The sequence below is a fragment of the Physella acuta genome, unplaced genomic scaffold, assembly GCF_028476545.2.
Source record: "Physella acuta isolate Inbredline_101_S28 unplaced genomic scaffold, ASM2847654v3 ptg000881l, whole genome shotgun sequence".
Taxonomy (NCBI): domain Eukaryota; kingdom Metazoa; phylum Mollusca; class Gastropoda; family Physidae; genus Physella; species Physella acuta.
This window is the reverse complement of record NW_026732398.1, coordinates 12,463-84,551: the sequence shown is the minus strand read 5'-3', so window position 1 is coordinate 84,551 and position 72,089 is coordinate 12,463. Positions and strand designations below refer to the sequence as shown.

At 46.2% G+C, this 72,089-nt stretch overlaps 3 protein-coding genes across 3 annotated transcripts; 2 read left to right on the top strand and 1 right to left on the bottom strand.

The window, feature by feature from the left end:
* Positions 1-15,121: 15,121 nt before the first annotated feature.
* LOC131952619 (uncharacterized) lies at positions 15,122-19,843 on the bottom strand. Its single transcript, XM_059315364.1, has 6 exons — positions 19,761-19,843; positions 18,463-18,556; positions 17,995-18,075; positions 17,346-17,414; positions 17,206-17,233; positions 15,122-16,578 (listed from the first exon to the last, which is right to left on the bottom strand). The coding sequence occupies exons 1-6, from the start codon at positions 19,841-19,843 to the stop codon at positions 15,122-15,124; spliced, it is 1,812 nt and encodes a 603-aa protein (XP_059171347.1).
* An 18,397-nt stretch (positions 19,844-38,240) lies between these two features.
* On the top strand, positions 38,241-38,633 carry LOC131952618 (uncharacterized). Its single transcript, XM_059315363.1, has one exon. It carries the CDS (start codon positions 38,241-38,243, stop codon positions 38,631-38,633), a length of 393 nt encoding a protein of 130 aa, XP_059171346.1.
* Positions 38,634-43,960: 5,327 nt separating this feature from the next.
* On the top strand, positions 43,961-52,944 carry LOC131952616 (serine/arginine repetitive matrix protein 1-like). The gene is made up of 4 exons (XM_059315362.1): positions 43,961-44,663; positions 45,507-45,692; positions 45,849-46,134; positions 51,486-52,944. The coding sequence occupies exons 1-4, from the start codon at positions 43,961-43,963 to the stop codon at positions 52,942-52,944; spliced, it is 2,634 nt and encodes an 877-aa protein (XP_059171345.1).
* The last annotated feature ends 19,145 nt before the right edge of the window (positions 52,945-72,089 follow it).

Sequence of the window (72,089 nt, the reverse complement as noted above, 5' to 3'; positions counted from 1 at the left end):
TACTTGTATGTAAAGTGTGGGCTTGTACTTGTATGTAAAGTGTGGGCTTGTACTTGTATGTAAAGTGTGGGCTTGTACCTGTATGTAAAGTGTGGGCTTATACCTGTATGTAAAGTGTGGGCTTGTACCTGTATGTAAAGTGTGGGCTTGTACTTGTATGTAAAGTGTGGGCTTGTACTTGTATGTAAAGTGTGGGCTTGTACTTGTATGTAAAGTGTGGGCTTGTACCTGTATGTAAAGTGTGGGCTTATACCTGTATGTAAAGTGTGGGCTTGTACCTGTATGTAAAGTGTGGGCTTGTACTTGTATGTAAAGTGTGGGCTTGTACTTGTATGTAAAGTGTGGGCTTGTACTTGTATGTAAAGTGTGGGCTTGTACCTGTATGTAAAGTGTGGGCTTGTACTTGTATGTAAAGTGTGGGCTTGTACTTGTATGTAAAGTGTGGGCTTGTTGTGAGGGCTTGTACCTGTTGGAAGCCCATGAGGTCGCCACACAGGTAACGTGCCGTCGTAAAAATAAATACCTGTCGAATCCCCGCACTTATCACCATATCCACCAATCCACCAATCCACCATTGCAACCACTCATCCATCCATCCATCCAACCATCCATCCACCCAACCATCTGATACATCAGACGTGACACATTTAAAACTCCGCGCCATAAAGGATTAGCCAATTGATTCTTTCTCCATTGTTGTATGGACAGGGTCAATAAATGTAACAAAAGTAAAAGCCCGGCGAACAAAAGATTTAGACAACACCACACACTTGGTACAACACCACACACTTGGTACAACACCACACACTTGGTACAACACCACACACTTGGTACAACACCACACACTTGGTACAACACCACACACTTGGTACAACACCACACACTTGGTACAACACCACACACTTGGTACAACACCACACACTTGGTACAACACCACACACTTGGTACAACACCACACACTTGGTACAGCACCACACACTTGGTACAACACCACAAACTTGGTACAACACCACACACTTGGTACAACACCACACACTTGGTACAACACCACACACTTGGTACAACACCACACACTTGGTACAACACCACACACTTGTAGACAGAACTAGACCAACCTTGTAGACAGAACTAGACCAACCTTGTAGACAGAACTAGACCAACCTTGTAGACAGAACTAGACCAACCTTGTAGACAGAATTTGACTTATGAGGAAATGTTCGACTTTAAGCTATCCCAGATGATCCTCGCCCGACCCCCACACGCAAAAAGTGTTTAACTTAAAACGGCAATGGTTGGTATTTAAAAAAAAAAAGATAAAATTATTTAAAGCACATTTCAAGAAAAAAATATTAAGAAAAAAAAATGAACTCAATTTTAGGCAACTTGCGAACCTGTGGAGGCGCTGAAAGAATATCGTTCTTTATCTGCACAGGTGCATTAGACTTACCCCTCACACTCTACAACAAATAGCAATTCACAATTTATTACAACTGACATTTCCAAAAATAAAATATTGCACCATTGCAAACAACACAAAAAATAAACCGGGTGTGATATCCCTTAACTTTCTCGAATATTCTTATTTGAAACAACACGGGATGGCAACTCGGGATAAATACATGATTTTTAATCCATTTTAAATACTTAAACTTTTTAAAATAGAATATAATCTCCTAGAAAAAAGAATTGCGCACCAAGTGAACGCTAAATAATATGTGCATAATAGTGCACATAATATTATTAGTACTTTATAAATTCACGCGTTTTTACTACTTCCGGTCAACAGAAATTACTCAAAATTTTATAGAAGGCAGAGAATTAGATATTTTACTTGTATGTAAAATTTCATTTATCTCTCTGAAATAGTACTCAAGTTATAGGCTTTTGAAAAATTCAAATTCAAAATCTCGTTTACACACACACACTTACACAGACACACATACACACACAGACATACGGACAAGATAGTAAAACTATGTTTTTCCGACTCAGGGAGGTGTAAAACATCGAGATTTGCAAAAATCTTTTTTTTTTTGTACGATTACAAGACACCTAAACTTTCTCGTATTTTAAATTTTTAGAAAAATAATAGAATCGCGTAAAAAAATAATTGCGCAATAAATGAATGCAAACAATGTGTGTATGATAAAAGGACAAATTATTGCTTTATAAAAAAAAAAACTTTATCAATTTTTAAAAAGTTAATCAAACATCTAATTCAGCGCGATTTGATGTTACAATGCATTGTCATCGAGTTTTGACCTACGTGAAAACAGCTCGGTCCGCAGATCGTGTATCATTTGAAAGTAACGGTTGGATTAGTTTACGTGAAACGGTACTCATCGGTATTTTAGGAACCAGACATAGAGTGAAGTACCACTTCCGGTATCACAAAATCGTTGTCTGATAGAAACATGCGCATACAATGTAATACATTTAATATAAGGTGTACGTGACATTTAGTCCAATTAAACGGTATTTAAAATATTTTTTTAAGACACTGGAAGTAAACACCACTTTCTGTTAACGGAAATCGCTCAGTTTTACACGGTATTCAAGTTATCATGTTCACAGACACTAAGACAGACAGACAGACAGACAGACAAACAGAAAGACAGACAGACAGGCAGGCAGACAGGCAGGCAGGCAAAATAACAAAACTATGTTTACCCGACTCACTGGTGTTGTAAAGTTGAGCTAAAGTCGCCATTTTGTGCACAATTACAAACGTCATGTATACCTGGTGTACTAGAATGTAAAAACAACCATAAGCCACCACACCTTAACCATGAGAGAGGGTCAACATTTACTAGTTAGTTTAGTTCAAACTTAGGGTCATATTTTTTCAACATAGGCAATGCATTGAGGGTGGGGGTGGCAAGGTTTCAAGCAGAAAACATCAGAAGGGCAGGGGAAAGATGGCTGCTATTTTATTTCAAAGGATGGAAATGTTTTCACAACTTTCTCACAGTTAATGACGTCATCAACAAAGACTTGAAATTGTAAATACCCCCCCCCCCCCCTGCCCGTAAAAAAAAACGCAAACGAAAACGAAACAATTTTTTTTTTTGCTCTGGGACTAAACCAAAACACCGTCATCTGTGCTGTTTTGATCTTATGTGTCATCGGTGAGTTGTGGTGGGGTATGGGGGGGGGGGGGGGGCAAATCGATACCACCCGACTCTGACCCGACAACCCGACTTTAACTAGACACAACCCGGCTATGACACGACACAACCCGCCCTGATCCCGACAACCCGCATTAAAACTCCTTAAACAAATCGATAATCTGCTGATGGAATGTGGTGGCATGAGGTGGGGGGGGGGGGGGGCTTGGTGGTGTTTAGCGGCGTCACAAAATCGACAATGGGGGGGGGGGAAGTTTAGCGGCGTCACTGAGATAACTACACATGGCCAATTATCCACTGAACCTGAGGAATTATAATTTATCTATGGGACGTTAGTATAGGGACGTTAGGGACGTAAGCTGTCTACTGCCTTCTAAGACAGTCTTGCTGTCTACTGCCTTCTAAGACAGTCTTGCTGTCTACTGCCCTCTAAGACAGTCTTGCTGTCTACTGCCCTCTAAGACAGTCTTGCTGTCTACTGCCCTCTAAGACAGTCTTGCTGTCTACTGCCCTCTAAGACAGTCTTGCTGTCTACTGCCCTCTAAGACAGTCTTGCTGTCTACTGCCCTCTAAGACAGTCTTGCTGTCTACTGCCCTCTAAGACAGTTCCAACTAACAGTGATGAGTAATGTGCACGTGAGTTTGTCATGTAATTGTATGTGTCATACACGTCATGTCATTGTATGTGTCATACATGTCATGTCATTGAATGTGTCGTTGAGTCAGGACTGACCAATTGGAGTAATGGCCCCTGATCGTCAGGTTTGGTAGCACCACCATAGGTAGGAGTTGACGACTTGATGACGTCATGACCGGGTCAGGTACGACTCGATGACGTCATGTTAGAGAGGTTGTGACTTACCCAAGCAGCGTGTAGGAATCTGCATCCTTGTTAGAGGCAAGTCGATGTCTACAGGGACAGTTGTTCCCCCCCCCCCCCCACTCCCAAATCCTTGTTAGAGGCAAGTCGATGTCTACATAGACAGTTGTTTCCCCCCCCCCCCTCCCCCCAGGGATAATTGTTCCATGGATAATTAATTAAAAAATTAAAATTAGAAAGTTTTATCCATCTTGTGGATACTGTGGATCTTACAAACACAGACATACCCCCACATCCACCCATTAACGGCCCGGATAATTAATAAAGAACATAAACGTAATTAGCGTCCAAAGAAATGCAGGCTTGACATGCGAGGCAGCGGGTCACGTTGACATGGCTGTGTCATACGATTCTAAATTTAGACTACACAAAGAGGGCGTGCGGATCAGCAGTGGAGGGTGGGGGTGGGGCTGGGTGGGTGGGTTAGGCGGGTCGACACGTCATCGATTACCTGGATATCTGAGCAGATCTGACCTGTACACCGTCACGTGATCTGTACACCGTCACGTCACGTGAGCCTTGTCACGTGACGGATCACTGAGTCACGGCCGACACAAAGGTCACGTGACCTTTTACTGGTTTCGTTGACAGGACGGGTCAGTGACAGGATGGGTCAGTGACAGGACAGTGACAGGACGGGTCAGTGACAGGACGGGTCAGTGACAGGACAGTGACAGGACGGGTCAGTGACAGGACAGTGACAGGACAGTGACAGGACGGGTCAGTGACAGGACAGGTCAGTGACAGGACGGGTCAGTGACAGGACAGTGACAGGACGGGTCAGTGACAGGACGGGTCAGTGACAGGACAGGTCAGTGACAGGACGGGTCAGTGACAGGACAGGTCAGTGACAGGACGGGTCAGTGACAGGACGGGTCAGTGACAGGACGGGTCAGTGACAGGACGGGTCAGTGACAGGACGGGTCAGTGACAGGACGGGTCAGTGACAGGACGGGTCAGTGACAGGACAGGTCAGTGACAGGACGGGTCAGTGACAGGACAGTGACAGGACGGGTCAGTGACAAGACAGTGACAGGACGGGTCAGTGACAGGACAGTGACAGGACAGTGACAGGACGGGTCAGTGACAGGACAGTGACAGGACAGTGACAGGACGGGTCAGTGACAGGACGGGTCAGTGACAGGACAGTGACAGGACGGGTCAGTGACAGGACAGTGACAGGACGGGTCAGTGACAGGACGGGTCAGTGACAGGACAGTGACAGGACGGGTCAGTGACAGGACGGGTCAGTGACAGGACGGGTCAGTGACAGGACAGTGACAGGATGGGTCAGTGACAGGACGGGTCAGTGACAGGACAGGTCAGTGACAGGACAGTGACAGGACGGGTCAGTGACAGGACAGTGACAGGACGGGTCAGTGACAGGACGGGTCAGTGACAGGACGGGTCAGTGACAGGACAGGTCAGTGACAGGACAGTGACAGGATGGGTCAGTGACAGGACGGGTCAGTGACAGGACAGGTCAGTGACAGAACAGTGACAGGACAGTGACAGGACGGGACAGTGACAGGACGGGTCAACGACAGGACAGTGACAGGACGGGTCAGTGACAGGTCAGTGACAGGACAGTGACAGGACGGGTCAGTGACAGGACAGTGACAGGACGGGTCAGTGACAGAAAATGACAGGACGGGTCAGTGACAGGACAGTGACAGGACGGGTTAGTGACAGGACGGGTCAACGACAGGACAGTGACAGGACGGGTCAGTGACAGGTCAGTGACAGGACAGTGACAGGACGGGTCAGTGACAGGACAGTGACATTACGGGTCAGTGACAGGACAGTGACAGGACAGTGACAGGACGGGTCAGTGACAGGACAGTGACAGGACGGGTCAGTGACAGGACAGGGACAGGACGGGTCAGTGGCAGGACAGGTCAGTGACAGGACAGTGACAGGACGGGTCAGTGACAGGACAGTGACAGGACGGGTCAGTGACAGGACAGTGACAGGACAGTGACAGGACAGTGACAGGACGGGTCAGTGACAGGACGGGTCAGTGACAGGACGGGTCAGTGACAGGACAGTGACAGGACGGGTCAGTGACAGGACAGTGACAGGACGGGTCAGTGACAGGACAGTGACAGGACGGGTCAGTGACAGGACAGTGACAGGACGGGTCAGTGACAGGACAGGTCAGTGACAGGACAGTGACAGGACGGGTCAGTGACAGGACAGTGACAGGACGGGTCAGTGACAGGACAGTGACAGGACAGGTCAGTGACAGGACAGGTCAGTGACAGGACAGTGACAAGACGGGTCAGTGACAGGACGGGTCAGTGACAGGACAGGTCAGTGACAGGACAGTGACAGGACGGGTCAGTGACAGGACGGGTCAGTGACAGGACAGTGACAGGACAGTGACAGGACAGTGACAGGACAGTGACAGGGCAGTGACAGGACGGGTCAGTGACAGGACAGTGACAGGACAGTGACAGGACAGGACAGTGACAGGACGGGTCAGTGACAGGACGGGTCAGCGACAGGACGGGTCAGTGACAGGACAGTGACAGGACAGTGACAGGACGGGTCAGTGACAGGACAGTGACAGGACGGGTCAGTGACAGGACAGTGACAGGACGGGTCAGTGACAGGACAGTGACAGGACAGTGACAGGACAGTGACAGGACGGGTCAGTGACAGGACAGTGACAGGACGGGTCAGTGACAGGACGGGTCAGTGACAGGACGGGTCAGTGACAGGACAGGTCAGTGACAGGACGGGTCAGTGACAGGATGGGTCAGTGACAGGACGGGTCAGTGACAGGACGGGTCAGTGACAGGACAGTGACAGGACGGGTCAGTGACAGGACGGGTCAGTGACAGGACAGTGACAGGACGGGTCAGTGACAGGACGGGTCAGCGACAGGACGGGTCAGTGACAGGATGGGTCAGTGACAGGACAGTGACAGGACAGGTCAGTGACAGGACGGGTCAGTGACAGGACGGGTCAGTGACAGGACGGGTCAGTGACAGGACGGGTCAGTGACAGGACGGGTCAGTGACAGGACGGGTCAGTGACAGGATGGGTCAGTGACAGGACGGGTCAGTGGCAGGACGGGTCAGTGACAGGACAGGTCAGTGACAGGACAGTGACAGGACAGGTCAGTGACAGGACAGTGACAGGACAGGTCAGTGACAGGATGGGTCAGTGACAGGACAGTGACAGGACGGGTCAGTGACAGGACAGTGACAGGACAGTGACAGGACGGGTCAGTGACAGGATGGGTCAGTGACAGGACAGTGACAGGACGGGTCAGTGACAGGACAGTGACAGGACAGTGACAGGACGGGTCAGTGACAGGACGGGTCAGCGACAGGACGGGTCAGTGACAGGACAGTGACAGGACGGGTCAGTGACAGGACAGTGACAGGACAGGTCAGTGACAGGATGGGTCAGTGACAGGACAGTGACAGGACAGTGACAGGACAGGTCAGTGACAGGACAGTGACAGGACAGGTCAGTGACAGGATGGGTCAGTGACAGGACAGTGACAGGACGGGTCAGTGACAGGACGGGTCAGTGACAGGATGGGTCAGTGACAGGATGGGTCAGTGACAGGACAGTGACAGGACAGTGACAGGACGGGTCAGTGACAGGACAGTGACAGGACAGTGACAGGACAGTGACAGGACGGGTCAGTGACAGGACGGGTCAGTGACAGGACAGTGACAGGATGGGTCAGTGACAGGATGGGTCAGTGACAGGATGGGTCAGTGACAGGTTGGGTCAGTGACAGGACAGTGACAGGACGGGTCAGTGACAGGACGGGTCAGTGACAGGACAGTGTCAGGACGGGTCAGTGACAGGACAGTGACAGGACGGGTCAGTGACAGGACGGGTCAGTGACAGGACGGGTCAGTGACAGGACGGGTCAGTGACAGGACGGGTCAGTGACAGGACGGGTCAGTGACAGGACGGGTCAGTGACAGGACGGGTCAGTGACAGGACAGTGACAGGACGGGTCAGTGACAGGACGGGTCAGTGACAGGACGGGTCAGTGACAGGACAGTGACAGGACGGGTCAGTGACAGGACGGGTCAGTGACAGGACGGGTCAGTGACAGGACGGGTCAGTGACAGGACGGGTCAGTGACAGGACGGGTCAGTGGCAGGACGGGTCAGTGACAGGATGGGTCAGTGACAGGATGGGTCAGTGACAGGACGGGTCAGTGACAGGACGGGTCAATGACAGGTCAGCAACCAACCCTAGACGGACCATTCATTGACCACGAGCATGACGCCAGCGCTAAAAATGACCATCGATTTGAGCGGCTCTTTGACTGCCTGCACGTCAGGGGGTGGGGTATCTGATGGAGGGGATGTTTGCTTGGCGAGGCAAGACGTTTCAGGTCAACTTCCGGTATGTTGGTCAGTCAGGTCAGGTCAACTTTCAACTTACAACACTTGTCCAAACACACAACACTTGTCCAAACACACAACACTTGTCCAAACACACAACACTTGTCCAAACACACAACACTTGTCGTAGCCCAACAGCCAATCAGAGACGTCGTTACAAGACAAGACGTTGCACCGTGTGACGTGAAGTTGATTGCCCGTCCCCAGTTCGACCACCCCCGGGCTGCCTTTGTCCCCGCCGTAAAGTATTGTTAGTCTTCCATCCAGGGAGAGATCCATCTTTTAGTACCACGTGACCCGCAGATCTATCCTTTCTCTACAGACACACAGACAGACACACAGACAGACACACAGACAGACACACAGACAGACACACAGACAGACACACAGACAGACACACAGACAGACACACAGACAGACACACAGACAGACACACAGACAGACACACAGACAGACACACAGACAGACACACAGACAGACACACAGACAGACACACAGACAGACACACAGACAGACACACAGACAGACACACAGACAGACACACAGACAGACACACAGACAGACACACAAATACAAAAAGACACACAAACAGCCAGTTTTACTGACGGAATGTTGAACCAATAGAAAAATGCATTAAAAAATGATGCGCCATAACATTGTATGAATGGAACTAATGGGTAGTTGTGTGACGGGAGGGGGGGGGGGGGTTAAGGCTGGAATATTAATTACTGCTGGAAGAAAGTCTAGTTATGTTAACCCTCAAACAACGGAGCAGGAATCGATTCTCGATGTCTGGCCATGGAACATCAGAAGCCAGAGTCGGTTCAATTTCAGACAGGAAGGGCGGGGAGGGGGAGGAGGGGTCACCCAGTGGCTTAACTCTATTGGGCCGGTGCCCAAAACCTTTGGCCGGGAGAAAAATGCCAAATTTGGATACAGACCCATGTCGCAATCCAGCATTGTGGCCAAGAGATAAAAATAGCCGATAGTGGATTCTTTCTTTCAGTTATAACATACGCAGTCTAAAACATAATCTTTGATACTTCATATCAAAACATCACAAACAAAACGTCCCTAGCAAAACGTCCCTAAAATAACGTCCCTAACAAAACGTCCATAAAAAACGTCCCTAACAAAACGTCCCTAGCAAAACGTCCCTAACATAGCGTGTCAGAGAAAACAAACAGCCATGCCACATTGGCGCCAGAATCCTTACAAATTGGCCAGATGCACCGTCTTCCCTGCACATTGTTGATGTACACGCTAACAAAATCTGGCAATGTTGAAAAGATTGGTTGCCGGAGCAACACGATGTGGGCTGGGCTAGTCAAGATTTTGTTAGGGATGGCCAATGTAGCACCGTGTTAGAGATGGCCAATGTAGCACCGTGTTAGAGATGGCCAATGTAGCACCGTGTTAGAGATGGCCACAGTTGAATGGCCATGTAGCACCGTGTTAGAGGTGGCCAATGTAGCACCGTGTTAGAGGTGGCCACAGTTGAATGGCCATGTAGCACCGTGTTAGAGGTGGCCAATGTAGCACCGTGTTAGAGGTGGCCAATGTAGCACCGTGTTAGAGATGGCCACAGTTGAATGGCCATGTAGCACCGTGTTAGAGGTGGCCAATGTAGCACCGTGTTAGAGATGGCCAATGTAGCACCGTGTTAGAGATGGCCACAGTTGAATGGCCATGTAGCACCGTGTTAGAGGTGGCCAATGTAGCACCGTGTTAGAGATGGCCAATGTAGCACCGTGTTAGAGATGGCCAATGTAGCACCGTGTTAGAGGTGGCCACAGTTGAATGGCCAATGTAGCACCGTGTTAGAGATGGCCAATGTAGCACCGTGTTAGAGATGGCCAGGTAGCACCGTGATACATATGGCCACAGTTGGATGGCCAACGCCTTGTGTCTTAGAGCAGCTATTGGTGGTGGGGGGGGTGGGGGAGGGAGAAGATCAATTTTAGAATTGATAGAGGAGCAGTTTGGCGCCGGGACGGAGAACCTGACCCGTCCTATGACCCGGCGACCCGGCGACCCGTCTCTGGCACGAGCAACTAATTGATGAGAAGACTCGGGACAAAGGAACCACAACTCGTGGCCTACTGTACCGTTGGTGGTTGTGGCCCCTGACTAGAGGGTTCATTTGATTTAATCACTGTGTCACCTAGCTTATACTCACACACACACGCACACACACACATACGCACACACACATACGCACACACACATACGCACACACACATACGCACACACAAAACACACCCACAGATATACACACAAGCTAAACACACATATTCAGACAGAAACACACACACAAACACACACACATATTCAGACACACACGCAGACACACAAAACACACACACACATATTCAAACACACACACGCAGACACACACACATTCGCACACAGTTTTGGTGTAGCCCATTAGACGCCCTTAGTATTTCGGGTCAGCGTGACCTTACGTATTTGATAAAACTTTTGCCCATACGAAAACACTTGGCCCTGAATTCATTAGCAGACGATCGGCACCAGGTTGATGAAGCCGCTTTGATCCCAGACCAGCGATGTTGTCCTGACACGTCTGCTGATGTTGTCCTGACACGTCTGCTGATGTTGTCCTGACACGTCTGCTGATGTTGTCCTGACACGTCTGCTGATGTTGTCCTGACACGTCTGCTGATGTTGTCCTGACACGTCTGCTGATGTTGTCCTGACACGTCTGCTGATGTTGTCCTGACACGTCTGCTGATGTTGTCCTGACACGTCTGCTGATGTTGTCCTGACACGTCTGCTGATGTTGTCCTGACACGTCTGCTGATGTTGTCCTGACACGTCTGCTGTTGTTGTCCTGACACGTCTGCTGTTGTTGTCCTGACACGTCTGCTGATGTTGTCCTGACACGTATGCTGATGTCCTGACACGTCTGCTGAGGTTGTCCTGACAAGTCTGCTGATGTTGTCCTGACACGTCTGCTGATGTTGTCCTGACACGTCTGCTGATGTTGTCCTGACACGTCTGCTGATGTTGTCCTGACACGTCTGCTGATGTTGTCCTGACACGTCTGCTGATGTTGTCCTGACACGTCTGCTGATGTTGTCCTGACACGTCTGCTGATGTTGTCCTGACACGTCTGCTGATGTTGTCCTGACACGTCTGCTGATGTTGTCCTGACACGTCTGCTGATGTTGTCCTGACACGTCTGCTGATGTTGTCCTGACACGTATGCTGATGTCCTGACACGTCTGCTGAGGTTGTCCTGACAAGTCTGCTGATGTTGTCCTGACACGTCTGCTGATGTTGTCCTGACACGTCTGCTGATGTCCTGACACGTCTGCTGATGTTGTCCTGACACGTCTGCTGATGTTGTCCTGACACGTCTGCTGATGTTGTCCTGACACGTCTGCTGATGTTGTCCTGACACGTCTGCTGATGTTGTCCTGACACGTCTGCTGATGTTGTCCTGACACGTCTGCTGATGTTGTCCTGACACGTCTGCTGTTGTTGTCCTGACACGTCTGCTGATGTTGTCCTGACACGTATGCTGATGTCCTGACACGTCTGCTGAGGTTGTCCTGACAAGTCTGCTGATGTTGTCCTGACACGTCTGCTGATGTTGTCCTGACACGTCTGCTGATGTTGTCCTGACACGTCTGCTGATGTTGTCCTGACACGTCTGCTGATGTTGTCCTGACACGTCTGCTGATGTTGTCCTGACACGTCTGCTGATGTTGTCCTGACACGTCTGCTGATGTTGTCCTGACACGTATGCTGATGTCCTGACACGTCTGCTGAGGTTGTCCTGACAAGTCTGCTGATGTTGGCCTGACACGTCTGCTGATGTTGTCCTTTCGCGACACGTCTGCTGATGTCGAATCTGAACAAGTTCTGAGGTAGTCAAGGTACGGATTTGTAAAGTAGTATGGCATGGTAATTTAAATCAAACACATGTAATTTAATTAAAATACACCTGTAATTAAATTTTAAAACATAATTTAATTCAAACTCAGGTAGCTTAATTATAACATGTCATTTAATTAAGCATATGTAATTAAATTATAAAACATGTATTTGAATTAAAGCTTATGTAATTTAAATAAATAAACCGGGAGTGATCTCCCCTAAACTTTATCGAATATTTCTAACACTACATGGGATGGCAACTCGGAATATAGACATGATTTTTGTTTACTTAAACTTTTAAAAATAGAATAGAATCTAGTAGAAAAAGAATTGCGCACCAAGCGAACGCCAAAACAAAATGTGCATAATAGTGCGCAATATTATTAGTACTTTATAAATTATAAATTTACATGCGTTTTTTGATAAATTGGAGATTTACTACTAAATTACTACTTCCGGTCAGCGGAAATTACTACAAATTTTATATAAGGTTAAGAATTAGATCTTTTACTTACGTGTGAAATTTTATTTATCTTTCTGAAATAGTACTCAAGTTATAGGCTTTTGAAAAATTCAAAGTAGAAAAAGTACCACTTCCGGTTATCGGAAATCGCTCAAAAGTTGATACGGATCTATGATTTTGATAAAATACTTATATATGACATTTCATCAACCTAGCTGTAACGGTACTCAAGTTATCGTGTTTACACACACACAGACAGACACACAGACATGCGGACAAGATTGCAAACTTATGTTTTTCCGTATCATTGAGGTGTAAAACGTCGAGATTTATAAAAATCTATATTTTTTTTGCACGATTACAAGACTTTCTCTATACTTCTTATATACAAGAAAATAAAAACGTACATAAATTAAACATGTAATTTAATTAAATACATATCTTTAATGAAAACACCTATAATAAAATAATTGTTATACTAGTAGTTTTACTATACACCAGTTATTTATTTAAAACACCTGTACGTTAATTATAAGACGACATGTCATTTAATTAAAGCACAACTAATTTAATAAGACAACGGAATCGCGACGGGGAATGAGGGGGGTGGGGGGATGAACAGCTGAGTAAATTACCACATTTCTTTCTGGCTTTGTCGGCGATGGTATCGGTTCGTTTTCAAGTATCGCGGTAAGTATCGTCGTTCTAACCAGTTCGATTATTTTGTCTGTAGAGTAAGCAGACAATGTGACAGACATTGTGACAGACATTGTGACAGACATTGTGACAGATATCTTTTCTCGAGTAAAATTCAGTGGCCCAGCAAACGATTTCTTTCAATACAAACAAACTCGAATACGGCCCGGTTTAGCCGTTGTGGTAATCGGTGATAAACGCATTGTTTGTGTGTTGTAAATGCTAATTGGTATCATGTCTACATGTGCTGATCTGGCGGGGGGGGGGGGGGGGGCCTCGTGGGGCTACATCCAATGTCGGTCATGACAAACACAGACTTGTCAGGCGGGGGATCCCCGGGGGGGGGGGGGCAGACATCACACGGCATCGGGTGCCAGTAGGCTGACCTTTGACCCTGCCTTTACCACGTCACACAGGCGTGACGTCAGGATGTAAACTCCATGACGTCATAATCTTCACGTCATTTAAAAATGACGATGTTTTTTTTTTTTTGCTAGAAATCTTTATATAAATATTTCAAACCTAACCAATTGGCCAACACAGTGAATTTAAACTATTGGCTAGTTCTTGACCAATGATGCAATCCTCCAACCACGTGACACTTATATATAAAGATCACGTGGTTTCTCTAGGCCTCTCTCCTCCCCCCCCCCTCCCCTCCAACGTCTTGGTTAAAGAGGCCCAAAATAAATATTCAAACTTTTCCTGACAATTCCTGCGCGAATTTTGATGCCAAGATTTTGGAAGCGATACGTCTTTCTGTGAAACCTCTAGCTCTCTAGGGGGGGGGGGGGGGGGGAAGACTAGTGCTGGCACCTGACTCCCAGGTCCATCAGGGGCTAGGGAAGGAATAACTCCACGGGAAAGGGGCGGTAACTAGATCTAACTAAGGGGAGATAATCTATAGACTGGTCCATAGTTGCATGAAGGTGTCAGAGATTTGCATACATCTCTATATGGTTTACACACAATTTACACGACATTTACACTAGAGTGAAACAATATTTACACATATTTACAAGATACATTTACAGAAACATTAGACACGCTGTTGACATGCTTTACAGCGTATAGATGTTTTCTAAAGTTTTTGTCTACCTGGAGTCAGCTGTAAATTGGGAGTCAGGAGTCAGACTCTAGTGTAGGAGTTGGAGTCTTGTGCACACAATCGCCACCCCATCTCCTGTACGCCACCCCACCTCCTGTCTTCACGCCACCCCACCCATGTCCCTTCACTATGGGAGGGAACTCATCTTTTTCCCAGGGGACAAAAGCGGGAGAATGGAGCACGGAATAATGGCCTGGTGTGATTGGAACAATCCATCAGGTGAGGTAACTCTAGCACCTAACGTTGTTACTTGCTGGAGTTATGGTCCCTGTCACCCGCTAGTGATCGTCTATCATAGTCAGGGTCGGTAGATCCGAGCTAGGTACAAGCTGTTTGAAAGCTCTTTGGTATCTGTCTGAATATCTGAATATCTGTCTGAATATCTGAATATCTGTCTGAATATCTGTCTGATTTGAAGTGTTCGAACGTATTCTGAGCAAAACATCAGATACAAAATGAAATGACAGGAAAAATATCATACCTGAGACAGGAAACCTGTGGAATACCTGCGATAGAAACCTGCAGTAGAGGATGCTTTGTGTGGTCAAGTTTAGGTAGACTTTAGTCTGAACTTGTGTGTCTGGTAGATGGGTCTGGGTCTGGTAGATGGGTCTGGTAGACGGGTCTGGGTCTGGTAGACGGGTCTGGTAGACGGGTCTGGGTCTGGTAGACGGGTCTGGTAGACGGGTCTGGTAGACGGGTCTGGGTCTGGTAGATGGGTCTGGTAGACGGGTCTGGGTCTGGTAGATGGGTCTGGTAGACGGGTCTGGGTCTGGTAGACGGGTCTGGTAGACGGGTCTGGTAGACGGGTCTGGTAGACGGGTCTGGTAGACGGGTCTGGGTCTGGTAGACGGGTCTGGTAGACGGGTCTGGTAGACGGGTCTGGTAGACGGGTCTGGGTCGGGTAGACGGGTCTGGGTCGGGTAGACGGGTCTGGGTCTGGTAGACGGGTCTGGTAGACGGGTCTGGGTCTGGTAGATGGGTCTGGTAGACGGGTCTGGTAGACGGGTCTGGGTCTGGTAGACGGGTCTGGTAGACGGGTCTGGTAGACGGGTCTGGTAGACGGGTCTGGTAGACGGGTCTGGTAGACGGGTCTGGTAGACGGGTCTGGTAGATGGGTCTGGTAGACGGGTCTGGGTCTGGTAGACGGGTCTGGTAGATGGGTCTGGTAGACGGGTCTGGTAGACGGGTCTGGGTCGGGTAGACGGGTCTGGGTCGGGTAGACGGGTCTGGGTCTGGTAGACGGGTCTGGTAGACGGGTCTGGTAGAGGGTCTGGGTCTGGTAGACGGGTCTGGTAGACGGGTCTGGTAGACGGGTCTGGGTCGGGTAGACGGGTCTGGGTCGGGTAGACGGGTCTGGGTCTGGTAGACGGGTCTGGGTCGGGTAGACGGGTCTGGGTCGGGTAGACGGGTCTGGGTCTGGTAGACGGGTCTGGTAGACGGGTCTGGGTCTGGTAGACGGGTCTGGGTCGGGTAGACGGGTCTGGGTCTGGTAGACGGGTCTGGGTCTGGTAGACGGGTCTGGTAGACGGGTCTGGTAGACGGGTCTGGGTCTGGTAGACGGGTCTGGGTCGGGTAGACGGGTCTTTTAGAGGGTCTGGTAGACGGGTCTGGTAGACGGGTCTGGTAGACGGGTCGGGTAGACGGGTCTGGGTCTGGTAGACGGGTCTGGGTCGGGTAGACGGGTCTTTTAGAGGGTCTGGTAGACGGGTCTGGGTCGGGTAGACGGGTCTGGTAGACGGGTCTGGTAGACGGGTCTGGGTCGGGTAGACGGGTCTGGGTCGGGTAGACGGGTCGGGTAGACGGGTCGGGTAGACGGGTCTGGGTCGGGTAGACGGGTCTGGTAGACGGGTCTGGGTCTGGTAGACGGGTCTGGTAGACGGGTCTGGGTCGGGTAGACGGGTCTGGGTCGGGTAGACGGGTCTGGGTCGGGTAGACGGGTCTGGTAGACGGGTCTGGTAGACGGGTCTGGGTCTGGTAGACGGGTCTGGGTCGGGTAGACGGGTCTTTTAGAGGGTCTGGTAGACGACAAGATGGCCCAGATTGAGCTATGACTCAGCTATTGTATCACGTGATCAAGTTATATTTAGACGAGTTCACCTCTCGTGACGTCACTATAAACAACGGAAGTTGATGATGGCGCGTGATACACCTCGATCTGATTGAGACCACGTGATCTACCAGTCCAATGTAAACAAATACCTGGACATCTTGTCAATTTTGTTTAGCTTTGTACACTAAATAATCAGATCACGTGATCATCAATTACGTCTAGTTCCCATAGTCTGGTATCGTGGTCTAGTGGTCTGTTGGTTTGGTGGTCTGGTGGTCCAGTGGTCTGGTGTAGTGGTCAGGTCAAAAGAGCGGAAGTAAACACCAAAAAGACCTACGAGCGATAATGAAGTCTAAAGCCCAGAAATCTGAACGAATCCCGCAGCAAACGATAGTCTCGCGCCCGGCAGGGGAGGGAACTGATCCGTCCCTAGAATAGACCGGGCTATTTTTAGCAGTGATGACAAGGTGATGGTACACATACTTTAACACGTGTGTAAACATAAGGGGGGTGGGGGGGGGGGGGGTGGGGGGATCCTGTCTCTATCAACAGACACGTAGATCTGTTGCTGTAGTCAAGGTGTAAACAGTACCGGGCTCTAGGGAGATGGGGGCTTTAGGCTGGGGAGATGGGGGGCTTTAGGCTGGGGAGATGGGGGCTTTAGGCTGGGGAGATGGGGGCTTTAGGCTGGGGAGATGGGGGCTTTAGGCTGGGGAGATGGGGGCTTTAGACTGGGGAGATGGGGGCTTTAGACTGAGGAGATGGGGGCTGTAGGCAGACTGGGGAGATGGGGGCTTTAGACTGGGGAGATGGGGGCTTTAGACTGGGGAGATGGGGGCTTTAGACTGAGGAGATGGGGGCTGTAGGCAGACTGGGGAGATGGGGGCTTTAGACTGGGGAGATGGGGGCTTTAGACTGGGGAGATGGGGGGATGGGGGCTTTAGACTGGGGAGATGGGGGCTTTAGACTGGGGAGATGGGGGCTTTAGACTGGGGAGATGGGGGGCTTTAGACTGGGGAGATGGGGGCTTTAGACTGGGGAGATGGGGGCTTTAGACTGGGGAGATGGGGGCTTTAGACTGGGGAGATGGGGGCTTTAGACTGGGGAGATGGGGGCTTTAGACTGGGGAGATGGGGGCTTTAGACTGGGGAGATGGGGGCTTAAGACTGGGGAGATGGGGTGATGGGGGCTTTAGACTGGGGAGATGGGGGCTTTAGACTGGGGAGATGGGGGCTTTAGACTGGGGAGATGGGGGCTTTAGACTGGGGAGATGGGGGGATGGGGGCTTTAGACTGGGGAGATGGGGGCTTTAGACTGGGGAGATGGGGGCTTTAGACTGGGGAGATGGGGGCTTTAGACTGGGGAGATGGGGGCTTTAGACTGGGGAGATGGGGGCTTTAGACTGGGGAGATGGGGGGATGGGGGCTTTAGACTGGGGAGATGGGGGGATGGGGGCTTTAGACTGGGGAGATGGGGGCTTTAGACTGGGGAGATGGGGGCTTTAGACTGGGGAGATGGGGGCTTTAGACTGGGGAGATGGGGGGCTTTAGACTGGGGAGATGGGGGCTTAAGACTGGGGAGATGGGGGGATGGGGGCTTTAGACTGGGGAGATGGGGGCTTTAGACTGGGGAGATGGGGGGCTTTAGACTGGGGAGATGGGGGCTTAAGACTGGGGAGATGGGGGGATGGGGGCTTTAGACTGGGGAGATGGGGGCTTTAGACTGGGGAGATGGGGGCTTTAGACTGGGGAGATGGGGGGATGGGGGCTTTAGACTGGGGAGATGGGGGGATGGGGGCTTTAGACTGGGGAGATGGGGGCTTTAGACTGGGGAGATGGGGGCTTTAGACTGGGGAGATGGGGGCTTTAGACTGGGGAGATGGGGGGATGGGGGCTTTAGACTGGGGAGATGGGGGTTTAGACTGGGGAGATGGGGGCTTTAGACTGGGGAGATGGGGGATTTAGGCAGATTGGGGAGATTGGGGCTTTAGACTGGGGAGATGGGGGCTTTAGACTGGGGAGATGGGGGCTGTAGGCAGACAATTTAAGAACAAAATCACACAATTTACCCAAAAGCCTGCAGACTAAAAAGACTGACACATTTTTCCGGCTACAAAAGAAACACAAATTTGTAAAGTTGGTACATGATGGCGTCAGGATCACGAAGGAATTATCAGTAATAAAAATATGTCGACAGCAGGTCGCTAGGGGAAGCTACTCTAGTCTCTGGTTAGCCGGGTGCACACAAAAAAATGCGCAAATAGAAAAATGCGCACACAGAAAAATGCGCAAATAGAAAAATGCGCACACAGAAAAATGCGCAAATAGAAAAATGCGCACACAGAAAAATGCGCAAATAGAAAAATGCGCACACAAAAAAATGCGCAAATAGAAAAATGCGCAAATAGAAAAATGCGCACACAGAAAAATGCGCAAATAGAAAAATGCTCAAATAGAAAAATGCGCACACAGAAAAATGCGCACACAGAAAAATGCGCAAAGAAAAAAATGCGCAAGCAGAAAAATGCGCACACAGAAAATTCGCAAAGAGAAAAATGTGCAACCAGAAAAATGTGCAAACAGAAAACTGCGCACACAGAATTAGGAGATAGTGCCATGTAGTTGACGTTGTAAACAGATACCGAGCTAAAGGACAGGGGTGACAACTGCCAGAATGTAGTCGCTACATCGGTACTCGATCTAAAACCCACCCCCTTACACACCCACAACCTCACACACCCACCCCCTCACACACCCACAACCTCACACACCCACCACCTCACACACCCACCCCCTCACACACCCACAACCTCACACACTTACCCCTCATATACACCCACAACCTCACACACCCACCCCCCACACCCACCCCCACCCCCTCACACACCCACCCCCTCACACACACCCACCCTCACACAATCACACACCCACATCTTACCCGACCAGCAATCAGTTTCAGCAGAGTCACATATGCCGCCCCCCCCCCCCTCAACCAAGTTGTCTCTTTGATGAATCTCTTCAATCGGGCGACAACAAATTGTAGCAAACATTGGTCCCTCGGTCAACAAACATCAGGTCCCGGGACCCTCAACCCCCACCCCCTACCCACCAGAGGGACCCTCTAGATCAACCCCCACACCCCACCCACCAGGCAGTCGGAGAGAAATGTGTGAAGCTGCCCTCCCATTTCCTCAGAAAGTTCCAGAGTAAATACCCACGAGACTGATTCATGCCTGCAACATTTTCACATCTAAATACAGATGGTGGGGGGGGGGGGGTGCAGTGTACTCTAAACATTGTCGTTTTATATCGCACTTCCCAGGCTGCCGTATAGGATCAATGTGTGTGTGTGTGGGGGGGGGGGGTAGGGGGGGGGCTGCACATGGGCGCATGGCAGGTAATTCATTTCATCTTCATTGCCTCATTACATCATCATTAAATAATGATTGTGTAATTAATATAATATAATCATTACATCTTTATTAGATATCAGTAGGCTTATACCTTAATTACAATAGCATTACATCTTACCATTATATCATTACAGCCGTTGGTACCCGTTACACGCAGATTATATATTTTAATGTTACAATTGTTTGGGAAAAATATTTTATAAAATAGTTATTGGTCAAAAAGTGTTTTAAAGTAATTTGTATTACTTTTTGCCGAGAAAATTGTATACATTTCATAACGTAAGTCTTGATAAGTAGATTTATAGATCTAAACCAAATACGAAAGAAATAGTTCATTTCTTCATATTCTAAAATTGGAAGATGACGCCATTAGTTTTGTGTACTTTCCGTAGTTTAAACATGCGGCATGTGACGTCATTTTTTTTTTTTTTGGCTTACTTGTCTCAACAATAAACACTTTTCCGGTTGCATAATTAAAATTACGTTTCTACATTCGAATATGCCTTTATTTTTATTTTCCTTCTTTAAATAAAATTTAGTTTATACATTTAAAACATAAAACATATTATTTTTAACAAAACTCCGTATTATCAATTGAAAATGGTCATTTTAAAATAGGTAATTTGAAAGTGGTCATTTGAAAGAGGTCATTTGAAAGTGACCATTTGAAAGTGGTCATTTGAAACAGGCCAGATTAAAGCGATCATAAAAAAGACAATCAGGAATCTCCTAGACCTTGTAGCCTGAAATTTAAGGCAATCCAATTCAAAGTTAACTCTTCATATTTGACCAGTGGTCGTCATTTGGTTTTCTTCTTGCGTAGAAGCGGAAAACATTTGTATGACATCAGTTCTATTTTTACCTCCATGCCGAGAAATTAAAAACTGGTGTGTATGTGTGAGTGTAAGCTAATCTGCATTGTGTGTGTGAGTGTGTGCGTGTGCGTGTGGGTTTATTAAAGGGTTAATCACCACACATATGACTTAAGTTACATCCCATTACATTTCATTACATCTCATTTTATCTCATTTTATCTCATTTTATCGCATTACATTTCATTACATCTCATTACATCTTATTACATCTCATTTTATCTCATTACATTTCATTACATTTCATTACATCTCATTACATCTCATTACATCTCATTACATCTCATTGCATCTCATTGCATCTCATTGCATCTCATTGCATCTCATTGCATCTCATTACATCTCATTACATCTCATTACATCTCATTACATCTCATTGCATCTCATTGCATCTCATTGCATCTCATTGCATCTCATTACATCTCATTACATCTCATTACATCTCATTACATCTCATTACATCTCATTACATCTCATTACATCTCATTACATCTCATTACATCTCATTACATCTCATTACATCTCATTGCATCTCATTGCATCTCATTACATCTCATTACATCTCATTACATCTCATTACATCTCATTACATTTCATTACATCTCATTACATCTCATTACATCTCATTTTATCTCATTTTATCTCATTACATCTCATTACATCTCATTACATCTCATTTTATCTCATTACATCTCATTACATCTCATTACATCTCAACATGAAGTTATTTCATGATATCTCATTTTCTCATTTTTTCATAGCCATACACATTAACCTTCATTATCTCACCACCTCACTAGTTAATATCTCACTATCTCACCACCACCTCACTAGTTAATATCTCACTATCTCACCACCACCTCACTAGTTAATATCTCACTATCTCAGCACTACCTCACCAATTATTATCTCACTATCTCACCACTACCTCACCAATTATTACCTCACTATCTCACCACTACCTCACCAATTATTACCTCACTATTTCACCACTACCTCACCAATTATTACCTCACTACTTCACCAATTATTACTTCACTATCTCACCACTAGTCACCACTACCTCACCAATTATTACCTCTTTATCTCACCACTACATCACCAATTATTACCTCACTACCTCACCAATTATTACTTCACTATCTCACCACTACCTCACCAATTATTACCTCTTTATCTCAGTACTACCTCACCAATTATTACCTCTTTATCTCACCACTACCTCACCAATTATTAGCTCACTATCTCACCACTACCTCACCAATTATTATCTCACTATCTCACCATTACCTCACCAATTATTACCTCACTATTTCACCAATTATTATCTCACTATATCACCACTACCTCACCAATTATTACCTCTTTATCTCACCACTACCTCACCAATTATTACCTCACTATTTCACCAATTATTATCTCACTATATCACCACTACCTCACCAATTATTACCTCTTTATCTCACCACTACCTCACCAATTATTACCTCACTACCTCACCAATTATTAGCTCACTATCTCACCACTACCTCACCAATTATTATCTCACTATCTCACCACTATCTCACCAATTATTACCTCACTATTTCACCACTACCTCACCAATTATTACCTCACTACCTCACCAATTATTACTTCACTATCTCACCACTACCTCACCAATTATTACCTCTTTATCTCACCACTACCTCACCAATTATTACCTCACTACCTCACCAATTATTACTTCACTATCTCACCACTACCTCACCAATTATTACCTCTTTATCTCACCACTACCTCACCAATTATTAGCTCACTATCTCACCACTACCTCACCAATTATTACCTCACTATCTCACCACTACCTCACCAATTATTACCTCACTATTTCACCACTACCTCACCAATTATTACCTCACTACCTCACCAATTATTACCTCACTATCTCAGCACTACCTCACCAATTATTACCTCACTATCTCAGCACCTGACTGTAACTGAACCTGGTTTTGAAACTGCTCGAATTTTTTTCCTCCACATGCCGAGCTTGTGAGTCAGGGGTGAGTAGATACACGCGAGAGGCATGTTGTCTGCAGGGGGGGGGGGTCGGTACGTTCTCGTTATGGGGAGGGGGGGGGGTCGGTACGTTCTCGTTATGGGGAGGGGGGGGGTCGGTACGTTCTCGTTATGGGGAGGGGAGGGGGGATCGGTACGTTATCGTTATGGGGAGGGGAGGGGGGATCGGTACGTTCTCGTTATGGGGAGGGGAGGGGGGGTCGGTACGTTCTCGTTATGGGGAGGGGAGGGGGATCGGTACGTTCTCGTTATGGGGAGGGGAGGGGGGTCGGTACGTTCTCGTTATGGGGAGGGGGGGGGGTCGGTACGTTCTCGTTATGGGGAGGGGGGGGGGTCGGTACGTTCTCGTTATGGGGAGGGGAGGGGTGCGGCATTCGCCGGTGCGTGTGTGTATGTGTGGTGGTCAGTGTTTAAAAGTGTGGGGTGAGCACTTTGTTAAATGCGTGTACAGCCACATCAGCACGTACTGAGCTGGCCACCAGAGGACATTCGTCGGTTTACATTTTTTATAGGGATTAGTTATCGATGTGTCATTTCTCAGGTTTAAAGCTTCAATTACTGTAAACATACAAAAAAATATATAGGCTACATACTAGATCTACACATACAAGATATACACATACAAGATATATACATGCTCTACGTTTAATAGCCGTTAAACAAACATATGGCCCGCTTACAAACACAGATGCAGCATGCAGTGTTCTAACGCCAAATTCTTTGTTCTTGATCCAACCACCCCTATCAATAAACTAACAAACAAAGCCTAAACCAAAGCCTACCATTGAACTAACAATAAAACAAACCTAGGATCTTGTCATCAGCTCACCAACATCACCATAACTATCTACACACAAGCTACGGGTTTTCCCACTAATAGAAATAACATGTTTTGTTTGTTATTTTCCTGTGTAAAAATAGATTTATGGTTATTTATAGTCGCCAAAAAACAAGCAGTAGGAGAATGTGGGGTAGGTGTGGGCCACTACACATCTTGTGGGGGTAGGTGTGGGGGCCACTACACATCTTGTGGGGGTAGGTGTGGGGACGCTACACATCTTGTGGGGGTAGGTGTGGGGCCTATATAATATATGAGAAACAAAATTGTGTATACAATCGCCGTATGCAAAAAAAAAAAAAAATTAATCTAACTAAGAATTAAAAAAAAAGATTTGAATAGTTTATGATGGTGTCAGTCTGATGGTGTCAGTCTGATGGTGTCAGTCTGATGGTGTCAGTCTGATGGTGTCAGTCCCGTTGTTAGCCAGTAACATTACAACTGTGGTGACCCGACTAGGGAATATGTTGGGAGGGGGGGGGGGCATGTGTTAAACGTATAGGCTGGTTAGACTGGTTGAACTTGTGTACATGTTAAACTTTTGTACGTGTTAAACGTGTGTACATGTTGAAATTATGTACGTGTTGAACTAGTCTTAGGGTTTAACCTGTGTGATTGATAGCCAACTAGATGAAATCAACCACTCACTTCTTGTTAGTGTTTAATGGTTGCCTTGGTTACCAGTTGTGTAATTGTTTAATGGTCTCCTTAGTTACCAGTTGTGTAATTGTTTAATGGTCTCCTTAGTTACCAGTTGTGTAATTGTTTAATGGTCTCCTTAGTTACCAGTTGTGTAATTGTTTAATGGTCTCCTTAGTTACCAGTTGTGTAATTGTTTAATGGTCTCCTTAGTTACCAGTTGTGTAATTGTTTAATGGTCTCCTTAGTTACCAGTTGTGTAATTGTTTAATGGTCTCCTTAGTTACCAGTTGTATGAGTTGTTTGTCACGTTGCTTTTGTCTCAGACAAAAAAAAAAAAGGGGAGAGAAGTAGAAACTGGTTTTCCTTTTACCTGCCCCTGCACCCCCTCTCTCCCCCCCCCCCCCCCCCCCAGGAGATAAGTGAGCGGAGAAGATGAACGTCACATTTGATGAGCCGTGATGTTCGGCTCCCGGTAAAAGCATTTGAAAAGTTGAGTTTTATTTGAGAAGAAATTCATCTCAGTTAGCTTTTTCTTGTAGGTTAGACATTTGTCAGCTAGGCTATGTCTGTCTGGCATTTGTTATTCGCTTTGGGAACCCCTGCTATAACTTTGGGAACCCCTAATATAATCTTTGGGAATCCCTGCTATAACTTTGGGAACCCCTACAGTGGCGGAACTAGAAAAAAAGGGCCACCCCGCAAAAAAATTTTTTAGGCCCCCCCCCATATATATATATATATATATATATATATACATACATATATATATATATATATATATATATATATATATATATATATATATATATATATATATATATATATATATATATATATATATATATATATATATATATATATATATATATATATATATATATATATATAAACACGAAATACGAACATACAATACTCATTTTTGCCCTAATTGAGTTTTTAAAAGATGTTTTTTTTTAATTAATACAAATTACAACATATAGTCATGTGTGTAAGTGTATTAGTGTGTTCAGTGAAAATTGGTTATATTATATCTCTGCTAAAAGGCCTCTTACCATCTAGTCCAGGGGTCTCCAAACTACGGCCCGCGGGCCGCATGCGGCCCGCAAGGTCCCCTTATCGGGCCGCGGAGATCTTTTTGTCCACGGAAAAAATGTTTGTTGGAGGTGGCTGAGGAACTTTGCCCAGAAAGTTCAAAACGATTTAAAAATGTAGCTTTGGGTGCAAAAACCATTGCCCGCAGTTTTGCTGACATTGATGAAAACATTGTGACTCAAACAGTGAAAAATTCATGCAAGTTTCGCCATTTTTCAATTGCAATGGATGAGTCGCTGAAATTTATATATATTTCTATATAGTTTATGTTTCGTTGGGGGGGGGGGGGGGGAGAAGGGGGTATATATTCTTCGGTGGGGGGGGGGGGGGGCTCCGCCACCCCAAAGAGATGCCTGAAAGAAACTGGCCCCCGAACTGACATTTTTTTTTTTTTTTTTCTTTTCCCGAACTGACATTTGATAGTTAATGCGGCCCTCGGGCTGAAAAGTTTGGAGACCCCTGATCTAGTCGGTGAAAAGAATATAAAACCTGAAAGCTTTGTATTAGTAATGGTGTCTCGTGTTATGTTTATTTTAACGTTTTTTATTTATTTATTTTATTAATTTTAAATACATTTCCTTTTTGTACAATCTCATTCTTTAGTAAGTATTTTTATTAAAAAATAATAATTAAGAAAAGTAATTGCTTTTTAATTTGTTAAGGACACATCTATTAAAAGGAGCTTATGAGCATTCCTATTTGACTATTTATAAAGGGAAATAAGTCATTGGAAGTGGTTTGAACGTTTGCTTATCTTTGAAAAGCTTGATTGTATGAGAAAGAGGACTCAGCTTTCACAGTGTTTTAAAAAAAAGGGAAAAAGAATACACAAGAGCGTGGGGTGGTGTCTATAGAATAAAGATAATCCAATCGCAGCTACGGTAATCTTTTTACAAAACAACCATTAAGTCGAAAATGCAAGAAAATTAATTTTTTTTAACTATACATTTTTTTTTATTATGGTCGGCGGTGGGCCCCTAAATGGCGTGGGCCCCCCCGCATTGCGGGGTCTGGCGGCACTGTAGTTCCGCCCCTGAACCCCTAATATAATCTTTGGGAACCCCTGCTAGAGAAGTGGTTCCCTAGACTTGATAATCTCAAGCCCTACATGAAAGATTGTTGCACTAAATACAAGCCCCTGGTTCCACAAGGGCGGTAACTTGCCAAGACAGGGGACATAATCATCAACAGCACCTTCCAATTTTGTTTCGTTCTCGAGGAAGAGAAGTTTCTTGTTTTTAAAAAGTCTCCACAATCGCAGACAATGACGTCATGTTATTTCTTTGAACATTTTTCCTCACCTGACAGCATATTGCGAGTTGTCAATTTTTAGCATTTCTCGAGGGCTGCTTCAAAATAAACAAGCAGGGAAGTAACTCTAATGAAGCAAACTTCAAGGGGGAAGGAATTTTTATTCGCTCCTTACACTAGTCAGATTTGAATGGATTAAATGTTACAAATTATTTTTTACGTAGATGAGAAAAGGGGATTACACATTTTTCATGAACAGCTTTAAAGTGCCATTTAAAAATGTGTTAAAGGACCAACCATACAAAAACAGACCGTTCAAATTAAAGAGAGATGACATTCCAATAAACAAAATTCCTCAGTCACTCTCAGAGTCCCCGCATGCGCCCTACCCCCCCCCCCCCTTGAGCCTAGAGGAAAGACTAAATAAAAAAGGAAGCCTAATGTTTATTTTTTAAAATTGAGACCGTATTTTAAAAAGCTAAAACAATTATCCTTGAGAGAATCATATTACGTCCATAGACATTCGCGATAGAAAGGAATTAGGCTTAAAACTAAATACACACCAAGCTTAGAGCAGTGGTTCTTAAAATATTGGAGCTATGAAACCCCACTAGCTTCACATGCGCCTTCACCGAACCCTTGTAAATAGTTCTGTTGTACGCACCGTTGTAAATAGTTCTGTTGTACGCACCGTTGTAAATAGTTCTGTTGTACGCACACAAATCAGATCGTGAATCTGGACTTGGGTGTGTCTTGACCTCCGCCGAACCCCTGACACGGACTCACCGAACCCCTGAGACCACACTATCAAGTTTTTTACCACACAATCAAGTTTTTAAATTAGATTTTTTTTTAAAACACTGCAGACAGATTTTAAATATTGAGACCACAACCTAACTCAACATATCACACCCAACCCAAACTAGCACAAAACAAACTACCACAACCCAACCCAAATAACCACAACCCAACCCAAATAACCACAACCCAACCCAAATAACCACAACCCAACCCAAATAACCACAACCCAACCCAAACTAGCATAAAAACAAACACAACCCAACCCAAACTACCACAACCCAACCCAAACTACCACAACCCAACCCAAATAACCACAACCCAACCCAAACTAGCACAAAACAAACTACCACAACCCAACCCAAATAACCACAACCCAACCCAAATAACCACAACCCAACCCAAATAACCACAACCCAACCCAAACTAGCACAAAACAAACTAACACAACCCAACCCAAATAACCACAACCCAACCCAAATAACCACAACCCCACCCAAATAACCACAACCCAACCCAAACTAGCACAAAACAAAACTAACTTAACCCAACCTTACCCTGCCCGTGGCATTCTAATTGAACTGATGTCATCTTTGAATGAGGCGACGAAGAGTTTACAAGTGAAATAAAAATACCGACTCAAGATTTAAAGTGAGCAATGAAAAAAATCAAATGACAAAAACAGTGCAGAGTTCTTCAAATGGAGCTAGAGCTGTTTTTTTTTAGACTTTCCTTAGACTTGCCAAGATTTTTGCCAGAATTTTAGTCCTTTTTAGACTTGCCAGGATTAAAGCCAGAATTTTAGGTTTTTTTAGACGCCAAGATTATTGCCAGAATTTTAGTTTTTTCTTTTAAGACGCCAAGATTTTATAGAGAATTTTAGTTATTTTTTTAGACTTACCAAGATTTTTTAGAGAATTTTAGTTTTTTTTAGACACCAAGGTTATTGCCAGAATTTTAGTTGTTTTTTTTTAAGACGCCAAGATTTTATAGAGAATTTAAGTTTTTTTTAGACTAACCAAGATGTTTTAGAGAATATTTTTTTTGACTCCAAGATTTTATAGAGAATTTAAGTTTTTTTTAGACTAACCAAGATGTTTTAGAGAATATTTTTTTTGACTTCAAGATTTTATAGAGAATTTTAGTTTTTTTTTTAGACTTACCAAGATGTTTTAGAGAATATTTTTTTTTACTCCAAGATTTTATAGAGAATTTTAGTTTTTTTTAGACTTACCAAGATGTTTTAGAGAATTTTTTTAGACTTACCAAGATGTTTTAGAGAATTTTTTTTTAGACCTACCAAGATGTTTTAGAGAATATTTTTTTAAACTTACCAAGATGTTTTAGAGAATATTTTTTTAAACTTACCAAGATTTTATAGAGAATTTTAGTTTTTTTTAGACTTACCAAGATGTTTTAGAAATTTTTTTTTTAGACTTACCAAGATGTTTTAGAGAATTTTTTTTAGACTTGCCAAGATTTTTTCCAGAATTTCAGAGACGTCCGTGGCTCGCGCCCATAACATACAAATATACAAATCAATAACACTCAATCAAGGGCAGATAACCACGCTGAGACAGCATGGGCAGATAACCAGGGAGCTTTCTGTTCTCTGTGTACGTTTGTCTGTGTGTCTGTGTGTCTATGTGTGTGTGTGTGCGTGTCTGTGTACGTGTGTCTGAGTGTACGTGTGTCTGTGTGTAAATTGCCAATGTGTACGGGTGCACTTGAATGCAAACGTCCCAATATTTACCCCGCAATATTTTTTTAACTTCCTCAACAAAATGACCTACAGGCAAGTCTGCCTCAGGGAACTAAAGAAGTAGAAATCTGCCTCAGGGAACTAAAGAAGTAGAAATCTGCCTCAGGGAACTAAAGAAGTAGAAGTCTGTCTCAGGGAACTAAAGAAGTAGAAATCTGCCTCAGGGAACTACAGAAGTAGAAATCTGTCTCAGGGAATTAAAGAAGTAGAAGTCTGTCTCAGGGAACTAAAGAAGTAGAAATCTGCCTCAGGGAACTAAAGAAGTAGAAATCTGCCTCAGGGAACTACAGAAGTAGAAATCTGCCTCAGGGAACTAAAGAAGTAGAAATCTGCCTCAGGGAACTACAGAAGTAGAAATCTGCCTCAGGGAACTAAAGAAGTAGAAATCTGCCTCAGGGAACTAAAGAAGTAGAAATCTGCCTCAGGGAACTAAAGAAGTAGAAATCTGCCTCAATAAAAATTGCCTACTTAGCTTGCAATCTTGTACACAGAAAATAAAAAGTAAAATAAAAATACAACAAAAAAAAAAAAACGAAACGTTGGAGTGAATTTTATTTGCAGACACTAGGGGATGTATTGTAGGCGAGTGGCTGAATAGATTACCCTCCCCCCCCCCCCCCCAGCCCCACCGCGTCATTTTGGGAAAAATAAATGCATGAATAAAGTCTGAGGAAAAAGATGAAAATGTTATCTTCATACACAAACCACGTGCCGACCACGGCCGCCATTTTAAAATGGCCGGCTTAGATTGTGTCCAATCTATTGATTTTATCGTCTTACTTCCGGTGACCCGGGATATCATATCGCCCAACCCACAGCCAATAAAAATATCAACAGGCAAGGGTGAGGTAGGGTGGTGGTGTGGGGGGGGGGAGAGGGGGGAAGTGGCCAATTTATACCAACAAACGATGCCAGGAAACTTGGAAGAAAATTCTAGAATTCTCGGCCCGCTGAGATGTAAATCTGGAACAAAATGACCGCCCTAATTGGCCGAACACAAACTTGGCGGCGGACACTTGGGGAGGGGGGGGGGGGGTTGGCTGGAAGGGGGTGGTTAAGGTGTGGGGGCAAGGTTGGAAATTTACAATTGTAATTAATGGATCAAGATTGGATTACAATTATTTCTGGGTGTGTAGCTAACCCAGGCTTGCCACAGGGTTGTTGGGAATGTATCAGACAGGCAGACACAGGCAGGCGGCAACAGGCAGACGGCAACAGGCAGGCGGCAACAGGCAGACGGCAACAGGCAGACGGCAAAACGAAGAAGGCAACAGGCAGACAGCAAACGGTATCTGAGTGGCCAAAGCTGTTGACATATGTGACGTCATTGATCATTTGCATTTTAATTAACAAAAACACGGAAATTAATTATTATCAAAAAGTCCCGTATGGGGCCTATTCATTTGCTTTTAATGAAAAAAGAAATTAAAACTCTGCTCGCACATGCATGCTTTGTCCTGCCTACTCCTCCCCCCCCCCCCTTACACAGCACCCTGTGTCCAGCCCCCATCCCGTACACAGAACTTTGTGTCCAGCCCCCACCCCCCTTACACAGCACCCTGTGTCCAGCCCCCCCCCCCTTACACAGAACTTTGTGTCCAGTACCAAAATACCACAGCACATCAGGACGTCATGCTCCACCAAACCAATGCTCCACCAAACCAATGCTCCACCAAATCAATGCTCCACCAAATCAATGCTCCACCAAACCAATGCTCCACCAAACCTATGCTCCACCAAATCAATGCTCCACCAAACCAATGCTCCACCAAACCTATGCTCCACCAAACCAATGCTCCACCAAATCAATGCTCCACCAAACCAATGCTCCACCAAACCTATGCTCCACCAAACCAATGCTCCACCAAACCTATGCTCCACCAAACCAATGCTCCACCAAATCAATGCTCCACCAAACCAATGCTCCACCAAACCTATGCTCCACCAAACCAATGCTCCACCAAACCAATGCTCCACCAAACCAATGCTCCACCAAACCAATGCTCCACCAAACCTATGCTCCACCAAACCAATGCTCCACCAAACCAATGCTCCACCAAACCAATGCTCCACCAAATCAATGCTCCACCAAACCAATGCTCCACCAAACCAATGCTCCACCAAACCTATGCTCCACCAAACCAATGCTCCACCAAATCAATGCTCCACCAAACCAATGCTCCACCAAACCTATGCTCCACCAAACCAATGCTCCACCAAACCAATGCTCCACCAAACCAATGCTCCACCAAACCAATGCTCCACCAAACCTATGCTCCACCAAATCAATGCTCCACCAAACCAATGCTCCACCAAACCTATGCTCCACCAAACCAATGCTCCACCAAATCAATGCTCCACCAAACCTATGCTCCACCAAACCTATGCTCCACCAAACCAATGCTCCACCAAACCTATGCTCCACCAAACCAATGCTCCACCAAACCTATGCTCCACCAAACCAATGCTCCACCAAATCAATGCTCCACCAAACCAATGCTCCACCAAACCTATGCTCCACCAAACCAATGCTCCACCAAACCAATGCTCCACCAAACCAATGCTCCACCAAACCAATGCTCCACCAAACCTATGCTCCACCAAACCAATGCTCCACCAAACCAATGCTCCACCAAACCAATGCTCCACCAAATCAATGCTCCACCAAACCAATGCTCCACCAAACCAATGCTCCACCAAACCTATGCTCCACCAAACCAATGCTCCACCAAATCAATGCTCCACCAAACCAATGCTCCACCAAACCTATGCTCCACCAAACCAATGCTCCACCAAACCAATGCTCCACCAAACCAATGCTCCACCAAACCAATGCTCCACCAAACCTATGCTCCACCAAATCAATGCTCCACCAAACCAATGCTCCACCAAACCTATGCTCCACCAAACCAATGCTCCACCAAATCAATGCTCCACCAAACCTATGCTCCACCAAACCTATGCTCCACCAAACCAATGCTCCACCAAATCAATGCTCCACCAAATCAATGCTCCACCAAACATATGCTCCACCAAACCAATGCTCCACCAAACCAATGCTCCACCAAACCAATGCTCCACCAAACCAATGCTCCACCAAACCAATGCTCCACCACACCAATGCTCCACCAAACCTATGCTCCACAAAACCAATGCTCCACCAATGAACACCAAACCAATGCTCCACCAAACCAATGCTCCACCAAACCAATGCTCCACCAAACCAATGCTCCACCAAACCAATGCTCCACCAAACCAATGCTCCACCAAACCAATGCTCCACCAAACCAATGCTCCACCAAACCAATGCTCCACCAAACCAATGCTCCACCAAAGCCTACACTCGATGATTGTGTCTATTGCTATTGGATGAGAAAAAAAAATCTACACAAAAAGACCTTACGACCTTGCTTAACAACATTCTTCTTCTGCGTTCTTAATTTAACTTAACCTAAACTACCAACTTCAGCTATTTGTATGGTGGGTTGGTAGGTTGGGTTGGTAGGTTGGGTTGGTAGGTTGGGTTGGTAGGTTGGGTTGGTAGGTTGGGTTGGTAGGTTGGGTTGGTAGGTTGGGTTGGTAGGTTGGGTTGGTAGGTTGGGTTGGTAGGTTGGGTTGGTAGGTTGGGTTGGTAGGTTGGGTTGGTAGGTTGGGTTGGTAGGTTGGGTTGGTAGGTTGGGTTGGTAGGTTGGGTTGGTAGGTTGGGTTGGTAGGTTGGGTTGGTAGGTTGGGTTGGTAGGTTGGGTTGGTAGGTTGGGTTGGTAGGTTGGGTTGGTAGGTTGGGTTGGTAGGTTGGGTTGGTAGGTTGGGTTGGTAGGTTGGGTTGGTAGGTTGGGTTGGTAGGTTGGGTTGGTAGGTTGGGTTTGGTAGGTTGGGTTGGTAGGTTGGGTTGGTAGGTTGGGTTGGTAGGTTGGGTTGGTAGGTTGGGTTGGTAGGTTGGGTTGGTAGGTTGGGTTGGTAGGTTGGGTTGGTAGGTTGGGTTGGTAGGTTGGGTTGGTAGGTTGGGTTTGGTAGGTTGGGTTGGTAGGTTGGGTTGGTAGGTTGGGTTGGTAGGTTGGGTTGGTAGGTTGGGTTGGTAGGTTGGGTTGGTAGGTTGGGTTGGTAGGTTGGGTTGGTAGGTTGGGTTGGTAGGTTGGGTTGGTAGGTTGGGTTGGTAGGTTGGGTTGGTAGGTTGGGTTGGTAGGTTGGGTTGGTAGGTTGGGTTGGTAGGTTGGGTTGGTAGGTTGGGTTGGTAGGTTGGGTTGGTAGGTTGGGTTGGTAGGTTGGGTTGGTAGGTTGGGTTGGTAGGTTGGGTTGGTAGGTTGGGTTGGTAGGTTGGGTTGGTAGGTTGGGTTGGTAGGTTGGGTTGGTAGGTTGGGTTGGTAGGTTGGGTTGGTAGGTTGGGTTGGTAGGTTGGGTTGGTAGGTTGGGTTGGTAGGTTGGGTTGGTAGGTTGGGTTGGTAGGTTGGGTTGGTAGGTTGGGTTGGTAGGTTGGGTTGGTAGGGTTGGGCTAGCGACACAGGGTAGTAGACTGGTATTTAAATGTGCATGTCATTTCATTGGATCAAATAGATTAAAGACTGGATGATTTAGAGACATTCTAGAGAGGGGTCACACAGTATTGTAAGGTCTTCAGAACAATGTAATCGTACACAGTATTGTAAGGTCTATAGAAAATGTAATCGTACACAGTATTGTAAGGTCTATAATTGTACACATCATTTGAACGGCCAATACAAAAAGTTAGTATTACAACTTATTTATTAGCTGAGCACAAAATGTAATATTACACATATAAGAATGCAGACAAAAATCGATGAAAAATTTCAGCGGAACAGATGTTGACGACATTGTTGACATTCCACACCACGCTGAGTGTGGCGCGTGCTCAGGGCGAACGTTTCATTGGCTGTTAGCGGTGAGCGGTTTACATTGTAGGCCGGGCCAAAGACAGCACACGTGCGGACGGTGGTATTGTGTTAAATTAAAATAACTTGAATGTGCTGTGAGGTCAAGGTTGTTTTGTTGCGGCGTGTGGGGTCAGGGTCGTACCTGTCTCTGGGGTGGGGTGGGGTGGGGGGCGTCTGTAGATCACGTGGCTAATGGGTCAGTAGGTCACCCGGGTCTGCATGGACAGAAGACCAGAGTGACGTCACACGATGCTAGAGCCGATCTGCTTGATTTGTTTCCGTTTGGGGTCAGATGGGGGGGGGGGGGAATGGGAGGGGGTTGTGTGAGGATGGGTGTGTGAATGGGGTGGATGTGTGTGTGTTTTAGGGTGGGGGATGGGAGGGGGTTGTGTGAAGATGGGTGTGTGAATGGGGTGGATGTGTGGAGGTGGGGGGGGGGGTGAAAGTCCCATCTGTAGTCTTTAAAATGGCGGTAACTCTAGATATTTTAAGGCAATTCATATAAAAATATTAATACCCTTTTAATTAAAAATTTTCGTCTGTAAAATCAACTTTTCTCCTAATAGAATAATGAAATAGTAGAAAAACAACTGGCGGCCCCATGTGTGTTGGGTACAAAAAGATGATGACCTAGAAAACTAACTCTATGTTTTGAGAGAACGGACCCGTAAGGATGATTTTAGATTTTAGAACTAAAACACATCCACTCTACTCACTCTGTATGTGATTGAACTGCAACTCAGATACTATGGTATCGTTTAGTGTGAACTTTAACAGTTTCGATTACTGTAGTACCGCTTGATGTCACGCTTAAGATATTCGATTACTACGGTATCGTTTAGTGTCCCTGTGTCAAGACACCTCGAGTTGTGTCGTCGTAATGTGCGATACCACATACCCGCACATTTTCGCGAATTATGAATTAATTAGAAATTAATTAGAGATGTGGCTAGAATGGAACATGTCCTAAGGGCAGATGATTCTAGAGCGTGACCCACATGTGCGAGTGTACCTAGACATGAACTCGATTCTAATTGGTCGGTGATTACCCAGCATAGGTGAACATTAGACAGACAACAAATTGTCAGTCTGGCCTCTCTGTCGGTCTGTCGGTCTGTCATGACGTGCTGCATGCGGGTGTAAGACAAAAGGTGAGTGACGTCAGCTACCAGACGACATCACGTAATGACAAGGTACCGAGGTAAGGTTAGAAAATCGATATGGTTGACTGATCATACGTTGAGGTGGTAGGTGTGGGGGGAGTGTATTATGGAAGTGAGAAAAAGGGAGGTGAGACAAGAAAGGTGAGACAAGAGAGGTGAGACAAGAGAGGTGAGACAAGAGAGGTGAGACAAGAGAGGTGAGACAAGAGAGGTGAGACAAGAGAGGTGAGACAAGAGAGGTGAGACAAGAGAGGTGAGACAAGAGAGGTGAGACAAGAGAGGTGAGACAAGAGAGGTGAGTGGAGAGGTGAGACAAGAGAGGTGAGTGGAGAGGTGAGACAAGAGAGGTGAGACAAGAGAGGTGAGACAAGAGAGGTGAGACAAAAGAGGTGAGACAAGAGAGGTGAGACAAGAGAGATGAGACAAGAGAGGTGAGACAAGAGAGGTGAGACAAGAGAGGTGAGACAAGAGAGGTGAGATAAGAGAGGTGAGTGGAGTGAGACAAGAGAGGTGAGTGGAGAGGTGAGACAAGAGAGGTGAGACAAGAGAGGTGAGACAAGAGAGGTGAGACAAGAGAGGTGAGACAAGAGAGGTGAGACAAGAGAGGTGAGACAAGAGAGGTGAGACAAGAGAGGTGAGTGGAGAGGTGAGACAAGAGAGGTGAGTGGAGAGGTGAGACAAGAGAGGTGAGACAAGAGAGGTGAGTGGAGAGGTGAGACAAGAGAGGTGAGACAAGAGAGGTGAGACAAGAGAGGTGAGACAAGAGAGGTGAGTGGAGAGGTGAGACAAGAGAGGTGAGACAAGAGAGGTGAGTGGAGAGGTGAGACAAGAGAGGTGAGACAAGAGAGGTGAGACAAGAGAGGTGAGACAAGAGAGGTGAGACAAGAGAGGTGAGACAAGAGAGGTGAGACAAGAGAGGTGAGACAAGAGAGGTGAGTGGAGAGGTGAGACAAGAGAGGTGAGTGGAGAGTGAGACAAGAGAGGTGAGACAAGAGAGGTGAGACAAGAGAGGTGAGACAAGAGAGGTGAGACAAGAGAGGTGAGACAAGAGAGGTGAGACAAGAGAGGTGAGACAAGAGAGGTGAGTGGAGAGGTGAGACAAGAGAGGTGAGTGGAGAGGTGAGACAAGAGAGGTGAGACAAGAGAGGTGAGTGGAGAGGTGAGACAAGAGAGGTGAGACAAGAGAGGTGAGACAAGAGAGGTGAGACAAGAGAGGTGAGACAAGAGAGGTGAGACAAGAGAGGTGAGACAAGAGAGGTGAGACAAGAAAGTGAGACAAGAGAGGTGAGACAAGAGAGGTGAGACAAGAGAGGTGAGACAAGAGATAGGAGAGGTGAAATATAAAAACTTACGAAGAGCGGGTGGGGATGGAGGACTTTGCAGAAGGGAAGATGAATGAGGTCCACAGTTAACCTGTGTATAACGGGGGGGGGGGGAGTGTAAAATGGATGGGGGGGGGAGTGGTAAAAGACGAGTAATACACAAATCACAGGATGAGGTAAAAAAAACTGCGTTAATTTTGTTGACTTAGAGATGGTATATGACGTCACGTGACTTGTTTTCTCTAAATGATGGATGGAACAATCCCCCCTCCCCCTGCCCCTTACCCCCATAAAACATTCGTTGAGTGCCGCATGTTTCTTTAATTAGAGTACTTGAGATGGAAATGATGGTCCTCCTGGCTCAAATAAAAAATGATGAACTTCAAATTGAGTTGGGCTACAAATCTAGTAGGAATATTCGTTGAGGAACCGCTGCAATTATATCCTGGGGTCAAGGGTCAAGTGCACCAGACGATAACAGGTACCAAGTGTTCTCACACACCGTCAAGGTACCCCAGCCTGTAGCAGTCTGTTTATGACGTCACCCTAGGTACCTTAACCTGTAGCAGTCTTTTTATGACGTCACCCTAGGTACCTTAACCTGTAGCAATCTTTTTATGACGTCACCCTAGGTACCCCAACATGTAGCAGTCTGTTTATGACGTCACCCTTTCGTCACTACGACACTGGTCATTGAAAGATAAAACTAAATCATGGTACGACACGATTGTAATCTACCCGACACGACACAACCCGACACGACACAACCCGACACGACACAATATCTGACCTGACGTCTGCTATTGACCACCTGCTGTTAGTTCCCCACCCCTGCACCACATGTGGTTTATACAACCACACAACACAATTATATGCCAGTTGGGGGAGGGGAGGGAGGCCCGACATCTAAATTGTTTTTAACATAAAATACCATCTAATATAAAGATAAAATCAACTAAAATACCATCTAATATAAAGATAGAATCAACTAAAATACCATCTAATATAAAGATAAAGAAAATCAACTAAAATACCATCTAATATAAAGATAAAATCAACTAAAATACCATCTAATTTAAAGATAAAATCAACTAAAATACCATCTAATATAAAGATAGAATCGACTAAAATACCATCTAATATAAAGATAAAGAAAATCAACTAAAATACCATCTAATATAAAGATAAAATCAACTAAAATACCATCTAGTATAAAGATAAAATCAACTAAAATACCATCTAATATAAAGATAGCGAAAATCAACTAAAATACCATCTAATATAAAGATAATAAATATCAACTAAAATAGCTCTATAGCACCCGATGAATGTGTAAAGTTATCAACTCTCAACTCGACGAATTATTCAAAGCTAAACAAAAAGGCCTTTCGTGCCCCCCCCCCCCTCAATTTAAAGCCCTGGGGTTAGCCCCGGCCACATCCCCGCATTAGTTCATTCAGTGGCACCCCAGCAGTCGTGGCCTGTGTCTGCTCTCATTTACATCCGCCATTTTCTTCAAGGTCGAGTCATGCTGGGGTCAGAGGTTACCGATGGCCACAAGCTTGCTGCTCCACCAAACCTCACTGCTCCACCAAACCTCGCTGCCCCACCAAACCTCACTGCTCCACCAAACCTCGCTGCCCCACCAAACCTGGATGCTCCACCAAACCTGGATGCTCCACCAAAGCTGGATGCTCCACCAAACCTCACTGCTCCACCAAACCTCACTGCTCCACCAAACCTCGCTGCCCCACCAAACCTCACTGCTCCACCAAACCTGGATGCTCCACCAAACCTCACTGCTCCACCAAACCTCGCTGCCCCACCAAACCTCGCTGCCCCACCAAACCTGGATGCTCCACCAAACCTCACTGCTCCACCAAACCTCGATGCTCCATCGACACTGTTGACACTGACTTGACCTTTGACCTAGGGGTTCACGAGAGGCCTGGGTCGCTTAAGCCACACTAGGATGACGTCACCAACATGACGTCACTGACTTGGTTAATTCACTTTTGGATTCTCGAAATTTGTCAAAATCATAACACTGCATTCACCCCCCCTCTCCCGCCCCACTTGACCTCCCGGCCTGTGTTCCAGCCGAGTGTATTAGCATGCGGTCACGTGACTGGAATAATATTTGCAGCATCGATCCGTCTGTTCGGGTCTCCACCCGCCGTCTTACCCTGGAGAGGTGGGGGTGGAGGAGTGGGGGAGGGGGGGGGGTCTGGGGGTCAGCTTGAAGTGTATTGTTGGTCTATGCCGGATGACTTTATTAAATCGATCATCCAACAAATGTTGTATGACTTCTTCCAACAAATTATGACATCATCCAACGTAGCTGTATAAAATCACCCAGCAAATGTCGTATGAAATCATCCAACAAATGTCGTATGAAATCACCCAGCAAATGTCGTATGAAATCACCCAGCAAATGTCGTATGAAATCATCCAACAAATGTCGTATGAAATCATCCAACAAATGTCGTATGAAATCACCCAGCAAATGTCGTATGAAATCATCCAACAAATGTCGTATGAAATCATCCAACAAATGTCGTATAAAATCATCCAACAAATGTATGAAATCATCCAACAAATGTCGTATGAAATCATCCAACAAATGTCGTATAAAATCATCCAACAAATGTCGTATGAAATCATCCAACAAATGTCGTATGAAATCATCCAACAAATGTCGTATGAAATCATCCAACAAATGTCGTATGAAATCATCCAACAAATGTCGTATGAAATCATCCAACAAATGTCGTATAAAATCACCAAGCAAATGTCGTATGAAATCATCCAACAAATGTCGTATGAAATCATCCAACAAATGTCGTATGAAAGCATCCAACTAACCAGTCAAACAGTGTCGATTGTGATGGCTTTAGATTGTCCGGCCTGTTCCACTTGGAATGGTCGCGTCGCTCAACTTTTTGTCTGGCCACCTCAGAAATCAATACATTCTTCATTTTCTAAAATGGCATCAATCATGTCCAATCGATAGGTTTGAACTTCGTGACATGGACAGCATATGCGGGCATTGGGCGCAGCTAACACAAAACCTCCAACATGGCGACGGTTGTATGACCACGTGTCACGTGATGTTTATTTTTAGGTTTTTTTAAAATCAGGTTGAAAATTGTGTGTGTGTGGGTGAGTGGATTACCGGCCCCTGGTGCACGTGCTGACACTGACATTCCATGACAGACATGTGGTACACACGTGGTAAATGTCACATGAAAACTAGGACAAATGTCACCTGTACCAGATGTCATGTTGCATGAGTTTTGAAAGGACGGATGGGTGGGTGTGTGGATTAATGAGTGTGTGGGTGGGTGGATGGGTGGGTGGGTGGATGGATTAATGGGTGTGTGGGTGGGTGGATGTGTGGGTGGGTGGGTTAATGAGTGTGTGGGTGGGTGGATGGGTGGATGGGTGGATGGATTAATGGGTGTGTGGGTGGGTGGATGTGTGGGTGGGTGGGTTAATGAGTGTGTGGGTGGGTGGATTAGGTGGGTGGATGGATGGATGGATTAATGGGTGTGTGGGTGGGTAGATTAATGGGTGTGTGGGTGGGTGGATGTGTGGGTGGGTGTGTGGATGGGTGGGTGGATGGGTGGGTGGGTGTGTAGATTAATGAGTGTGTGAGTGGGTGGATTAATGGGTGTGTGGGTGGGTGGATGGGTGGGTGGGTAGATCGATTAATGGGTGTGTGGATTAATGGGTGTGTGGGTGGATGGGTATGTGGGTGGATGGGTATGTGGATGAATGGATGGATGGATGGATGGATGGATGGATGGATGGATGGATGGATGGATGGAGGAGGGGCCACGGGAGGGAGGGGCCAGCCAACTTTGACGTAATTATTCTATTTAAAACACAGGTTAATTAGAGTTAATTGGTTTCATTTAACATGTGTCTTGTCAGTGTGCACTAGTCTAAACATTTATGATCCTTGTAGAATTAACATGTGGCTAACTTTAACAGGTTAATTATTTGTGATCCTTGTAGAATTAACATATGGCTAACATAACCTGTTAATTTCCAACACTTGACTCGCTCCAACATGTTAACGTTGAACAATTGGCTAATGTTGACCTGTTAAGTTTGTACGTTTCGCTGAAGGACTAGCATTTAGCCTGTTGCCTCCCCCCTCCCCCTTGTTAAATGCATGAGGTACCTCAGGTTTATAGATGAAGAGTGTGAGAGAGGCTGTGTGATGGTAGGATAGTGAGCGACGACTGTGAGGGTTTGCGTGTGAGTTTGTGTTCGGGTTTGTGTGTGAGTTTGTGTGTGTAAACTGTCAGAACATGAAATTTAAAAAAAACCAAATACACCGACAAAATGAGAGCCGGCAGAAAATGAGAGCCGGCAGAAAATGAGAGCCGGCATAAAAAGAGAGCCGGTAGAAAACATCAGACCAGTTGTCAGCCATGTGTGTGTGTGGGGGGGGGGGGGAAGGGGGGTCGAAGGAGAGAAACTCTGGCTGCCAGTTCTTGAAGCGGTTCCTGCTGACATACAACAGTCGTGGCGTACGTCAGCCCGCGCTAATGGAAACAAAAATGTCAAAGATTGCACGCTTTGAAAATTCTTAAGGCGGAGCTAATTGGTGGCTACATTAATTATGTTAATGAGTGGAAGTTAAAACCAGGAAGGAGGAAAACCTTCCTGTTTTGATTCTAGACTTTTGTGTTGGGTCAACATTCAACATTTACGTCACTCACTCAAACACATACCCTAATTTGTATAAATACGCATATATATATATATATATATATATATATGTATATATATATATATATATATATATATATATATATATATATATATATATATATATGTATATATATATATATATATATATATATATATATATATATATATATATATATATATATATATATATATATAAACTACTATTTAACTAACGATAAAGAAAAACCAGGGGCACTATAGTATCTATATAGAATACTTCTACTAATATTTAGGAAGCGACCTACGCTTTTCATCATACTTATTAAAATAGATGTGTATTATTGTATATTTAAAGAAAAACTTTTATTTTCTACTTTTAGTGCTTAATTATACAAAAGATTGTTATAAAAACGTTTTTTATTAATTTTTTTTCCGTACTTTAAATTTTTTAAATTTACAATAGAGTTGCTTGACTAAGAAACCATTGCGCACCGATTGAACGTAATAATGCGTGTATAATAGTGCGGAATAGTTTCAATTAATTCATAATTAGGCATCCAATTTAGTCTATTTTAATGTTAGATTGCATTGTGTTCATGTCTTGTTCCACGTGCCAACTTTGAACTGAATCTGTCAGTTAGAAGTGCCCGAAATTTCGCCCCGGCGTTTCGATCTAGACCGACAGACTGTTGACAGAGGAAGCAAGTTGAATAAAAGCTTGTAAAATTGTAAAAATATTTTTCCCCAATGTAATGTTTTAAAATACAGATGACAATTTGACCTTCCACCACAGCGTTCAACCATTTACAACCAGCTACGTCACTGCTTGACCCAGAAACCCGACCATCTCATTCCGTGACTTATTTCACACCATTTGACGTCTGCTGTTTCAACACAAGTTGACATTTTAGCGCCAAACCTCACCTCCACGCCAATCGCTTTTTATCCTCTTTCTCTGTCTCTCTTTGTCTATCTGTCCGTCTGTCTATTTGTGTATCATATGGTTTTTGCGATGAACTAGGTGCTGTTTCATTGTTTTAGAACCGATTTCTAGATGGTATGTTGTAAACACGGGTCATCCACCCACTCAACCCACGGGTCGTTCACCCACGGGTCATCCACCCACTCCACCCCCGGTTCATCCACCCACGGGTCATCCACCCACGGGTAATCCACCCACTCCACCCACGGGTCATCCACCCACGGGTAATCCACCCACTCCACCCACGGGTCATCCACCCACGAGTCATCCACCCACTCCACCTACGGTTCATCCACCCACGGGTCGTCCACCTACGGGTCATCCACCCACAGGTCGTCCACCCACGGGTCACGTAAACAATGATGATATTCACCTCGACACTTATGTTACCAACCATTTGGGCGTAGGGGAAATAGAGTCGAGCTGTGGTTTCTTGTCACGGTAGTCCAGCTGCTGGGGCTGAGGGGAGCAGAGGCGAAATAAAGGTGAGCTGAGGAAAGGTGAGCTGACGTGAGCTCATGGGAGCTTAGTTAAGGGTGGATGTAGAAAAAACAGAAGATAGGTAGGGAAGGTGGGGGTCTAAGGAAATATACTCAAGTGTACAATCTTAAACACAGTTTTATATATATATATATATATATATATATATATATATATATATATATATATATATATATATATATATATATATATATATATATATATATATATAAACACATATACACATATATATATAGAGATCTGTATGTGTTTGAGGACAACGACTACCATACCGTCTCGCCCCCCCCCCCCACCTCCCCCCCCCCCCCCCCTCCATAGATCTATCATTCCGCCAGTCTGGCTACAAAATCAAATAAAAAAATGTGCTTTAGTCAACAGTCGTTTATTATCTCCTGTAGTCCGGCTAGATCCGACCAATAGTTGCCGGACACCCAGACCTATGCAGATTCTTACTTGTGGTAACCCCCCCTCTTCCCATTGTATACACCCTGCCTGTGTTATCCCCCTTCCTTAACACCCCCCCTCCCTCGATCTCCCTTGAATTACATGTTGCCGGCCAATACACGATGTTGATGTTGCCGGCCAATACACGATGTTGCCGGCCAATACACGATGTTGCCGGCCAATACACGATGTTGCCGGCCAATACACGATGTTGCCGGACAATACACGATGTTGCCGGCCAATACACGATGTTGATGTTGCCGGATGACGTTGATGTTTTATACCACAGCTCAGCAGTGAATAACGACAGAAAAAAAAAACTGTCCACAAATGAATGAGGTCAAAGGTCGCAGACGGTATTGGAGAGCTGCGAGCCACCAGGGGGAGCTGCATTAGCGGACGTCTATATTTGGTCACTGGCAGAGATGACGTTTGGTGGTTGCTAAATGAAAATAGGAGCGATCAAATGTTGAAAACATGAGATAAAAACAGGAATTACAAATTAAATATAAAATAAACAAAACAAGAAAATGCAAAAATCTGAGGCAGTGACGATAAAAAGATGAGATAACGATGTACACAGGTAACTAAAGAGAAAAAAATGATGAATATTGGAGATGAAAACATGTCTGAGTGATGTGATAACTCTATCTATAACTACAGACAGGCGGGGTAACTCCTCCATAGCCACAGACAGGCGGGGTAACTCCTCCATAGACAGGCGGGGTAACTCCTCCATAGACAGGCGGGGTAACTCCTCCATAGCCACAGACAGGCGGGGTAACTCCTCCATAGACAGGCGGGGTAACTCCTCCATAGACAGGCGGGGTAACTCCTCCATAGACAGGCGAGGTAACTCCTCCATATACAGGCGGGGTAACTCCTCCATAGACAGACGGGGTAACTCCCCCACAGACAGGCGGGGTAACTCCCCCACAGACAGGCGGGGTAACTCCTCCATAGCCACAGACAGGCGGGGTAACTCCCCCACAGACAGGCGGGGTAACTCCCCCATAACTACAGACAGGCGGGGTAACTCCCCCACAGACAGGCGGGGTAACTCCCCCACAGACAGGCGGGGTAACTCCCCCACAGACAGGCGGGGTAACTCCTCCATAACTACAGACAGGCGGGGTAACTCCCCCACAGACAGGCGGGGTAACTCCCCCACAGACAGGCGGGGTAACTCCCCCACAGACAGGCGGGGTAACTCCTCCATAACTACAGACAGGCGGGGTAACTCCCCCACAGACAGGCGGGGTAACTCCTCCATAACTACAGACAGGCGGGGTAACTCCTCCATAACTACAGACAGGCGCGGTAACTCCCCCCATAAACTAGTTTATTGATAGGACGGTGTGTGATTTATGGGCCGTCGTGCCGCCTGAGTAAAATCGATCTGTCTGGCACCGGCAAGCCGGGTCTCTGGCATTTCATTAGTCTACGTCTGTAGTGGTGTGTAGTAGTCTGTAGTAGTCTGTAGTAGTCTCTAGTAGTCTGTAGTGGTGTGTAGTAGTGTGTAGTAGTCTGTAGTAGTGTGTAGTAGTGTGTTGTCTGTAGTAGTCTGTAGTGGTCTGTAGTCGTCTGTAGTAGTGTGTAGTAGTCTGTACTAGTGTGTAGTAGTTTGTAGTAGTGTGTAGTTGTCTGTAGAAGTCTGTAGTAGGGTGTAGTAGTGTATAGTATTCTGTAGCAGTGTGTAGTAGTGTGTAGTAGTGTGTATTTTTTGTAAAGGTCTGTAGAAATATCCATGTTAGACTAGTTGATCATTTTATTTGGTGCCGGGCGGGCGGGAGGGGGGGGGGTGCGGGGTATCCAACTTAGACCCACACATCCCCAGAGATCCAAGACCCACACTGACCCACACATTCCACCAACCCCTGCCTCCTCCCCATCCCGTAACAAAGCAGCGTTTTTACCGGCTCTCCAATTAACCTATGACCCAATCAGCACAGGTCAGGCACAAATTAACCCTTCGATCGCTCACAGAACGTTTCAGTTCAGTTCACTCCAGTCGCTTGTCTCCCCCTGCTGACAGTTCACTCCAGTCACCTCCCCCTGCTGACAGTTCACTCCAGTCGCTTACCTCCCCCTGCTGACAGTTCACTCCAGTCGCTTACCTCCCCCTGCTGACAGTTCACTCCAGTCACCTCCCCCTGCTGACAGTTCACTCCAGTCGCTTACCTCCCCCTGCTGACAGTTCACTCCAGTCACCTCCCCCTGCTGACAGTTCACTCCAGTCACCTCCCCCTGCTGACAGTTCACTCCAGTCACCTCCCCCTGCTGACAGTTCACTCCAGTCGCCTCCCCCTGCTGACAGTTCACTCCAGTCGCTTGTCTCCCCTGCTGACAGTTCACTCCAGTCACCCCCCCCCTGCTGACAGTTCACTCCAGTCGCCTCCCCCTGCTGACAGTTCACTCCAGTCGCCTCCCCCTGCTGACAGTTCACTCCAGTCGCTTACCTCCCCCTGCTGACAGTTCACTCCAGTCACCTCCCCCTGCTGACAGTTCACTCCAGTCGCTTACCTCCCCCTGCTGACAGTTCACTCCAGTCACCTCCCCCTGCTGACAGTTCACTCCAGTCACCTCCCCCTGCTGACAGTTCACTCCAGTCACCTCCCCCTGCTGACAGTTCACTCCAGTCGCCTCCCCCTGCTGACAGTTCACTCCAGTCGCTTGTCTCCCCTGCTGACAGTTCACTCCAGTCACCTCCCCCTGCTGACAGTTCACTCCAGTCACCTCCCCCTGCTGACAGTTCACTCCAGTCGCCTCCCCCTGCTGACAGTTCACTCCAGTCGCTTACCTCCCCTTGGGTTCACCAATGCGCAGGTTGTTCCAACAGTTCTAGACCATATCAAACGGTTCTAGAACATGTTTTTTACATTGTTCTATAGGTTTTAAAACAAGTTCGCATTAAAAAAAAACTCTGTGGTTATAATTTTTTGAATGCACAAAAATTAAGAACAAACATTTTCTTAAAATTAAACATTAACTTCTATTATTGTAGGCCTAATGCAATACGAGTTTTTTTTTTTTATTAAGCTTTGTAATATTTACGTTTAAGTTTTTAAATTTATTTTATTATATATATTTTTATATTTTTTGTTCTCCTGTTAATTAGATAAAGACATAAAATTTAGTTGATATTTAAATTTTGATAAACCTGTTGTGCCCCATTTATTCCTTGAACTAAAATATTTGTTTGAAAACTCGCTAGCCTGTGATTTCAGTTCAACCACAATTATCTGCCCTTTAGGCGAGTCACTGATCATTTCTCAGGTATGAAAACTTGGGTGAGTACAATTTGGGTGTGTGAGACCCACTGTGTGAGACCCACTGTGTGAGACCCACTGTGTGAGACCCACTGGCTGTGTGAGACCCACTGTGTGAGACCCACTGTGTGAGATCCACTGGCTGAGACCCACTGTGTGAGATCCACTGGCTGCCTGAGACCCACTGGCTGTGTGAGACCCACTGTGTGAGACCCACTGTGTGAGACCCACTGTGTGAGACCCACTGTGTGAGACCCACTGTGTGAGACCCACTGTGTGAGACCCACTGTGTGAGACCCACTGTGTGAGACCCACTGTGTGAGACCCACTGGCTGTGTGAGACCCACTGTGTGAGACCCCCACTGACTGTGTGAGACCCACTGTGTGAGACCCACTGGCTGTGTGAGACCCACTGTGTGAGACCCACTGTGTGAGACCCACTGTGTGAGACCCACTGTGTGAGACCCACTGTGTGAGACCCACTGGCTGTGTGAGACCCACTGTGTGAGACCCACTGTGTGAGACCCACTGTGTGAGACCCACTGTGTGAGACCCACTGTGTGAGACCCACTGTGTGAGACCCACTGTGTGAGACCCACTGTGTGAGACCCACTGTGTGAGACCCACTGTCTGTGTGAGACCCACTGTGTGAGACCCCCACTGACTGTGTGAGACCCACTGTGTGAGACCCACTGGCTGTGTGAGACCCACTGTGTGAGACCCACTGTGTGAGACCCACTGTGTGAGACCCACTGTGTGAGACCCACTGTGTGAGACCCACTGGCTGTGTGAGACCCACTGGCTGTGTGAGACCCACTGACTGTGTGAGACCCACTGTGTGAGACCCACTGGCTGTGTGAGACCCACTGGCTGTGTGAGACCCACTGGCTGTGTGAGACCCACTGTGTGAGACCCACTGTGTGAGACCCACTGGCTGTGTGAGACCCACTGGCTGTGTGAGACCCACTGTGTGAGACCCACTGTGTGAGACCCACTGTGTGAGACCCACTGGCTGTGTGAGACCCACTGGCTGTGTGAGACCCACTGTGTGAGACCCACTGTGTGAGACCCACTGTGTGAGACCCACTGTGTGAGACCCACTGTGTGAGACCCACTGGCTGTGTGAGACCCACTGTGTGAGATCCACTGTGTGAGACCCACTGTGTGAGACCCACTGTGTGAGACCCACTGTGTGAGACCCACTGGCTGTGTGAGACCCACTGTGTGAGACCCACTGTGTGAGACCCACTGTGTGAGACCCACTGGCTGTGTGAGACCCACTGGCTGTGTGAGACCCACTGACTGTGTGAGACCCACTGTGTGAGACCCACTGGCTGTGTGAGACCCACTGGCTGTGTGAGACCCACTGGCTGTGTGAGACCCACTGTGTGAGACCCACTGTGTGAGACCCACTGGCTGTGTGAGACCCACTGGCTGTGTGAGACCCACTGGCTGTGTGAGACCCACTGTGTGAGACCCACTGTGTGAGACCCACTGTGTGAGACCCACTGTGTGAGACCCACTGGCTGTGTGAGACCCACTGTGTGAGATCCACTGTGTGAGACCCACTGTGTGAGACCCACTGTGTGAGACCCACTGTGTGAGACCCACTGGCTGTGTGAGACCCACTGTGTGAGACCCACTGTGTGAGACCCACTGTGTGAGACCCACTGTGTGAGACCCACTGTGTGAGACCCACTGGCTGTGTGAGACCCACTGTGTGAGACCCACTGTGTGAGACCCACTGTGTGAGACCCACTGTGTGAGACCCACTGTGTGAGACCCACTGTGTGAGACCCACTGGCTGTGTGAGACCCACTGTGTGAGACCCACTGTGTGAGACCCACTGGCTGTGTGAGACCCACTGTGTGAGACCCACTGTGTGAGACCTACTGTGTGAGACCCACTGTGTGAGACCCAGTGTGTGAGACCCACTGTGTGAGACCCACTGTGTGAGACCCACTGTGTGAGACCCACTGTGTGAGACCCACTGGCTGTGTGAGACCCACTGTGTGAGACCCACTGTGTGAGACCCACTGTGTGAGACCCACTGTGTGAGACCCACTGTGTGAGACCCACTGGCTGTGTGAGACCCACTGTGTGAGACCCACTGGCTGTGTGAGACCCACTGTGTGAGACCCACTGTGTGAGACCCACTGTGTGAGACCCACTGTGTGAGACCCACTGGCTGTGTGAGACCCACTGTGTGAGATCCACTGTGTGAGACCCACTGTGTGAGACCCACTGTGTGAGACCCACTGGCTGTGTGAGACCCACTGTGTGAGACCCACTGTGTGAGACCCACTGTGTGAGACCCACTGGCTGTGTGAGACCCACTGTGTGAGATCCACTGTGTGAGACCCACTGTGTGAGACCCACTGTGTGAGACCCACTGTGTGAGACCCACTGTGTGAGACCCACTGGCTGTGTGAGACCCACTGTGTGAGACCCACTGTGTGAGACCCACTGTGTGAGACCCACTGTGTGAGACCCACTGTGTGAGACCCACTGGCTGTGTGAGACCCACTGTGTGAGATCCACTGTGTGAGACCCACTGTGTGAGACCCACTGTGTGAGACCCACTGGCTGTGTGAGACCCACTGTGTGAGACCCACTGTGTGAGACCCACTGTGTGAGACCCACTGTGTGAGACCCACTGTGTGAGACCCACTGTGTGAGACCCACTGTGTGAGACCCACTGTGTGAGATCCACTGTGTGAGACCCACTGTGTGAGACCCACTGTGTGAGACCCACTGACTGTGTGAGACCCACTGTGTGAGACCCACTGGCTGTGTGAGACCCACTGTGTGAGACCCACTGGCTGTGTGAGACCCACTGTGTGAGACCCACTGTGTGAGACCCACTGTGTGAGACCCACTGTGTGAGACCCACTGTGTGAGACCCACTGTGTGAGACCCACTGTGTGAGACCCACTGGCTGTGTGAGACCCACTGTGTGAGACCCACTGTGTGAGACCCACTGTGTGAGACCCACTGTGTGAGACCCACTGTGTGAGACCCACTGGCTGTGTGAGACCCACTGTGTGAGACCCACTGGCTGTGTGAGACCCACTGTGTGAGACCCACTGTGTGAGACCCACTGTGTGAGACCCACTGTGTGAGACCCACTGTGTGAGACCCACTGTGTGAGACCCACTGTGTGAGACCCACTGTGTGAGACCCACTGTGTGAGACCCACTGGCTGTGTGAGACCCACTGTGTGAGATCCACTGGCTGTGTGAGACCCACTGTGTGAGACCCACTGTGTGAGACCCACTGGCTGTGTGAGACCCACTGTGTGAGACCCACTGTGTGAGACCCACTGTGTGAGACCCACTGTGTGAGACCCACTGTGTGAGACCCACTGTGTGAGACCCACTGGCTGTGTGAGACCCACTGGCTGTGTAAGACCCACTGTGTGAGACCCACTGTGTGAGACCCACTGGCTGTGTGAGACCCACTGTGTGAGATCCACTGTGTGAGACCCACTGTGTGAGACCCACTGTGTGAGACCCACTGGCTGTGTGAGACCCACTGTGTGAGACCCACTGTGTGAGACCCACTGTGTGAGACCCACTGTGTGAGACCCACTGTGTGAGACCCACTGTCTGTGTGAGACCCACTGTGTGAGACCCCCACTGACTGTGTGAGACCCACTGTGTGAGACCCACTGGCTGTGTGAGACCCACTGTGTGAGACCCACTGTGTGAGACCCACTGTGTGAGACCCACTGTGTGAGACCCACTGGCTGTGTGAGACCCACTGTGTGAGACCCACTGTGTGAGACCCACTGTGTGAGACCCACTGTGTGAGACCCACTGTGTGAGACCCACTGTGTGAGACCCACTGTGTGAGACCCACTGTGTGAGACCCACTGTCTGTGTGAGACCCACTGTGTGAGACCCCCACTGACTGTGTGAGACCCACTGTGTGAGACCCACTGGCTGTGTGAGACCCACTGTGTGAGACCCACTGTGTGAGACCCACTGTGTGAGACCCACTGTGTGAGACCCACTGTGTGAGACCCACTGGCTGTGTGAGACCCACTGGCTGTGTGAGACCCACTGGCTGTGTGAGACCCACTGTGTGAGACCCACTGTGTGAGACCCACTGGCTGTGTGAGACCCACTGGCTGTGAGACCCACTGTGTGAGACCCACTGTGTGAGACCCACTGGCTGTGTGAGACCCACTGGCTGTGTGAGACCCACTGTGTGAGACCCACTGTGTGAGACCCACTGTGTGAGACCCACTGTGTGAGACCCACTGTGTGAGACCCACTGTGTGAGACCCACTGGCTGTGTGAGACCCACTGTGTGAGATCCACTGTGTGAGACCCACTGTGTGAGACCCACTGTGTGAGACCCACTGGCTGTGTGAGACCCACTGTGTGAGACCCACTGTGTGAGACCCACTGTGTGAGACCCACTGTGTGAGACCCACTGTGTGAGACCCACTGTGTGAGACCCACTGTGTGAGACCCACTGTGTGAGACCCACTGGCTGTGTGAGACCCACTGTGTGAGATCCACTGTGTGAGACCCACTGTGTGAGACCCACTGTGTGAGACCCACTGGCTGTGTGAGACCCACTGTGTGAGACCCACTGTGTGAGACCCACTGTGTGAGACCCACTGTGTGAGACCCACTGTGTGAGACCCACTGGCTGTGTGAGACCCACTGTGTGAGATCCACTGTGTGAGACCCACTGTGTGAGACCCACTGTGTGAGACCCACTGGCTGTGTGAGACCCACTGTGTGAGACCCACTGGCTGTCTCAGACCAGTAAGTCTGAGTCTTATGATTATTTCGACACAGCGCAGAACACAATTTTGAAATTTACTGATACAATTTTCATGACCGCGCCCATGGTGTAGGGACAAAACCAACCAAGGCCCTCGGTGCCACAGGCCAACCAAGGCCCTCGGTGCCACAGGCCAACCAAGGCCCTCGGTGCCACAGGCCAACCAAGGCCCTCGGTGCCACAGGCCAAACAAGGCCCTCGGTGCCACAGGCCAACCAAGGCCCTCTGTGCCACAGGCCAACCAAGGCCCTCGGTGCCACAGACAAAACCAACCAAGGCCCTCTGTGCCACAGGCCAACCAAGGCCCTCGGTGCCACAGGCCAAACAAGGCCCTCGGTGCCACAGGCCAACCAAGGCCCTCTGTGCCACAGGCCAACCAAGGCCCTCTGTGCCACAGGCCAAACAAGGCCCTCTGTGCCACAGGCCAAACAAGGCCCTCTGTGCCACAGGCCAAACAAGGCCCTCGGTGCCACAGACAAAACCAACCAAGGCCCTCGGTGCCACAGGTAAACCAAGGCCCTCGGTGCCACAGGCCAACCAAGGCCCTCGGTGCCACAGGCCAACCAAGGCCCTCGGTGCCACAGACAAAACCAACCAAGGCCCTCGGTGCCACAGACAAAACCAACCAAGGCCCTCGGTGCCACAGGCCAACCAAGGCCCTCGGTGCCACAGACAAAACCAACCAAGGCCCTCGGTGCCACAGGCCAACCAAGGCCCTCGGTGCCACAGACAAAACCAACCAAGGCCCTCGGTGCCACAGGCCAAACAAGGCCCTCGGTGCCACAGACAAAACCAACCAAGGCCCTCGGTGCCACAGGCCAACCAAGGCCCTCGGTGCCACAGACAAAACCAACCAAGGCCCTCGGTGCCACAGGCCAAACAAGGCCCTCGGTGCCACAGACAAAACCAACCAAGGCCCTCGGTGCCACAGACAAAACCAACCAAGGCCCTCGGTGCCACAGGCCAACCAAGGCCCTCTGTGCCACAGGCCAACCAAGGCCCTCGGTGCCACAGGCCAAACAAGGCCCTCTGTGCCACAGGCCAACCAAGGCCCTCGGTGCCACAGGCCAACCAAGGCCCTCGGTGCCACAGGCCAACCAAGGCCCTCGGTGCCACAGGCCAACCAAGGCCTTCGGTGCCACAGGCCAACCAAGGCCTTCGGTGCCACAGACAAAACCAACCAAGGCCCTCTGTGCCACAGGCCAAACAAGGCCCTCTGTGCCACAGGCCAACCAAGGCCCTCGGTGCCACAGACAAAACCAACCAAGGCCCTCGGTGCCACAGACAAAACCAACCAAGGCCCTCGGTGCCACAGACAAAACCAACCAAGGCCCTCGGTGCCACAGACAAAACCAACCAAGGCCCTCGGTGCCACAGACAAAACCAACCAAGGCCCTCGGTGCCACAGGCCAACCAAGGCCCTCGGTGCCACAGACCAACCAAGGCCCTCGGTGCCACAGACCAACCAAGGCCCTCGGTGCCACAGACAATGCCAGTCAAACGGTCTGGCCAGGAAATGGTCAGCTACATAAACAGACGGGCCATCGTGAAGAGGTTCGATAACCCAGGAACCACCCGAGACAGCCAGCTCCAGGCACCACCCGAGACAGCCAGCTCTGAAACAGGAAGAAATTTGATAACCAGACATGAAAATAGCGAGAAATTAGCCGCAAAGATATAAAAATGGGGAGGATGAGGAGGGGTGGGGGAAGAATCGAATAGGGGAGACAACTGCTGTGTCTTGTAAGGGGAAACAACTCTAACACAAAAAAGGGAAATAAATTAAAAATTTGATAACACGGCCACAGATGGAAGATTTTAATCAGATAAAAATAATGAAATCTCCTAGCACGTTCGCGTGGCGCTATCATCTCGACAGGCCGATCAATTAGTTACTTGTGGCTGGGGCACAGATAATTGGAACTTGATGAGAAGACAATCTTTGATCGTTGTGTGACGCTTCTGTTAGAGGGACAGAAGCTGACTCACAGCTAGAGTCATATCTAGACATTAATAGCTGAGTCACAGCTAGAGTCATATCTAGACATTAATAGGTGACTCACAGCTAGACATTAATAGCTGAGTCACAGCTAGAGTCATATCTAGACATTAATATCTGAGTCATATCTAGACATTAATATCTGAGTCATATCTAGACATTAATATCTGAGTCATAACTAGTCACTAATAGCTGTCTCACAGCTAGATTCACGATTAGATGTTAATAAATGTCACCTCTAGGCATAGATAGGTGAAGTAGAGTGAACCAGTAAAACACCAATTCTCTAGATGGTGTGTTGACTAGCTCATCAAACAAACAAAAAACGTTTTGAGCCTCCTCACTAAAGGTGGGCTGGTGACATTATTCTCTGTATGAAGGGGGATAACCTGTATCCCCGGGGAAGATAATTACTTAATGTACAGCTGACAAGGGGGATAAATCGCTTCTGTACAACCATAAATAAACTAGTAATCGTAACGTGATCTAAATGTGGGCTTAGTGGCAGGGCAGGGAGGGCAGGGGAGGGCAAGGGAGGGCAGGACAGTCAATAGCTGATGGTGGCTCTCTGTTAGTGGCTCTCTCTCTGTTAGTGGCTCTCTCTCTCTGTTAGTGGCTCTCTCTCTCTGTTAGTGGCTGTCTGTTAGTGGCTCTCTGTTAGTGGCTCTCTGTTAGTGGCTCTCTCTCTGTTAGTGGCTCTCTCTCTGTTAGTGGCTGTCTGTTAGTGGCTCTCTGTCGGAAAGATTCAGTCTGTTGCTATCAGTCCCACCCCTCCTAAATAGATTCAGATAGACTCAGATTGTTCCTATTATTCCCCCCCCCCCACACACACACATACAAATAAATGTGGACGTCCACACACATTTAGGAAATACTAATTCAATAACAATATTTTATACCTGGAAAATCTGGAAAAAGGAATTTAATTTTAGAAATAAAACTTTTCCAAGATGTCTGCTGGTTTATAGCGTGTAAACTTAACGTGTGAATGTGCAACAGGCGGTATAGCCTACAGTTACATCTATAATACACGTAAACTGCCCATTTAATCCATACATTTTATATGCAGTATTTTAAATTTAATTTTAAAATATTTTTTAAATATTAGATACTTTTAAAATATTAGATATAGTTTAAAATATTAAATATTTTTTTAAAATATTAGATGTATATTTAAATAATAGATATATTTTAAATATTAGATATACTTTAAAATATTATATATATTTTAAAAAGTTAGATATGTTTGTAAATTGTAGATATATTTGTAAATTGGAGATATATTTTGAAATTGTAGATATATTTTTAAATATAAGATAAATTTTTAAATTTTAGATATATTTTTAAATATTAGGTATATTTTAAAATATTAGATATATTTTTAAATATTAGATATATTTTTAGATATTTAGATAAATCTTTAAATATTAAAAAATATTTTTAAATATTAGATATATTTGTTGTTAGTTGTATATTTAAACTTGTTAGTTGTATATTTGAAGTTGTTAATTCTATGTTTCAAGTTGTTAGTTGTATATTTGAAGTTGTTAGTTGTATATTTGAAGTTTTTAGTTGCAAATTTGAAGTTGTTAGTTGTATATTTGAAGTTGTTTGTTGTATATTTGAAGTTGTTAGTTGTATATCTAAACTTGTTAGTTGTATATTTGAAGTTGTTAGTTGTATATTTGAAGTTGTTAGTTGTATATTTGAAGTTGTTAGTTTTATATTTGAAGTTGTTTAACTCCTGACTGTATGTTTAAAAAATGTCTCGTCTGACCGAAGTAATTTATTGCGCTAAAAAAAGATGTCATTAGTCCATCATTAATTGCACGTATTGCATGACAATATTCGTTAATTACTGACCAGCAGTCAGTCGTTAGCCCCTGATTGATGTCTTCATGCCAGTCACGGGGCGGGGGGGGGGGGGGGGGGGAATATGATATTAAGGAGAGATTGATGGCCTGATCAGCGGGGGGAGTAATCGGACCAGGTGAGCTTAGATGCGACATACACTTAGGATTAGGTCTTTTATTGGGACCTACATGCCGAGGTCTTTGACTGGGACCTGCATGCCAAGCTCTTTTATTGGGACCTACATGCCAAGCTCTTTTATTGGGACCTACATGCCAAGCTCTTTTATTGGGAGCTAAATGCTGAGGGCTTTTATTGGGACCTACATGCCGTGGTCTTTGATTAGGACCTACATGTCGAGGTCTTTGATTAGGACCTACATGCGGAGGTCTTTGATTAGGACCTATATGCCGAGGTCTTTGATTGGGACCTACGAGTACCACTGGAATTTTAGTGTGATCTGTGTGTATCACAAATGTATTCTAATTAGACACAAGCGTACGTCATGCAAGTGTTGTATTGGTCATACAGAGTTATCGCATTGATAAGGTAAGCTTGTTGCTTCCCTTGAAGCTATCGAGCGAATGATTACCCACGCATAACACCGTGACATATTTTTACTGACCCCGAAATTGTCAATCAGTAATTGTTGTCAAAGTCAACAAATGGACAAGTCAACTACTAGGTACTGGAACTATGGTGATGGGGATAACTCTAGCACTTGTGTCTATTCTGTATTGGGGGATAACTCTAGCACTTGTATCTGTACTATGGGATAACTCATGTCTTCTCGATGGTATTTGTTTGGTGAAGAAAAAAAATGGCTTTTCATGGGAGGTTATGGTAGATTTTTGTAGCCTTTTTTAAAAAAAAAGAAACTACATTTTCTTTGTAAAGAAGGAAAAATCTGTATGGAAGAATTGTCCAGAACTTTCCTGTGTAGAGATTCTCTACAAATGTTTCTACTTAAAGTCTTCGCTCTAAAATTGAAATGACTGGCCATAGTTTGTTCAGAATGTCTTTCAAAATGTCTGTCTTAAGACAAACACAAAATGTCAGCCAAACACAAAATGTCAGCCAAACATAGAATGTCAGCCAAACATAGAATGTCAGCCAAACACAAAATGTCAGCCAAACATAAAATGTCAGCCAAACATAAAATGTCAGCCAAACATAAAATGTCAGCCAAACAATCAAACTGTCAAACTTTTTCCCCATCCAGCACATTTAAAACACATCAAAATTCTTCAGTCGGTTACCGGCTTCCCTCCCTTGCAAGATTTGGGTGTAAGAAACGAGTGCACGTGTGTACAAGGCGATAGAACATTCTGGAATGGATGGGCTGTTACAGGGCTCTGTTGTACACAAATCGGGTGATGGATGGTGGTGTACACACGGTGGATGTTTGATGGTGATGTACACACAGTGGATGGTGGATGGTGGTGTACACACAGTGGATGGTGGATGGTGGTGTACACACAGTGGATGGTGGATGGTGGTGTACACACAGTGGATGGTGGGTGGTGGTGTACACATGGTGGATGGTGGATGGTGGTGTACACACAGTGGATGGTGGATGGTGGTGTACACAAAGTGGATGGTGGTGTACACACAGTGGATGGTGGATGGTGGTGTACACATGGTGGATGGTGGATGGTGGTGTACACACAGTGGATGGTGGATGGTGGTGTACACAAAGTGGATGGTGGATGGTGGTGTACACATGGTGGATGGTGGATGGTGGTGTTGTGACCTACTTAGGTCGAGTCATTTTTATTTTGACATTGTATAATTCCTTATATGGAATGATGGTGTAACACCTGGGGTTTTTCCATTGACTTATTAAGGTGTTTGAGACATAAAAATTTTCCATTAAAATCTGATTGAATGATTCTGATCAGATGATTATCCCAACCAATGGCGACATGAGTTGAGGATAACCTCCCCTGTCACAGAAGTCTTTAATTGCACTGCACACTCGCAACACGAGGCAGTTTTTCTTGACCTGGCAGTCTACGAGGCCGTTTTACCTTGTTCAGGCAGCCGTCCATATTGTCCGGCTATAGACTCTGACCATTTGAACGTGAGAGTACTTAAGACCTGTGTGTGCCTTGCTTTCTTCAGTTGATTTAGTCTTCTAGTTTAATATTACTTGTCGCTAAGTAAGTCTAGAAGCTACAGCAGTGTTGTGTGGCCTGTAGCTGTTCTTGAGACAGTGTAGAAATCTGTGATAGTGATTTTTCCTACATTTTGTAAGTTGGGTTTTTGATATTTTATACATTAAATATTTTATCTAGTTCATCTTTGTGTTCTGCCACAACTGAGTTCGCTGATTAAAAGGTCGTATGTAGATTGGATGAGTGTTAATTACAATAGTATCACTAGCTCCCCTAGACATTAAATTCGAGCCCTAGTGGGTCGTTGTGTTAAGTGTTCATCCACTCAGGCCGTAAGGTATTTGCATATGACCCCGAAAAAAGAATCCGGGGACGTTCTCCTTCTATTTAGCTGATAGATAGGTTAACGTTACAGTGTACACACAGTGGATGGTGGATGGTGGTGTACACAAAGTGGATGGTGGTGTACACACAGTGGATGGTGGTGTACACACATTGGATGGTGGGGTACACACAGTGGATGGTGGTGTACACACAGTGGATGGTGGTGTACACACAGTGGATGGTGGTGTACACACAGTGGATGGTGGATGGTGGATGGTGGGGTACACACAGTGGATGGTGGATGGTGGGGTACACACAGTGGATGGTGGATGGTGGTGTACACACAGTGGGTGGCGGTGTACACACAGTGGATGTTTGATGGTGGTGTACACACAGTGGATGGTGGATGGTGGTGTACACACAGTGGATGGTGGATGGTGGTGTACACACAGTGGATGGTGGTGTACACACAGTGGATGGTGGTGTACACACAGTGGATGGTGGTGTACACACAGTGGATGGTGGTGTACACACAGTGGATGGTGGTGTACACACAGTGGATGGTGGTGTACACACAGTGGATGGTGGTGTACACACAGTGGATGATGGTGTACACAAAGTGGATGGTGGTGTACACACAGTGGATGGTGGATGGTGGTGTACACACATTGGATGGTGGTGTACACACAGTTGATGGTGGTGTACACACAGTGGATGGTGGGGTACACACAGTGGATGGGGGTGTACACACAGTGGATGGTGGATGGTGGTGTACACACAGTGGATGGTGGATGGTGGTGTACACACAGTGGATGGTGGATGGTGGTGTACACACAGTGGATGGTGGATGGTGGTGTACACACAGTGGATGGTGGATGGTGGTGTACACACAGTGGATGGTGGATGGTGGTGTACACAAAGTGGATGGTGGTGTACATACAGTGGATGGTGGTGTACACACAGTGGTAGGTGGATGGTGGTGTACACACAGTGGATGGTGGTGTACACCAAGTGGATGGTGGTGTACACAAAGTGGATGGTGGTGTACACGCAGTGGATAGTGGTGTACACACAGTGGGTGGTGGATGGTGGTGTGCACAGAGTGAATGGTGGTTGGTGGAAGTGTAGTTTGATACACTGTATGGGGCGGGGTCGAGGAAGGTGTAGAGATTGGGGGGGGGGGGTACAGCCACATCTAAGTAATCTCGTTTGATCTCGTCCAATCTCACGTTTCCAGAGGACAAAAAAAATATTTTCGAACCGCTCAGTACAAAAGGTAATCGAAAACTAAAGTAACCGAAAGCTGAGGTAATCGATGGACTGGGTGAGTTGGTATGTGCGCACAGTCTGAGCTGTATGTACAAAAGTCGGGACACCTATTGTCTCGTTCTTTACGACTCAATGGAGAAGAAATGAGACGGTCTGAATGGGGGGGGGGGGGTCAAGACTGTATCAGTAGTCAATATCTGGTCGGGGCGAGAGGTGGGGCGAGAGGTGGGGTGGGGTTTATCAATATAACAGTCTAGCGACCATTGGCTTGCCGACCTCCAACTTCATCTGGCGTCCAGCAAAACTTCATCTGGCGTCCAGCAAAACTTCACCTGGCGTCCAGCAAAACTTCATCTTACATCCAGCAAAACTTCATCTGGCGTCCGTCAAGTGACCAGCAGAAGGTCCATCACGATGATATACATCACCAGGGAAGAGAATGTTCTGGTATGTGTAGCTTGGACAGTTCGAGACATTCTGGTTGTCAAAATGGTTGTCGCCTGGTTGTCTTAAGGTTGTCGCCTGGGCCTACACAGGCTTATAATTTAAATATATTAATTTAAATATATGACACATACGCATACATGTATGTGCATAAGCTTTAATCATTGCAGACTTAACAGTAACGATGTTTATAGTATGTTAATAATACAGTTGTATGTAGCATTGTGTTCTCTGTACGTTTACGTCATGGTGTCACCCCCACCACCCTTGTTGATTGCTGATTTCTACTTAAAAGACTATTTAACTTGTGTAGGCCGACACAAACATGTATGTGTATATATATATATATATATATATATATATATATATATATATATATATATATATATAATTTATTTATTTATTTATTTATTTATTCTTTGTTTCTTTGGGGCGGGGGGGGGGCGACGCCACGAAGTGCCGCACCGGGTGACACACGACCTAGCGACGCCACTGGTTAAATCAATCGTATGTTGATTTGCACTTTCTGAATACGTTAATACATACAACGTGAAGTCAACACGAAGAGCATGATTTGCTGCCCTCAAACACCTGTACTGCCCACGTTTACTACATTCATTACAGAACAAAGAATAGGATCAAGACAAAAAGCCGACACGGTACAATGGTTGTCATTGACGCTTTCGTAAAAAATATTCTATGTGGATGTGCATGGCATCGTATATAGAAAGTAGTGTAATCGTGCAAAAAAAAAAAAAAATTGTGCTGTTTAAAAATCTCGATGTTTTGCATCTCCCTGAGTCGGAAAAAAAACATATTTTTGCAATTTTGTCCGTATGTCTGTGTGTGTGTGTATGTATGTGTGTATGCGTGTATGTGTGTCTGTAAACACGATAACTTTAACACCTTTACAGCTAGGTTGATGAAATTTCATATATAATTATTATATCGAATATGTAGTTCTGTATCAGCTTTTCAGCGATTTCCGGAAGTGGAACTTATTCTACTTTCAATTTTTCAAAAGCCTATAATTTGAGTACTGTTTCAGATAGATAAACAAATTTTCACATACAAGTAAAATATCTAGTTTTCTGCCTTCTTTCAAATTTTGAGTAATTTCCGTTGACCGGAAGTAGTAATTTACGCTATTTCGATTTCTCACAAAAACGCATGTGAATTTATTAAGTACTAATAATATTCCTCACTATCATACACATATTATTTATCGTTCACTTGGTGCGCAATTCTTTTTTTCTTCGAGATTCTATTCTATTTTAAAACTGCTTCAAATATTCCCTCCCCCCTCCCCCCTCAGTCGTCACACAAAAGTCTTACCCCTACCCATGTGAGCTTTACGTTTTATATGGGGGACTTTTTTTTTATTTGAAAGTTTTGGAACTGAATTGAGTTACGCCAGCGATCAGTTAATTAAATTAAAAACTTTAAATTAGGTTATCACGTTAATGAATTTTTTGTATCTCGAATGATCAAGAATTAAAGGCTTTTCGACAAAACTGTCAAGAATATGAATGATATTAATGATACGGCTCCACCCCGAAACCGTACAGACACTAGAAACAGTGGCGTAGCTAGGATTTTTGGGCCCTATGCAAAAAGTGTTAGTGGGCCCCTCAGAGGCGTAGCGACCCTTCCCGGCGACCGGGGACAAACTTTCGATTCGCCCCCCCCCCCTCAAACTTTCGAAAAAGGGCCCTATTTGCCTTGGGCCCCTATGCCTTGCTTACGCTAGCTTTACGGTAGCTACGCCACTGACTAGAAAAGCCCACAGCTATCGGCCGCTCTGTAGATTAAAACATTTGAACACAAAATGTTCATCTCTTCATCTCGCTCGGTGTCAACTTACCCCAACCAATCAGGACCTAAAAAAAAAAACCAGCCCATCCCCAGCTAGTCGCCGCATCAATGGCCAGCCACCGGGCTTCTAAAGACATTCAGAGAATTTATGACTTGCCTGTTCACGGTTCCCAGAACGATGCGCAACGGAAAAAAGCGCAACAGAAAAAAAAGCGCAAGAAAAATTGCGCAACGGAAAAAAGCGCAACAGAAAAAAAAGCGCAAGAAAAATTGCGCAACGGAAAAAAGTGCAACAGAAAAAAAAGCGCAAGAAAAATTGCGCAACGGAAAAAAGTGCAACAGAAAAAAAAGCGCAAGAAAAATTGCGCAACGGAAAAAAGTGCAACAGAAAAAAAAGCGCAAGAAAAATTGCGCAACGGAAAAAAGCGCAAACAGAAAAAAAGCGCACATAGAAAACATCGCAAACTAGACGAATGCAAAATAATATCAACAACCATAGCTCTTCTGTTATACAGGCTACATGCTGCCCATTGTGCTGTTCAGTACATGCTTTGGTTGGGTGATGCTAACCTTGTCATGTTAAAATAAATAGCATGTAATTGAGTTAGTTCGGAGTGAGTTTTCATACAAGCCCAACGCACTAATTAAGGCTGTCGCAAGAGATGTAACATATGTCAATGAATTTTCATTTTTCTGTCTGCGCTTTTTTTCTGGTTGCACATGTTCCTGTTTGCGCTTTTTCTGTGTGCGCAAATTTCTGCTTGGTCTTTTTTTCTGTTTGCGGATTTTTCTGTTTGCACTTTTTTGTGTGCGCTTTTTTCTGTTTGCGTTTTTTTCTGTGTGCGCTTTTTTCCGTTGCGCTTTTTTTCCGTTGCGCATTTTTTCCGTTGTGCATCTTTCTCACCTTGCCTGCTCACACCTCGCCAAAATCTCAAGCCAAAGAACGTTTTTGTAAAGTGTTTTAATTTTTTGTTGTCTGGTTTACAACGCTGTATTTTGGAGAGTCAGTATTTGGTTGGGTCAGGTACACATCAGGTACCCACACCAGGTACCCACACCACGTACCCACATCAGGTACCCACACCAGGTACCCACACCACGTACCCACATCAGGTACCCACACCAGGTACCCACACCACGTACCCACATCAGGTACCCACACCACGTACCCACATCAGGTACCCACCAGGTACCCACATCAGGTACCCACATCAGGTACCCACACCACGTACCCACATCAGGTACCCACACCAGGTACCCACACCAGGTACACATCAGGTACCCACATCAGGTATCCACACCAGGTACCCACACCAGGTACACATCAGGTACCCACATCAGGTATCCACACCAGGTACCCACATCAGGTACCCACACCAGGTACCCACACCAGGTACACATCAGGTACCCACATCAGGTATCCACACCAGGTACCCACATCAGGTACCCACACCAGGTACCCACATCAGGTAGCCACATCAGGTAGCCACATCAGGTATCCATATTACAGCCTAGCATGCTTGTAGTGAAAACAAAAACACGGCAATAAAACAGGAACAACCAATCAGCTATTAGACACGTGACCCAGCCACGCATGACTGGGTGATAATCCCTCCCCCTCATACAATCACGTGACCTCAGGCGTGTGTCGGGGTGAGGGGGGGGGGGGGTTGACAGGACATGCCAACTCTGACACAACTAGGGGGATGGTTTGTCTTGGCGCATGTTTTCGTCATTAGGCGCTGCGTGATGAGGACTTGGTGCTTTCTTTGGCGTCAGACAAACAAACAAACGAACCAAAGAACAGACGTAGAGGGCGCCACCTGGCCTATTGTTCGGGTTTGGTCAGTGATGGCTGCCTTACACCCGCAACTTCCTCATAGCTGTGGCTTAGCTATGGCTGTCATTATAGCTGGGACTGTTAGCTAGTCGTAGCTAAGATAGGGCTGTCATTATAGCTGGGACTGTTAGCTAGTCGTAGCTAAGATATGGCTGTAGCTATGGTGAGCGGGGAAAAGTCGCCGGTAAAAAGTCGCGGAAGTAAAGTCACAGGGAAAAAAATCGGATTTTACCGTCCATTCTAAGACAAAAGTTTAGAAAATATTTTGTGATGTTATAAGAGCTCTTGTTGTCTTCAACTTTAGTTATAAACTTTGTTGTACGACGTACTGACTCCTAACTTTAGTTGTACGACGTACTGACTCCTAACTTTTGTTGTAAGACGTATTGACTCTGAACTGCCAGAGATAGATTCATGTTTGATGTACTGTTAATGACGTCGTCACATACACCATCCACGACGTTTGTATCCGCCATCCACGGTGCGGGTTATGCGATGTTATTCCTTACAGACAGGAAGACAATCGATCATTCAACAAAAACTTTCCTGGAAGTGCCAGAATAAACATGCGGGAGGTGGGGAGGTGGTGAGGTGGGGAGGCTGGGAACGCCGGGTGGATAAAATATGATCCACATCGTAATTAAGTTCTGGAATGGATGAAACTGGTTACCTGGCGATCCATTCAACAACAACAAAAAAAAAAACAAAAAACAGCAGCAGATGCAACAAAGGGGAAGAACCGATGACACGACGACCTATAGTTCTAGCAGGTCTGAAAACCTTTAGTTCTAATAAGTCAGACCACCAAATGGCTCTGGTCTATGTGCTAGAAGAACGGACTAACCAAATACCACCGCCCTATATGTGCTAGAAGAACGGACTAACCAAATACCACCGCCCTATATGTGCTAGAAGAACGGACTAACCAAATACCACCGCCCTATATGTGCTAGAAGAACGGACTAACCAAATACCACCGCCCTATATGTGCTAGAAGAACGGACTAACCAAATACCACCGCCCTATATGTGCTAGAAGAACGGACTAACCAAATACCACCGCCCTATATGTGCTAGAAGAACGGACTAACCAAATACCACCGACCTATATGTGCTAGAAGAACGGACTAACCAAATACCACCGCCCTATATGTGCTAGAAGAACGGACTAACCAAATACCACCGCCCTATATGTGCTAGAAGAACGGACTAACCAAATACCACCGCCCTATATGGTGCTAGAAGAACGGACTAACCAAATACCACCGCCCTATATGTGCTAGAAGAACGGACTAACCAAATACCACCGCCCTATATGGTGCTAGAAGAACGGACTAACCAAATACCACCGCCCTATATGTGCTAGAAGAACGGACTAACCAAATACCACCGCCCTATATGGTGCTAGAAGAACGGACTAACCAAATACCACCGCCCTATATGTGCTAGAAGAACGGACTAACCAAATACCACCGCCCTATATGGTGCTAGAAGAACGGACTAACCAAATACCACCGCCCTATATGGTGCTAGAAGAACGGACTAACCAAATACCACCGCCCTATATGGTGCTAGAAGAACGGACTAACCAAATACCACCGCCCTATATGTGCTAGAAGAACGGACTAACCAAATACCACCGCCCTATATGGTGCTAGAAGAACGGACTAACCAAATACCACCGCCCTATATGTGCTAGAAGAACGGACTAACCAAATACCACCGCCCTATATGTGCTAGAAGAACGGACTAACCAAATACCACCGACCTATGTGCTAGAAGAACGGACTAACCAAATACCACCGACCTATGTGCTAGAAGAACGGACTAACCAAATACCACCAACCTATATGTGCTAGAAGAACGGACTAACCAAATACCACCGACCTATATGTGCTAGAAGAACGGACTAACCAAATACCACCGACCTATATGGTGCTAGAAGAACGGACTAACCAAATACCACCGACCTATATGTGCTAGAAGAACGGACTAACCAAATACCACCGCCCTATATGTGCTAGAAGAACGGACTAACCAAATACCACCGACCTATATGTGCTAGAAGAACGGACTAACCAAATACCACCGCCCTATATGTGCTAGAAGAACGGACTAACCAAATACCACCGCCCTATATGTGCTAGAAGAACGGACTAACCAAATACCACCGCCCTATATGTGCTAGAAGAACGGACTAACCAAATACCACCGACCTATATGTGCTAGAAGAACGGACTAACCAAATACCACCGACCTATATGTGCTAGAAGAACGGACTAACCAAATACCACCGACCTATATGTGCTAGAAGAACGGACTAACCAAATACCACCGACCTATATGTGCTAGAAGAACGGACTAACCAAATACCACCGACCTATATGTGCTAGAAGAACGGACTAACCAAATACCACCGACCTATATGTGCTAGAAGAACGGACTAACCAAATACCACCGACCTATATGTGCTAGAAGAACGGACTAACCAAATACCACCGACCTATATGTGCTAGAAGAACGGACTAACCAAATACCACCAACCTATGTGCTAGAAGAACGGACTAACCAAATACCACCAACCTATATGTGCTAGAAGAACGGACTAACCAAATACCACCGACCTATGTGCTAGAAGAACGGACTAACCAAATACCACCAACCTATATGTGCTAGAAGAACGGACTAACCAAATACCACCGACCTATATGTGCTAGAAGAACGGACTAACCAAATACCACCGACCTATATGGTGCTAGAAGAACGGACTAACCAAATACCACCGACCTATATGTGCTAGAAGAACGGACTAACCAAATACCACCGCCCTATATGTGCTAGAAGAACGGACTAACCAAATACCACCGCCCTATATGTGCTAGAAGAACGGACTAACCAAATACCACCGCCCTATATGTGCTAGAAGAACGGACTAACCAAATACCACCGACCTATATGTGCTAGAAGAACGGACTAACCAAATACCACTGACCTATATGTGCTAGAAGAACGGACTAACCAAATACCACCGACCTATATGTGCTAGAAGAACGGACTAACCAAATACCACTGACCTATATGTGCTAGAAGAACGGACTAACCAAATACCACCGACCTATATGTGCTAGAAGAACGGACTAACCAAATACCACCGACCTATATGTGCTAGAAGAACGGACTAACCAAATACCACCGACCTATATGTGCTAGAAGAACGGACTAACCAAATACCACCGACCTATATGTGCTAGAAGAACGGACTAACCAAATACCACCAACCTATGTGCTAGAAGAACGGACTAACCAAATACCACCGACCTATATGTGCTAGAAGAACGGACTAACCAAATACCACCAACCTATGTGCTAGAAGAACGGACTAACCAAATACCACCAACCTATATGTGCTAGAAGAACGGACTAACCAAATACCACCGACCTATGTGCTAGAAGAACGGACTAACCAAATACCACCAACCTATATGTGCTAGAAGAACGGACTAACCAAATACCACCGACCTATATGTGCTAGAAGAACGGACTAACCAAATACCACCGACCCTGTAAATAATGCTCGGGAAAATGAAGCCCCTATCAAAGTGACAAGTTATACCGAGTCGTAGTCCGGAGTCGTAGTCCGGAGTCGTAGTCCGGAGTCGTATTGTCCGGAGTCGTAGTCCGGAGTCGTATTGTCCGGAGTCGTAGTCCGGAGTCGTATTGTCCGGAGTCGTAGTCCGGAGTCGTATTGTCCGGAGTCGTATTGTCCGGAGTCGTATTGTCCGGAGTCGTATTGTCCGGAGTCGTATTGCCCGGAGTCGTATTGTCCGGAGTCGTATTGCCCGGAGTCGTATTGTCCGGAGTCGTATTTTCCGGAGTCGTAGTCCGGAGTCGTATTGTCCGGAGTCGTATTGTCCGAAGTCGTATTTTCCGGAGTCGTAGTCCGGAGTCGTATTGTCCGGAGTCGTATTGTCCGGAGTCGTATTGTCCGGAGTCGTAGTCCGGAGTCGTATTGTCCGGAGTCGTAGTCCGGAGTCGTATTGTCCGGAGTCGTAGTCCGGAGTCGTATTGTCCGGAGTCGTATTGTCCGGAGTCGTATTGTCCGGAGTCGTATTGTCCGGAGTCGTATTGCCCGGAGTCGTATTGTCCGGAGTCGTATTGCCCGGAGTCGTATTGTCCGGAGTCGTATTTTCCGGAGTCGTAGTCCGGAGTCGTATTGTCCGGAGTCGTATTGTCCGAAGTAGTATTTTCCGGAGTCGTAGTCCGGAGTCGTATTGTCCGGAGTCGTATTGTCCGGAGTCGTATTGTCCGGAGTCGTAGTCCGGAGTCGTATTGTCCGGAGTCGTATTGTCCGGAGTCGTATTTTCCGGAGTCGTAGTCCGGAGTCGTATTGTCCGGAGTCGTATTGCCCGGAGTCGTATTGTCCGGAGTCGTATTGCCCGGAGTCGTATTGTCCGGAGTCGTATTTTCCGGAGTCGTAGTCCGGAGTCGTATTGTCCGGAGTCGTATTGTCCGAAGTCGTATTTTCCGGAGTCGTAGTCCGGAGTCGTATTGTCCGGAGTCGTATTGTCCGGAGTCGTATTGTCCGGAGTCGTATTGCCCGGAGTCGTATTGTCCGGAGTCGTATTTTCCGGAGTCGTAGTCCGGAGTCGTATTGTCCGGAGTCGTATTGTCCGGAGTCGTAGTCCGGAGTCGTATTGTCCGGAGTCGTATTGTCCGGAGTCGTATTGCCCGGAGTCGTATTGTCCGGAGTCGTATTTTCCGGAGTCGTAGTCCGGAGTCGTATTGTCCGGAGTCGTATTGTCCGGAGTCGTAGTCCGGAGTCGTATTGTCCGGAGTCGTATTGTCCGGAGTCGTATTTTCCGGAGTCGTAGTCCGGAGTCGTATTGTCCGGAGTCGTATTGTCCGGAGTCGTATTGTCCGGAGTCGTATTGTCCGGAGTCGTATTGCCCGGAGTCGTATTGTCCGGGCGGCTTCTTCTGGTAAGACGATAATCAACACGACCATCGACTTCAACACGTCTTTAGTGCAATACATCGTTAATGCAATACATCTTTACTTTAATACATCTTTAGTGCAATACATCGTCAATTTAATACATCTTTACTATAATACATCTTTAGTGCAATACATCGTTAATGTAATACATCTTTACTATAATACATCTTTACTATAATACATCTTTAGTGCAATACATCTTTAGTGCAATACATCTTTAGTGTTATACATCTTTACTGTAATACATATTACTGTAATACATCACTACTGTAATACATCTTTACTGTAATACATATTACTGTACCGCACGCCAACTTTGTGTTGAGCTGTCATTTGACCCCCCCCCCCCCCAGCCAATCCTTGGCAGTGGCCAGACAGTCGGGACGCTGGCCCCACATTGTGTCATCCAGGTTTCAATATGTCGGTCACCTACCGGTTCTTTAAGGTCACAGCGACCTTACCGTCTCCCCCCCCCCCCCCCCCACCTCGCGGCGGTGAGCTAACAAAAGCGAGGCGGGAATGTTTTTTGTGACCTTTTAGCGCTGATTGGCTGGCTCTACAAATGGTGTTCCAGTAGACCACACGCCACTACACTGGGGGGGGGGGGGGGGGGGGGGGGGGGGGGGAAAGGGGGGGGTGATGGGGGAGGGCAGGTGAGAGTCTGCTAGCGAGGGTTACGGCTCTTGTTTAGTTGAACTTAAATTAGAGTTCCAAGTCTTCGGTTCAAACATTTTTCTTGTGTGTGTAGCTCGAATTTCTTTTTAAAATCCTAAATTTAAAAAAGCTAATTAACACGTTAATTAATTAGTATGCAAATATTTCTCGGGGTGATTTCTAGAAGGAATCAAGCGTGTGACACTCCCAAAATAAAAATGTGATTTCTGCAGATAAAGATTTCATATTTTGATGTTTGTCATAGACAGTAGCGAGAGCGTTTAGTCAGGATAGTGTTGGTGTATCAGATACTGTCGTTTTGATTAGCGGTCTTCTGTCAGGGTTTTAGTCATCAGTCATTGTTTTAGTCACCAGTCAGTACTTAGTCACCATTTAGTCACAAGTCAGTACTTAGTCATCATTTAGTCACGAATCAGTACTTAGTCACCATTTTGTCACGAGTCAGTACTTAGTCACCATTTAGTCACGAGTCAGTACTTAGTCACCATTTAGTCACGAGTCAGTACTTAGTCACCATTTAGTCACGAGTCAGTACTTAGTCACCATTTCAGGTGGGGTAGGAATTTAGGGGGGGATATAAAAATAAAATTCTGCAGACAAAAGCTGGTCGATACATTCTCATTTTGTACACAGTAGAGATTGTAAGCAAAAGTCACAAGAAAAAGTCACAAATGTCTATTTGCATACAATTTCTAAATACATTTATGTATTAAGTATTCATAAAGTCATACAGTACACATACAGATAAATACGAAAAATTAGTTATAATGTATATAAACGTTTTATATATATATATATATATATATATATATATATATATATATATATATATATATATATATATATATATATATATAAAACAATTTAAGAAAAACGCCACCTACAGTTATAAACCCTCAATATTTTACAATTCTCATCAGGTAAATTAAAAATTCACTTCGAACATGGTTGTTACTGTTACTTTCTGGTATAAGAATCGTATAGAGGAAATATTGTAATCGTGAAAAAAAAGTATAGAGGAAGTATTGTAATCGTGAAAAAATAGTATAGAGGAAGTATTGTAATCGTGAAAAAATAGTATAGAGGAAGTATTGTAATCGTGAAAAAATAGTATAGAGGAAGTATTGTAATCGTGAAAAAATAGTATAGAGGAAGTATTGTAATCGTGAAAAAATAGTATAGAGGAAGTATTGTAATCGTGCAAAAATAGTATAGAGAAAGTATTGTAATCGGGCAAAAATAGTATAGAGGAAGTATTGTAATCGTGCAAAAAATCGCATGGAGGAAGTATTGTAATCGGGCAAAAATAGTATAGAGGAAGTATTGTAATCGTGAAAAAATAGTATAGGGGAAGTATTGTAATCGTGAAAAAATAGTATAGAGGAAGTATTGTAATCGTGCAAAAAATCCTATAGAGGAAGTATTGTAATCGGGCAAAAAATCGTATAGAGGAAGTATTGTAATCGTTCAAAAATTGTACAGACGAAGTATTGTAATCGCGCAAAAATCGGAATCAAGATTTTCACAAATCTCGAAGTTTTACAACTCCCTGTGTCGAAAAAACATGGTTTTCAAATTTTGTCAGTATGTCTGTGTGTGTGTATGTAATCAAGACGTAATCAAATATGTGTATCGAACTATAATAATTATTTCCCCTACATTTGATAGCTGACACTAAATATTTTAAAGTTTCATAAGAGAAATAGGAATTTATTTGCTTGTGATGTCCACGACCGATCAGTGACGTCACCGGTGCAAACGTTATGTTGACGGTGAAGTGTTTCACGCGATGACCGTGACCTTTATCTCAAATGTCGGGTCAGAGGTCACATGAAAAATTGAAGACAACACGTTTCTGTTGTCACAATGGGAGTCATGGGTCGAGTTGGGTCAGATGGGTCAGATGGGTCAGGTGGGTTAGATGGGTCAGATGGGTCAGATGGGTTAGTTGGGTTTGTTGGGTCAGATGGGTCAGATGGGTCAGGTGGGTTAGATGGGTCAGATGGGTCAGATGGGTCAGGTGGGTTAGATGGGTCAGATGGGTCAGGTGGGTCAGATGGGTCAGATGGTTCGAGATGGGTCAGATGGGTCAGGTGGGTTAGATGGGTCAGATGGGTCAGGTGGGTCAGATGGGTCGAGTTGGGTCGAGTTGGGTCAGATGGGTCAGGTTGGTTAGATGGGTCAGATGGGTCAGGTGGGTCAGGTGGGACAGATGGGTCAGGTGGGACAGATGGGTCAGGTTGGTTAGATGGGTCAGATGGGTCAGATGGTTCGAGTTGGGTCAGATGGGTCAGATGGGTCAGATGGGTCAGGTTGGTTAGATGGGTCAGATGGGTCAGGTGGGTCAGGTGGGACAGATGGGTCAGATGGGTCAGGTGGGTTAGATGGGTCAGATGGGTCAGGTGGGTCAGATGGGTCAGATGGTTCGAGATGGGTCAGATGGGTCAGATGGGTTAGATGGTTCGAGTTGGGTCAGATGGGTCAGGTTGGTTAGATGGGTCAGATGGGTCAGGTGGGTCAGGTGGGACAGATGGGTCAGATGGGTCAGATGGGTCAGATGGGTCAGATGGTTCGAGTTGGGTCAGATGGGTCAGATGGGTCAGGTTGGTTAGATGGGTCAGGTGGGTTAGATGGGTCAGGTGGTTCGAGTTGGGTCAGATGGGTCAGATGGGTCAGATGGGTTAGATGGTTCGAGTTGGGTCAGATGGGTCAGGTTGGTTAGATGGGTCAGGTGGGTCAGGTGGGACAGGTGGGACAGGTTGGTTAGATGGGTCAGGTGGGTCAGATGGGTCAGGTTGGTTAGATGGGTTAGATGGGTTTGTTGGGTCAGATGGGTCAGATGGGTCGAGTTGGGTCAGATGGGTCAGGTGGGTTAGATGATTGAGAAGACACTTCAGAATTTTACAAACTGTTGTTTGTAGGTTAGCCTTAGGTCAGAAATGTGTGGTTAGGTCAACCCGAGTTGCCATTGCCTGTAGTCGTATATGAACATTCGAGAAAGTTTAGGGGGGATCACTCCCGCTTTATTTAATTTCCAATTTAAACCAAAAACAAGGGGAAATGTATGGGGCAGAGTAGCGCGCCCTTCTTATAGGGATATTTCAAAATCAATAGATGGACCAATAAGATATTATTAGTTCAACTGACATTTTGAAATGCTATCAACCAATCAAACAAAACACTGAAATGGTATCAACCAATCAAACGGCCTCGTTTGACAAGCAAAGATAACTCGCGTTTGTCTTGTCTGGGGATACCAGATACTACTTTAGACGTCACCTCCCTCCCCCCTCTGTTGCCATGGCAACCAGACAACCATCAACGTTTGTCTCATCCGCATGTACGTCTG

Bases quoted from the DNA above. Each gene is read 5' to 3' on its own strand.
- LOC131952619 (XM_059315364.1), bottom strand. From the start codon at position 19,843: ATGAATCAGTCTCGTGGGTATTTACTCTGGAACTTTCTGAGGAAATGG. The intron at 18,076-18,462 runs GTCTAAAGCCCC...CCATCTCCCCAG, and splicing joins CTAAAGCCCCCATCTCCCCA to TCTAAAGCCCCCATCCCCCC. The intron at 17,234-17,345 runs GTCTAAAGCCCC...CCATCTCCCCAG, and splicing joins CTAAAGCCCCCATCTCCCCA to CCTAAAGCCCCCATCTCCCT.
- LOC131952618 (XM_059315363.1), top strand. From the start codon at position 38,241: ATGCTGGGGTCAGAGGTTACCGATGGCCACAAGCTTGCTGCTCCACCA.
- LOC131952616 (XM_059315362.1), top strand. From the start codon at position 43,961: ATGAAAACATGTCTGAGTGATGTGATAACTCTATCTATAACTACAGAC. The intron at 45,693-45,848 runs GTTCACTCCAGT...CCCTGCTGACAG, and splicing joins GCTTGTCTCCCCTGCTGACA to TTCACTCCAGTCGCTTACCT. The intron at 46,135-51,485 runs GTCGCTTACCTC...CCCATGGTGTAG, and splicing joins CCTGCTGACAGTTCACTCCA to GGACAAAACCAACCAAGGCC.